This window comes from Sesamum indicum, linkage group LG4 (assembly GCF_026168435.1).
Source record: "Sesamum indicum cultivar Baizhima isolate 11 linkage group LG4, ASM2616843v1, whole genome shotgun sequence".
Classification (NCBI taxonomy): Eukaryota; Viridiplantae; Streptophyta; class Magnoliopsida; order Lamiales; family Pedaliaceae; genus Sesamum; species Sesamum indicum.
The window spans coordinates 3,569,207-3,641,295 of NC_142660.1; the positions used below are offsets into that span (position 1 = coordinate 3,569,207).

The 72,089-nt window shown below is 31.2% G+C and overlaps 4 protein-coding genes and 1 pseudogene across 28 annotated transcripts; 3 read left to right on the forward strand and 2 right to left on the reverse strand.

Annotated features, from left to right (window-relative positions):
• Positions 1-10,794: 10,794 nt before the first annotated feature.
• On the reverse strand, positions 10,795-44,049 carry LOC105160036 (putative lysine-specific demethylase SE14). Of its 24 annotated transcripts, none has more exons than XR_016065225.1 (15): positions 43,708-44,005; positions 42,027-43,629; positions 41,713-41,912; positions 40,848-40,904; positions 40,492-40,608; positions 38,535-38,623; positions 38,313-38,387; positions 36,418-36,499; positions 36,065-36,193; positions 35,553-35,619; positions 35,297-35,429; positions 33,693-33,807; positions 33,403-33,476; positions 33,149-33,205; positions 10,795-11,223 (listed from the first exon to the last, which is right to left on the reverse strand). XR_016065225.1 is itself a non-coding variant. In XM_088879790.1 (15 exons), the coding sequence occupies exons 10-14, from the start codon at positions 36,103-36,105 to the stop codon at positions 33,425-33,427; spliced, it is 408 nt and encodes a 135-aa protein (XP_088735916.1). In that variant the 5' UTR covers positions 36,106-36,193; positions 36,418-36,499; positions 38,313-38,387; positions 38,535-38,623; positions 38,820-38,909; positions 40,492-40,608; positions 40,848-40,904; positions 41,713-41,912; positions 42,027-43,629; positions 43,708-44,001; the 3' UTR covers positions 32,973-33,205; positions 33,403-33,424. The 24 variants fall into 24 exon arrangements, 10 of the variants coding, with proteins under 10 accessions (XP_088735917.1, XP_088735918.1, XP_088735916.1 ...); XR_016065226.1 differs by lacking the exon at positions 10,795-11,223 and adding an exon at positions 22,455-22,668 and having other exon boundaries at positions 43,708-44,007; XM_088879790.1 differs by lacking the exon at positions 10,795-11,223 and adding an exon at positions 38,820-38,909 and having other exon boundaries at positions 32,973-33,205; positions 43,708-44,001.
• On the forward strand, positions 15,735-16,996 carry LOC148788262 (zinc finger BED domain-containing protein RICESLEEPER 1-like). The gene is made up of 3 exons (XM_088879652.1): positions 15,735-16,071; positions 16,153-16,397; positions 16,784-16,996. The coding sequence occupies exons 1-3, from the start codon at positions 15,735-15,737 to the stop codon at positions 16,994-16,996; spliced, it is 795 nt and encodes a 264-aa protein (XP_088735778.1).
• Positions 16,993-18,076, reverse strand: LOC105160093 (zinc finger BED domain-containing protein RICESLEEPER 1-like). The gene is made up of 3 exons (XM_011077357.1): positions 17,727-18,076; positions 17,415-17,628; positions 16,993-17,352 (listed from the first exon to the last, which is right to left on the reverse strand). Exons 1-3 carry the CDS (start codon positions 18,074-18,076, stop codon positions 16,993-16,995), a joined length of 924 nt encoding a protein of 307 aa, XP_011075659.1.
• A 950-nt stretch (positions 44,050-44,999) lies between the features above and the next one.
• LOC105160037 (SPFH/Band 7/PHB domain-containing membrane-associated protein family) lies at positions 45,000-48,200 on the forward strand. The gene is made up of 9 exons (XM_088879940.1): positions 45,000-45,212; positions 45,659-45,779; positions 45,909-45,976; positions 46,128-46,187; positions 46,265-46,419; positions 46,609-46,759; positions 47,036-47,250; positions 47,686-47,794; positions 47,874-48,200. Exons 1-9 carry the CDS (start codon positions 45,087-45,089, stop codon positions 47,952-47,954), a joined length of 1,086 nt encoding a protein of 361 aa, XP_088736066.1. The 5' UTR covers positions 45,000-45,086; the 3' UTR covers positions 47,955-48,200.
• Positions 48,201-49,153: 953 nt separating this feature from the next.
• On the forward strand, positions 49,154-52,895 carry LOC105160094 (ureide permease 1-like; annotated as a pseudogene). The gene is made up of 8 exons (XR_016065313.1): positions 49,154-49,492; positions 49,983-50,285; positions 50,407-50,548; positions 51,341-51,515; positions 51,600-51,643; positions 51,729-51,817; positions 51,905-52,256; positions 52,346-52,895. The product of XR_016065313.1 is annotated as an ureide permease 1-like (transcript).
• Positions 52,896-72,089: the final 19,194 nt, after the last annotated feature.

Consider the following 72,089-nt stretch of genomic DNA (forward strand, 5'->3'; position numbering starts at 1 on the left):
CGGTAGAGCTTGAGGAGTCATGAAGGCTTTAGAAGTAAGTTCTATTTGTAATTTGTTTTATTCAACAATGGCGAATGATGCACAATACACTAATTCCTCTTGTGAACATGCAGTTTGGTTGCGGAATTCCAAACTTATCAGTTTGTCTTCTGTCTTCATGCATGCTGGACGCAAATGGAAGGTGTATGAGGTGGCAAAGACGGTCTTTGGAAATAATGACACAAAAACTAGAAAGTTTTTGCAAAGTGATAATGGTGGTAAAAAGTTGATCATTTTCTTCGCTTCCACTCTTCATTTCATCCATCAAGCATGTTTCCTTTATATGTTTGCAATTATTATCTTGAGTTCTTGATATTTATCATCTACATTATGGGGTCGTGATTTTGATAAATAGTCTTGGATGCTTTTTTAGTGGTTTTCAATTACTTTACTGCTGTGGTGTGGGTGTTTTATTTGGTTGTGCTTTTATGTTATCTCATTCAGTAAACGATGTGTATTGTTTTTTGTGGTGCACATCAAGCTCTGTGAGACATATTTTGTTGTCGGGATGTCAATAATTATTTATCATTTTAGGATTAGACTCTTAGTTCAATTGAAATTACATGAAACTTCTCATATTTCTAATTTTGATTTGAACAGCCCAATTCACCTTCCCAACGAGATAAAACCAATTCAAAAGTAAAGAATTCCATGACATATATGTAGTGTTAATTAACACGTAAGAACCAGAGGGTAACTTCTTTTTATGTTTTCATTTATCTTTTATTATCCTATCAAACTACTTTTGTTTTGTTTTCTTTTGCCAGTTACTATCAAACTACTTTCGTTTATATTATTTTTTAGTAATTTGACAAAGAAATGTGATTTAGGAAGTCATAAGATTGAGATATGAATGTGCACTAGCGTTATGTGATTGTTGCTTTGATTAACTGTGGAGTTGTTGAGGCACAATTTCATGCATTTTGAATTGCTTTGAAAGAGAGTTGGAATATCTTTGCTTCTACTAAATCTTAGGATTCTTGTGAGATCATATTTGTTTGCTAAAACTCTATCCAATTGATCCTTATATCCCTAACATGGGACATGCATACATTTTGAAAAATTCAAAGGCCCTTCCCCTTCCAGAAAAAAAAAAAAAAAAGAAAGAAAGAAAAGTAAGAAAAAGGAAATTATATCTACTCCGCTGGTTTAGGTCACTTAGTAACTGGGTAACTTCATCACAAATGTTGTTATTCACATAAAACGGTGGCCAAAGCTATGAGTATGCAAAGCACTTCAGGTAAAACGTGTTTTGGTCGACTAACCGGGTGCCTTCACCACAAGTGTCGTCATTCGCATCAAAAGACCAGAATGCGACGTTTTTTGGTTGAGTAACCCGGTGCCTTCACCACAAGTGTTGTCCTTCGCGTCAAAAGACCGGAAAACGGCCTAAAGAACACAAGTCACGGGCAAAAATAAAGAAAAAAAAAAGCAAATAAAAGACGTGACAAAAACAAAAGGGGAAGAAAAAGAAAAAAAGATTCATTAGTGACCAAAGAAAAGAAAGAAAAGCGAAATCCGTCCCGACTAGGTAGATGTAAGGAGATAAAGGGTATTGTGTTAGCATCGAGGATGATAACATTTAGAAATCCATAGATTTTGTGGAAGCTTGATTGTCCTCCTCTATACTTGGCAAAATGAAGTGTTGTGATGTGATTGGCCTCTTACCCTCGTTATGATAAGTTAGCATTTGCATAACGTATTGCGGCGTTTGTGTTTTGAGATTATGTGCACATAGTATTTCGTTCTGTTGGAGGCAATAACTTTAAAGACATTGCGGTAGTCCTTTCTTTTCTTTATTGATTTATTAAAAAATTATAACATTTCTTGGTGCTGAAAATCTTTGTGTGTAAAATTGTCTACTTTAGGCATGCCTTTCTTATATGACTACTATTTTTGGTTGGGAGGAGGAGATAGATTCTGGCCTTGTAACAATATTTAAGTTCTATATTATTATAGTTTTCTTTAATCTTATGAATTATTCCCTTTAGATTGTCATCCCAGCAGGGTGAGGGTGCAAGTTCAGTATATAGCAGTAGTGCATCTTACATGATCGCCCCTTAAAAGGAAAATGTATGTACTTGCATGTAAGAGTTAAAGAAGTCTACCATGCTGCATATAGACAAGTATTATAAATTTTTCACTTCTAATCTTTACTGGCCCATGAATGCTGTTTATCCAAGTATTTGAGGTTGGGAATCATTGTTAACTAATAATTGAAAATAAAATCAGATTTCTTTTTTGTCTTCCATCTTTCTTTTAAACTCTTCTAATGAAGTTCATCAGATATCTTTCAGTTACATTTGCTACACTTGGTGAGAACACTAGATGATGTCCCTGGATGTGCTTCTTAGTGCTGGTGTTCCGTGGTGCAGGTGACTATTTATGTGCTATCATATCATGTTTATCATTTGTCCCGTACAGTTGTAAGTTGATGGGGTCTTATGCAGAACCCATTCATTAGTTCATTGGTAGTGTGAGCTATTCTTTTGAGGGCACCTGGCCTAGGTGTGTTGGTGCTCTCCTGCATTTATCTTTTTATGCTCTTGAAGTGTTGAAGGAGTAAAATTCAAGTCCATACTCGATAATGGATATTGGGTGGTATTGAATTATGCCCTCGCAACAAGGTGTTTTAAATGAAAAAAAGATTAGATCATGAGAAGAATATATGGAACATAAGTACTGTAAAAATCTTTTAGGTACCTTTGAGGACTTAGCATTCTGCTAGGGATTTTCTTATCCATTGAAAATTAACAGATACAATTAGCTACCATCATTTGTTAATATTAGGTCTATGTTGCTTTTTGTTGTTCCGCATCTTTAGTAATTTCATCTTTGGTTGCATTGTAAGTCAATCTCTTAAATCAATGTTTTTCTTGACTTAGACTGGTGCAAAAAGCTCGAGATTTTGTTGTCACTTCCCAAGAGCTCATTACTCGGGGTTTAGTCCTGGTAAGTCACTTGTACTGGCTTAATTCCTATCAATATTTATGTTGATCTATCTAGAGAAGTTATTTAATATCAATTTGTGACAATTAAAGTGCTTATTCTGTTTATTCGATCTAATTGTTTTAGGATATTATGTTGAGATGCTGCTGATATTGCTACTACTGAATTGTCGAGTGTTGCAAGAGAAGCTATTAGGTGTCCTCCAATGGTGTCTCTCTTCCAATTATCATATGATCTTGCAGTCTCGTTATGCTCTAGGTTTGTTTTCTTTTGTCCTTATGTGTAAACCTCTTCTTGTATCACTCACAAGTGGTCTCTTGAGAACTTAGTATTTTATTGGCATTCCTTTTCTTGTTATGCCCCTGTATAGAAACCTACGGTAAGATAATAATTATCATTTAAAATTGAAATATATGCAAATAATAGCTTCATTTATGTAATATATGACTTTTGATCACAATTGGAATGCTAATTACAGTGTCGTGCTGTAGAATGATTCATGATTGTTGGAGCTGAGTGAAGGTAATTTGGTGGATATCTCTAAGTCATAAAATATCATAGCATTGCAAAGCATTTTAGAGGATGATTCATGATTTTGATTTTTTGAGTACAATAATGGCAATATACTAAAATTGCCTACAACAGTAGACATACTGTCCGCATATGCTTTTACTATTTCTCGAATCATGATATGCCTGTTGCTATGTAAATTGTTAGACTTATGTACAAAAATATTTATTTGCTTTTGGTTCCTAATGTTATTCTATAATTAAATATAAACCATTAAATATAATTAATTTTTTTCCTTTTTTTTTTGCACTTTCCGCACTCAAAAAATAATTATGTACTAAAATTGTCTACTTACATATTATATTATATAATCATATATATATTTTTATTTTGTATTATATAATTATATTATTTATGAATTACTACTATAATCATACTCTTCATATTATTATATATTTATTCGCTTTATTAGAGGATAAAAAAAGATGAAGATCAAATTTATTGTACAAAATTAAATAAATCGTCTATGGTCATACTTAATAATTTCAAAGTTAGTTGTTCCTTGTTTTGTCATTTTCCTTTTAATTGATTTTGTTAATTTATTATGTGAGTAGTTATTTTTTTGCACTAGTTATAGTGGTATTTCTACGTGTATATAATACATAATATTTATAATATAAAAAGTAATAATTTGTTAGGTAGTGGTCTTAATAATTAAACATTATCTTTGTGTTAATTTTTAGTAGAAAAAAAGTTAGATGGATAAATCAGTTTTCTAATTTTATATGTAAGCTAATATTATTACTTTAAATTTTAATTTCGAATAACATCAAAAATTAAAAAAATAATTTATTATTTATATTAAGATAAAACTTTAAATTATTTGAAAATTATAATATATGGTCAAAGTTTATATATGTATATAACCAAACATTATGAACATATTGGATTCCTTGCTTTTGATGTTTCGCAATACAATTAAAAAACTCGCAGATTTATCTATTTACTTGAAATTATTTTTTAATTTATTTGAAGATAAAATTCCTATTTTATTTATTAGAATTTGTGGTAAATATTTATTAAAATTTCAAGTCTCTAATTTTTTATTTCTTAATTGTCAAAGTTCATTAAAATATTTTCAATAATAATTTACTTCCAGTATAAGTTTTATCTCAAATTCTATTTAAAAAACTTTATTTATTTCATATTAAAATAAATAATTTGAAAATAGGAGAAAGAATATTCCATGGTTTTCAGTTTTTTTATTAAATTATGGGAAAAAAGAATATTTATCTGGTTAATTTTTAATTTATTTGAAGATAAATTTTCTATTTTATTTATTAGAATTTGTGGTAAATATTTATTAAAATTACAAGTTCTCTAATTTTTTATTTCTTAATTTTCAAAATTTATTAAAATATTTTCAATTATAATTTAATTCAAGTATAAGTTTTATCTCAAATTCTATTTAAAAAAAGTTTATTTATTTCATATTAAAATAAATAATTTGAAAATAGGAGAAAGAATATTCCATGGTTTTTAGTTTTTTATTAAATTATGGGCAAAAAGAATATTTATCTGGTTAGGCAGCGGTCTTAAAAATTAAACTTTATAAAAACACAATTTTACTTGTATATTATTAAGTTCTGAAATTACACTTATATGTTCTGTCAAAATTTTCCATTTACATTTTACCTTTTTTCTTAGAAAACAAGAAATACATAAAATTTGTATTTCGTTACTCATTTAATATTTTCATGTATACTTTTGTATTTACAGAGATGAATATAGGCTATGTATATGGAGTGTAGTTAATATTATTATATATTTCTTCTTATAACAAAAATACTACATACAAATGTTCATTGAGGGGGTAATAACTAAAAATTTGTGTAACTTTTATGCTATCGTCAATATTTTTCATCCAATCCTTAACAAAGAGGGTCAGATAAAAATAGTGAATTTTCTGTTCGTGTAATTTTAGAATATTTTTTTTTGAAAAAAAAGTCTAATTCTCAAGCAATATAAGTATAATCAACCCTAAATTAATCAATTCTCGATTCTCTTCCATTAATCGCATCATATTATATTATTGGTGGATAAGTTATTTGTCCCTTGTTTTATCATTATATTTAGATTTAATGGTCACTTATCTATTTTTATGAGTAGATCTCTTCTGAATGTGGTGTAATTATTCTTAATTTCTTTAATATTATGCTTATATATTCTTATTTATATTGTAGGTATTAATTAATTTTGTTAATTTAATTATTTTATTAATTAGTTATTGTTGCAAGTTTTTGTTATGTGCACATAACAAATAATATTTATAGTTCAACAAACGATTAAAATCATTGTTCTTTATCTTTTTATTAATGTTTTTTTTATTAATTATGTTTTAATATTTACTAAAAATGCCTCTATCAAATATGAAAAATCGGAGAAATTGAAATTTTATATTTATTATTTCTCATCACTCCCCCTACTATGATAAAATCATGGATATAATAGTTCTGAATTTTTTACAACCCCAAAATTAATAGTATTCTGAATGGGCATTTATGTAAGTCAATATTATTATTTTGATTTTAAATTTTGCTTATATTTTATTTTATTTTGTATTATGTCAAACACAAATAATAATTTTAAAAAATTAACTTATTATTTATATCAAAATAAAACTCTTAAGAAAAAATATTTTTGAAAACTAAATTTATTTATTATAATTTTGGTCATATTTATTAAAAAGAATTATGTCAACTAAATTATATAATTTTATTTTAAAAAGTTATTTATTATAATTTGAGGTACATATTAATTAAAAAAATTTATTATTTATGTATAATAATAATTTATTAAGATATTTTCAAAATAAATAATAATTAAATTCAAAAAAATAATAAGAAGAAGTAACTAAAAACCATATTTGTAGTTTATAGTTACTTTATTATTTATATTAATATGAATAATTTGAAAATGGGATAATTTGGTATTGGGTGTTTTGCTACTTAGTTAAGTCCTGCCGTTAAATTTTTTGTAGATATTTTTTTTGTCCTTTGTTTTTATTTTCTTGTATAAATGTCTTGAACTCAAAAATAATATTTTGTTTGTATATTATCTATTTCACACTGTTAATATTAAATTTATAAATAGATGATTAAAACACATAATTATATCCACAAATATGAAATTTAAAATAATGCTAAGTTAACCACTAAAGAAAAAATATAGCTTATGAAATTCTTTTAAAAATAAAGTATACCAGCAAAGGATTATTCAGGACCTACATCGAGGTATTGATGAATATTATATGACTTTGTTTCAAAATTGATGATTAGCCAAATTTGGGAGATTTTTCAAATATTATGGTGAAAAAAACAGTATAACAAAACCTAAGGATGGGACCGCATACCTAATTTAATTTTTTTTTTCACTTTATGTACTCAGAAAAATAAAATTAATTATTTAGAATTAAGAATAATTTTTGTACAAAATTAAACTTAAAATTAAGTGATAATAGGACTTTTAAAGAATCTACATGCCTTTTGTAATTATATTTGTCATATTATCTATTAATTACCATTTATAATTATTTCATATTATTAAATAGATATTTATTCACTTATTAGGTAATAAAAAAAAAAGAAGAACAATTAAATTTATTGTACAAAAAAATAAATAGTCCATATGATTAGTATATATGTGAGTATATATCATATTTGTGTTTATATATTTTTATGTATATTTATAATTTTCATGTTAAATTAGGAGTATGGACATAAATGTTGACCTTAAAACTGCTGTTAAAAATTAGAAATACGTCAGTCAATTAACATTTTTAGGTATATATATATATATATAGAATGACGTTTATATTATATATTTTTATTTTTATAAGTGTAAAATTAAAATTTTATCAATATTTTTGGACAATTCCTAACGGATTAAGCGTGAAAGTTTGAATGTTGTGTGTAATTTTAGAACTTTTTGGAAGAAAGTGTAATATTTTATTTTTAAGTTAATATTGTTTATTATTATGTGGTTAATTACTATTTAATTTTTAAGGACTAGTCGTCGTCTACAATCGTAAATATTATAAAATTGGATTAAAATAATATTTTATTTGAATATCTAGATAGTGGTCCTGATAATTAAACATTATAAGCACAAACACAAAAACATATTAATTATTTGGATTATAAAAATATAGTTATATCTGATAAAATTTAGTAATGTCAGAGTGTAAGTGTGAAAAAACATGACCATAGAAACAAACAAATTTATAATTTATTTTGAATAGAAATAAAGATGAGAGGGATAGATTAGTTTTCTAATTTTATGAATTTTAATTTTTATTATATTTAATGTTATTTGTATTATATTAGAAATTTATAAATTAATTTATTATTTATATTAAAATAAATTTTTTACATTTAAATATAATATCGTCAAAATATATTAAAATATTTAATGAAAATTCATTGTTGTGGTGAACATATTGAATTCCGTGTATAAGCTTCAAACTTTTTTGCTATCGTTGATATTTTTCATCCAATCCTTAATAAAAAGGGTCAGATTAGAATTTTATTTTAAAAAAAAGTGTAATTTCCATTTTTAAAAGCGATATAAATATAATTAATCTTAGATTAATCATTTCTCAATTATCTTTTATTAATTATATTACATTATATTATTTGAAACGTTAAGGTGGATAAGTTATTATGTACTTATTTTGTCATTATATTTAGATTTAATGGTCACTTATTGTTTTTATGAGTAGATTTGAATGGATTCTAATTATTCCTAATTTCTTTAATATTATGCTTATATATTCCTATTTAATTTGTGGGTATTAATTAATTTTGTTAAAAATTTATAATTATAATCATATTATTAATTTAATTATTTTATTAGTTATTGTTGCACGTTGTTCTTATGTGCACATAATAAATAATATTTATGGTTCAAAATTAAATCCATTGTTCTTTTATATTTTTATTAGTATTTTTCTTTACTAATTATTTTTTAATATTTACTAAGAATACCTCTATTGAATATGAAATAACTAGAAAAAAATAGAGAAATTCATTTTTTTATATTTATTATCTCTCAACACCGCCCCTACTATGATAAAATCATAGATATAATACTTTGGAATTTTTTATAGCCCCAACAATGATAGTATTCTGAATGGGCATTTAAAGTCAATATTATTATTTTAATTTTTAATTTTTAATTTTGATTCTAATTTAATTTAATTTGTATTGCGTCAAACACAAATAACAATTTTAAAAAATTAACTTATTATTTATATTAAAATAAAATTCCAAAGAGAAATTCTTTTTAAAAACTATATTTATTTATTTTAATTCTGGTCAAGTTTATTTATGTTAACTAAATATATAATTTTGTTTTAGAAGTTATTTATTAAACAATTTTTTATTTATATATAAAAATAGAAGTTCTCTAAATTTGTATTCTAAAAAAGTAAATCTTCTTTAATGTAATTTGTGGTCACAATTTATTAATATATTTTTGAAATAAATAATAATTTAAATTTAAAAAATAATATAAAGAAGTAACTCAAAATTATTTTTACGACTTTGTAGTTATAATTACTTTACTTTGTTATCTATATTAATATAAATAAAGTATTGGGTGTTACTTAAATTTTTTATGGAACTTCTTTTGCCCCCTCTTTTTTTTTTTTCTCTTTAATTTCTTTAACATATTGTGTATATAGCTATAAATAGATGATTATAAAATTAAACATCATTTTATATGTATATTATTTTTTGACACTGTTAATATAAATCTATAAATAGATGATTATAAAACACATAATTATATCCAGAAAATATGAAATTTAACAATGCTAAATTTAAATATGGCTTATGAAAATATTTTAAAAACAAAGTAGAAAAGTAAAATAAATTTATAATTAATTTTAAATCGAAATAAAGATGAAATGGTGAAATGGATAAATTAGTCTTTTTTATTTTATTCTATTCACGAATTTCTATTTATATTTGTAATTAACTCCTAATTATTTTTTAACCAAAGTAGAAAAGTAACATAAATTTATAGTGAATTCTAAATAGAAATAAAGGTGACATGGATAAATTAATTTTTTCAATTAATTAATTTCTATTTATAATTATAATTAACTTCTAATTGTTTTTTAATTATAATTAGGATATGATCTCTTTTTGTTGTTTTTTTTTTTCCTTTTTTACGTATAAGCATGATTATCCTATATTTAAATTTAAATTTTGATTGATTAATGTTATTTATATTTCAAGAATTTGTTTTATTTCAAAATCTGTAAATTCTATATTCACATCTAAAAATATATTTTTACACGTAATATGTTGTTATCATTATTTGTAATTTATTATATATTAAAAATCATATTTTGATTTGTGATGAGAAACTCACCACTATTTCATAAATTGAATAATTAAATTTCGTATTTAAATTTATTAACAGTATTTTGTGCAATCAATTGGAGTTTAAATTGTTTAATTAATTATTCAATTTGAAGATCAATTAAGAATTTAATAATATATAAATTATAAAAATATTTTCCCCTGATTGATTTATTGACTTGTTAAATATTTTTTTTTCAAATTAAACTATCCTTGTGATATATACCTAGATCATTTAAATTTTTTATTAATATTAGCAAATTTAGTAAATTTTAAGTAACAGAGAACTAATTTGCTGGACGAAAGCAAACTTCAAAAGTGTTAGATGTAATTTTCCTAACAAAAGATCAAGGGAGTGGAGTGTAAATTATCCCAAAAATAAATAGTTTGATGTTTTTTGTATTGAAGTATTTGGTCTACTTAATTAGATATCATTAAATAATTAATTAAAAAAATTAATTTTGTAGCACTGCAATTCATGTCAAAATATTGTTAATAAATTTAAATATGAAATTTAATTATTTAATTTATGAGATATTTAATGAGTTTAAATTCGAATAAGATAATATCCACATATTAACATATCTAGGAACTACTAGACTTAATTAATAAACCCATGCTTGGGCAATTTATCCTGACCCCAAGTCGAATGACAAAGTGAGAAATTTCAAAATTTTAGAAAACAAAGTGTGATAAAATAAAATACTTCTTTCGGAAGGAAACATGTATTTTTGAATTAATTTGAAGAGTAACACATTACAAAAAAAATTATGCAAGTAGGAAATTAAAACATTTGTATAGTTCCGATGGTAAAATATATTGTTCCTGCTAAAACAAGAACTTTACATTCATAAGCTTTACATAATGATTAACGAAAAACGAGAAAATTGAACTGCAATAGTTCCGATGGTAAAATATATTGTTCCTGCTAAAACAAGAACTTTACATTCATAAGCTTTACATGATGATTAACAAAAAACGAAAAAATTGAACTGCAAAAAGATCGATACAACAAATAAAAAGTCTTCGTTAAATGCATTAAACATACTCTAGATCTTTGAAATCAATTATCAGATCATTCTCATTCCCAGCAGAAACAAAGCCTATTGTATTTTGCCTGACAAGACACCTACACCTACGAAATGCCATACAATACAGTCCATACAACGAGCAGCAATCCGCATTTATTTCTGATAGGAAAGGAATGCCAATAGAGCCTATCTCCTGTGCTCCTCTTGTCTGATGTGTTGTCGATCTGATGCATGATTTGACATTGTCCTCGAGCAATATGTAGTACCTGTTTACAAATGAAGAATTGATTGATGGGCACGGAACATAATTTGACATGTCTAATACTTGATGGAAGAGGTTAAACTTCTAGAACCAATAAATTCTAAATAATGAGAATAAATATAATTATATAATATGATATAAGTATAAACTGTTAGAATCCTATTATCATAAAACATCTAAGTTGAAATCCAACTATAATTTGAACATAAATTTAATTAAACTACTACATATAATTTAATAATCTATATAATATGAAAAGAGGTATTGTTAAAAAAAAAAAGTAACATGGAATATGATAAATTATTCTATTATAATTTTATCTCAATTAACCTATGTAAATAAATTAATTACAAAATTACTTATCCGTGACATAAGAAAGAAATATAAAATATATCTTTCACATTTTTATAATACAACAAAGTATCACGTCTAAAACAAATATCTCAAGGTGAATATTAAATTTATAAGATTTGAAGTAATACATTTTCAAATAGAAATAATATAAAACATTATTAAACTAATATTTAACACAATAATGTTATCTTAATTAATTTTATATTGAATTAATTTTATTTTGAATATTATTATTGTTGGTACATATAAAATTAAAATATATAATAATCATGCTTTTACGAAAGAGAACAAAGAGAGATGATATGCTAATTGTAATCTAAAACATAATTAGGAGTTAATTACAAATATATAAAGAAATTCATTAATAGAATATAAGATAGAAACAATTAATTTGTACATCTCATCTTTATTTTTCTTTCAAATTAATTATAAATTTATTTTACTTATTTAAAATTAAATATAAATTTATTTTACTTTTATATTTTATTTTTAGAAGGATTTCAGTCATGTTTTTTTCTCTTTTGTAGTTAATTTTAGAATTAATAAATTTTGTATTTTATAGATATAATTATCTTTTATAAGTTTATAAAAGATATAATTATAATAAAATATATCTATTTATTAAATAAAATTAGAGATTTTAATTTACATAAATATAAATTAATACTAAATTTTACATATAATTTAGCTGAGGTAGTTTTTGTTTTTAAAAAACTTGACCAAAATTTAATAAATAAATTTAATTTTTAAAAACATTTTTTCTAAGAAAATTTTGTTTTTACATAGATAATAAGTTAATGTTTAAAATTATAATTTTTTGTACTTGAAGTAATAAAATCAATTATAATCTATAATTAAAATAATAATATTGACTTACATGAATGGCCATTTAAAATATTATTATTGTTGGGACTACAAGTACCCATGGTTTGATCTAGGGGTGGCAGATGAGTCGAGTCGGCTCGCAAGCTCGGCGAGCCAGTATTTTTTATTTTTTTTATATATTTTTTTATTTTTGAATTTTTTATATATTTAATTTTATATTTAATATTTGATCAGTTTTATAATTAAAATTGACCATATATTATAATTATTAATCAATATCATACATTTTATTTTGGATAGTAATAAATTATGGTACTTTTATTTATTCATTTAATCTTTATATAAAAATAAATTTAATCAACAACTTAGTAAATTATAATTTTTTTATAATTAAAATTATTATTTAATATGACATATATAAACTTTATGTTATATTTTAATATATAATTATTTTACGTTATATTTTGCTTAAATTGACAAGTAATTCACTTATAATTTTTTATTATTTATAAATTTATGTCAAAATTTAGTAATTCCTATGAATTAATCTAAAAATTATAATAATAATAATAATAATAACAATAATAATAATGATGATGATGGTGGTTGAATAATTTTAATTATTATTTTATTATATATAATGAGATTAAAAAGTTTAATCAATAAGTACGATATCTTAAAATCCGGGCACCTGATTCATACAAAATTTAAATATATACAAGACTGTGTCCATTAGATCATATCCAACGGTATGATTTAAAATCACATGGCCTGATTCAATGATACACCGTCTTGAATGATTACTCTTATGTTTCGAGTACGATATCTCAACATACGTATATCCAATAAATCTAAAATTTTACCAAATGTATTTTTTTGTAAGTTTTATCATATCTAAAGATCAGATCTGAATTTTGATAGCCCGATTAACCCATGTTTTTCAACAATGTAAGATGATAGTTACATCAATGTTATACTAACATTTATAAATATATAAATTTTGTAAATTGTTAACATATGTTAATTTCAACTATATCTATGTAAAAATTTGATGATTCGATTTTATTATTTAAAATAATAATAATAATAATAATGATGATGATGATGATGATGGTTGAACAATTCTAATTATTATTTTATTATATATATAATGAGATTAAAAAGTTTAATCTATAAATATGAAATCTTAAAATTCGGACACCCGATTCATACGAAATTTAAATATATACAAGACTGTGTCAATTAGATCATATTAGACGGTATGATTTAAAATCACATGGTCTAATTCAACGATACACTGTCTTGAATGATTACTTTTATGTTTCAAGTACGATATCTCGACATCCGTACAATAAGTCTAAAACTTTACCGAATATATTTTTCTATAAATTTGATCATATCTAACGGTTTGATCGTGATTTTGATGGTTTGATTAACCCATGTTATTCAACGATTTAAGATGATAATTATATCAATATTATACTAATATTTATAAATATATAAAGTTTGCAGATTGTGAACATAATTAAGTAATTAACTATATCTATATAAAATTTTATGATTCGATCTCATGATTTAAAGCAATAATAATAATAATAATAATGATAATAATAATAATAATAATTATGATAATAAATTAATAATAATAATAATAATATCAATAATAATATTAATAATAATAAAAACCCTCTTTCTCTCTCTTTTTCTCATTTGTTCTTCCTTTTTCTTTCTTCAGTCTCTTTCTCTTGCTATCTTGGTATCTTCGTTCTTTTCCTTCCCTTATTTCTTCCCCAAACCCATCCCTTAGAACCCTAGCCCCCAAATTCACAGCAACAACAAAGGCAAGTCAGCAACGAGGACACCGACGAGTGCGGCTTCCTGTTCAGTTTGAGTTTTACTTGGAATTGTTCTTCGGTAAGTTTGAGTTTTACTTGAAGTTTCAGTTTGAGTTATTCAACAGTTACTTCTCACTTTTGTGGATTATTGGCCTTTTGTAATGCGGGAATGGAAGATAAATATGTTTGCATGACCTATCTTTGTACTGGGATATTCACTGATTATCTATTCAGGGTTTATGCTTTCTTCTTATCTTATTTATAATTTGCACTCTTCTAAAGATCAAATGGGCATTTACTATGTGGTTAGGGATGTTGTCATATGTAAGTGAATTCAGATAATCAAGCATACTTGGCACGCCTTATTCTTGATGTTCTTTGCTGTCAATTAAGTAAACATATATTCTTAGCTGAAAAATGAAACATGCTCATATTCATTCGAGATGGATAACTAAATGGAATCTGCTGAATTGCTCTATTGGTTATTTTCAATATTTGCATATTTTTTAAAATTTGGTAATCTGGTTAATGGAATCTCCTTGGGATGTTTTCATTCTGTCGAGATCTCCATGATAAATTCTGCTATATACGGATCGCCTTATGCTAAATATAATTAGATCCCTTGAAAACAAAACTATGCTTCTGTTGAAAGCTTGAGTCTACATATTTGCTTGCTAATTAAATTTTGGATTGGTGTTTGGATATGCATTTATGGTTATTTTTTAATGATAATAATTTCTCTAGCAAACCTCAAGGCAATAAGTATTTCCTTCTCAATGTTCAGATATGAATATATTAGCAAGTACTTCTTTTTCTATAGCCGATTCAACAAGTCCAGTAATGCAAAGTGAGGAGCAAATACTTGAACAAACAACTAGTGCTACTAATAGAGTTGATACGGATACTATTGGCACAGAGAAGAACATTGAGGAGGCTATTAAAGATGATGGAACTTTAGGACCAAAACCCAAACGTAAAAAAAGAATCAGCAGTTTGGTCAGATTTCACAGAAATAAAGGATGCAGATGGAGTTATGAAGATCTCTTGTAAACATTGGATGAAGATGTATACTAAAATCAAAACTATTCCAACAACTCAATTGCATCGGCACTTGTAAAGTTGTGCTATGAAAGCAAAAACTGACAAGTCCAAAGATGGACTTTTGCAAACACAACTTGGTTTTGTCACTTCTAGTGTAGATCCAACTTCATATCCAAGTATGTATGCTGGGAAGTTTGATATGGAGAAGATGAAAGAATCAGTGGCTCATTGGATAATGATGCATGAGCATCCCTTTTCTATTGTGTAAGAAGAGGGATTCAATTTGATGCAAAGAAGAGGAATGCCTGAGTGGCGTGGAATTACAAGAAATAGAGCCAAAACTTATTGCATAAATGTTTATGAGGCAGAAAAGAAGAAGCTGAAGAGTTTATTAAAAAATGTTAACAAAATCAGCCTCACAATGGATTGTTGGAAATCAAAAAACCAAAAGATCGAGTACATGGTCATTACAGGTCATTGGATTGATGAAAGTTGGCAATTACAAAAGCGTGCACTTAACTTTGTTCGCATTCCACCTCCACGTCGAGGTCTTGAAATTGCGAATACCATTTGGCGTTGCTTGGAGGATTGGGGTATCGATGGTAAGATCCACACCATATATGTAGATAATGCGTCTGCCAATGATTCAGCTATTGAAAATCTGAAGATTTATGTGAAAAACAAAAGAAGACTACTTTGTGAGGGAAAACTATTCCACGTAAAATGTTGCGCCCATATATTTAATCTCATTGCTCAAGATGGACTTTATGAGATTAAAGATATTGTTGATGTTATACGTGATAGTGTAGAGTATGTCCGATGATTCGATGCAAGACTTAAAATATTTTCTAAGATAGTGAAGCAATTGAATTTACCAGACAAGAAGTTAGTTGATGATTGTCGGACAAGGTGGAACTCAACATATGAAATGTTGGCTGCTGCAATCAAATTCAAAGATGTCTTCCCAAGGTTTGCTGATCGGGAACCACATTATGATATTTGTCCAAGTGTAGAGGATTGGACAAAAGCAGAGAAAGTATGCTCGGTATTAGAGCTATTTTGGACAGCTATGGACATTGTTTCCGAAAGTGATTATCCTAGTTCAAATTTGTTCCTTAATGAGGTGAGCAGAGTAAAAGTTTTGTTAGATAAGAAGTCATTAGAGAATGATATATTTTCATTCAGAACATGGTTGTAAGAATGAAGAACAAGTTTGGCAAATATTGGGGAGATACTAATTTGCTGATGCCTATAGCAGCTGCTTTAGATCCATGGTATAAGTTGAGAGCGCTTGAATTCTACTTTCCAAGACTATATTCTGCAGAGAATGTTGAGAGGCAAATTATTATTATTCGAAAGACATTATATGAGCTCTATTCTGAGTATGTGGCTATTTCTAACATTGAAGACGAGTCAATTGAAGAAGGGCAAAGAAACAAACTATCGAATTGAGATCTTGCAAATGTTGAAACTCAAAGTGGCTGGTCTGAGTATGCTGAATATCTGAAGTCAGTGGAATATATTCAACCTCAGAAGTCTGAACTTGATTTATATCTTGAAGAAAACTGTTATATATTTGAGAAGGACAAAAAAGATGGGAAAGACTTTGATGTTCTGGAATGGTGGAGAGTTCATGCATTGAAGTATAAGATTTTATCGATATTGGCAAAAGATATTTTAGCTATCCCGATCACCATTGTTGCTTCTGAGGCCAATAGCTAAAATATCTTTTGAGGCTGAATAGATTCCACTGACTTCAGATATTCAGCATACTCAGACCAGCCACTTTGAGTTTCAACATTTGCAAGATCTCGATTCGATAGTTTGTTTCTTTGTCCTTCTCCAATTGACTTGTCTTCAATGTTAGAAATAGCCACATACTCAGAATAGAGCTCATATAATGTCTTCCGAATAATAGTAATTTGTCTCTCAACATTTTCTGAAAAATATAATCTTGGAAAGCAGAATTCAAGCGCTCTCAACTTACACCTTGGATCCAAAGCAGCTGCTATAGGCATCAGCAAATTAGTATCTCCCCAATACTTGTCAAACTTGTTCTTCATTCTTGCAACCATGTTCTGAATGAAAATATATCATTCTCTAATGACTTCTTACCTACCAAAACTTTTACTCTGCTCACCTCATTATGGAACAAATTTGAAGTAGGATAATCACGTCCGAAAACAATGTGCATAGCTGTCCAAAATAGCTCTAATACCGAGCATACTTTCTCTGTTTTTGTCCAATTCTCTGCACTTGGACAAATATCATAATGTGGTTCCCGATAAGCAAGCCTTGGGAAGACATCTTTGAATTTGATTGCAGCAGCCAACATTTCATATGTTGAGTTCCACCTTATCCGACAATCATCAACTAACTTCTTGTCTGTTAAGTCAATTGCTTCACTATCTCAAAAAATATTTTAAGTCTTGCATCGGATCGTCGGACATACTCTACACTATCACGTATAACATCAACAATATCTTTAATCTCAAAAAGTCCATCTTGAGTAATGAGATTAAGTATATGGGCGCAACATCTTACGTGGAATAGTTTTCCCTCACAAAGTAGTCTTCTTTTGTTTTTCACATAAATCTTCAGATTTTCAATAGTTGAATCATTGGCAGACGCATTATCTACAGATATGGTGTGGATCTTACCATCAATACCCCAATCCTCCAAGCAGTGCCAAATGACATTCGCAATTTCAAGACCTCGACGTGGAGGAGGAATGTGAACAAAGTCAAGTACACGCTTCTGTAATTGCCAACTTTCATCAATCCAATGACCTGTAATGATCATGTACTCGATCTTTTGATTTTTTGATTTCCAACAATCCGTTGTGAGGCTAATTTTGTTCACATTTTTTAATAAACTCTTCAGCTTCTTCTATTCTGCCTCATAAACGTTGATGCAATAAGTTTTGGTTGTATTTCTTGTAATTCCACGCCACTCAGGCATTCCTCTTCTTTGCATCAAATTGAATCCCCTCTTCTTCCACAATAGAAAAAGGATGCTCATGCATCATTATCCAATGAGTAACTCTTCCATCTTCTCCATATCAAACTTCCCAACATACATACTTGGACACGAAGTTGGATCTACACTAGAAGTGACAAAACCAAGTTGTGTTTGCAAAAGTCCATCTTTGGACTTGTCAGCTTTTGCTTTCATAGCACCTTTGCAAGTGCCGATGCAATTGAGTTGTTGGAGTAGTTTTGGTTTTAGTATACATCTTCTTACAATGTATACAAGAGATCTTCATAACTCCATCTGCATCCTTTATTTCTATGAAATCTAACCAAACTGCTAATTTTTTTTTACGTTTGGGTTTTGGTCCTAAAGTTTCATCATCTTTACTAGCCTCCTCAATGTTCTTCTATGTGCCAATAGTATCTGTATCAACTCTATTAGTAGCACTAGTTGTTTGTTCAAGTATTTGCTCCTCACTTTGCATTACTGGACTTGTTGAATCGGCTATAGAAAAAGAAGTACTTGCTGATATATTCATATCTGAACATTGAGAATGAAATACTTATTGCCTTGATGTTTGCTAGAGAAATTATTATCATTAAAAAATAACCATAAATGCATATCCAAACACCAATCCAAAATTTAATTAGCAAGCAAATATGTAGACTCAAGCTTTTAACAGAAGCATAGGTTTTGTTTTCAAGGGATCTAATTAAAATTATATTTAGCATAAGGCGGTCCGCATATAGCAGAATTTACCAAGGAGATCTCGACAGAATGAAAACATCCCAAGGAGATTCCATTAACCAGATTACAAAATTTAAAAAAATATGCAAATATTGAGAATAACCAATAGAGCAATTCAGCAGATTCCATCTGGTTATCCATCTTGAATGAATATGAGCATGTTTCATTTTTCAGCTAAGAATATATGTTTACTTAATTGACAGCAAAGAACATCAAGAATAAGGTGTGCTAGGTATGCTTGATTATCTGGATTCACTTACATATAACAACATCCCTAACCACATAGTAAATGCCCATTCGATCTTTAGAAGAGTGCAAATTATAAAAAGATAAGAAGAAAGCATAAACCCTGAATAGATAATCAGTGAATATCCCAGTACAAAGATAGGTCATACAAACATATTTATCTTCCATTCCCGCATTGCCGTGAATTTGGGGGCTAGGGTTCTAAGGGATGGGTTTGGGGTAGAAATAAAGGAAGGAAAAGAACGAAGATACCGAGATAGCAAGAGAAAGAGACTGAGAGAAACAAAGAAAAAGGAAGAACAAACGAGAAAAAGAGAGAGAAAGAGAGAGAAAGAGGGTTTTTAGTATTGATATTATTATTATTATTATTAATTTATTATCATTATTATTATTATTATTATTATTATTATTATTGCTGCTTTAAATCATGAGATCGAATCATAAAATTTTATATAGATATAGTTAATTACTTAATTATGTTCACAATCTGCAAAATTTATATATTTATAAATGTTAGTATAATATTGATGTAATTTCATCTTACATCGTTGAATAACATGGGTTAATCTGACCATTAAAATCCAGATCAAACCGTTAGATATGATCAAATTTACAGAAAAATATACTTGATAAAGTTTTAGACTTATTGGTTATACGGATGTCGAGATATCGTACTCGAAACATAAAAGTAATCATTCAAGATGGTGTATCGTTGAATCAGACCATGTGATTTTAAATCATACTGTCTGATATGATCTAATTGACACAGTCTTGTATATATTTAAATTTCGTATGAATCGGGTGCCCGAATTTTAAGATTTCATAATTATTGATTAAATTTTTTAATCTCATTATATATATAATAAAATAATAATTAGAATTGTTCAACCATCATCATCATCATCATCATTATCATTATTATTATTATTCTTATTATTATTATTATTATTTTATATAATGAAATCGAATCGTCAAATTTTTACATAGATATAGTTGAAATTAATATATGTTAACAATTTGCAAAATTTATATATTTATAAATGTTAGTATAACATTGATGTAACAATCATCTTATATTGTTGAAAAATATGGGTTAATCGGGCCATCAAAATTCAGATCTGACCGTTAGATATGATAAAACTTACAAAAAAAGTACATTTGATAAAGTTTTAGATTTATTGGATATACAAATGTTGAGATATCGTACTCAAAACATAAGAGTAATCATTCAAGACGGTGTATCGTTGAATCAGGCCATGTGATTTTAAATCATACCATCGGATATGATCTAATGGACATAGTCATGTATATATTTAAATTTCGTATGAATCAGGTGCCCGAATTTTAAGATATCGTACTTATTGATTAAACTTTTTAATCTCATTATATATTAAATTAATAATTAGAATTGTTCAACCACCACCATCATCATCATTATTATTATTGTTATTATTATTATTATTATTATTATTATAATTTTTAGATGAATTCATAGGAATTACTAAATTTTGACATAAATTTATAAATAATAAAAAATTATAAATGAATCACTTGTCAATTTAAGAAAAATATAACGTAAAACAAATATATTAAAATATAACATAAAGTTTATATATGTCATATTAAATAATAATTTTAATTATAAAAAAATTATAATTTACTAAGTTGTTGATTAAATTTATTTTTATATAAAGATTAAATGTATAAATAAAACTACCATAATTTATTACTATCCAAAATAAAATGTATGATATTGATTAATAATTATAATATATGGTCAATTTTAATTATAAAACTGATCAAATATTAAATATAAAATTAAATATATAAAAATTCAAAAATAAAAAAATATATAAAAAAAATAAAAAATACTGGCTCGCGAGCTGGTGAACACCAAAATATAAACTCGAGCTCGAGCTGGCTCGCCGAGCTCGCGAGCCGGCTCGACTCATCTGCCACCCCTAGATCAAACTATGGGTACTTGTAGTCCCAACAATAATAATATTTTAAATGGCCATTCATGTAAGTCAATATTATTATTTTAATTATAGATTATAATTGATTTTATTACTTCAAGTACAAATAATTATAATTTTAAACATTAATTTATTATCTATGTAAAAACAAAATTTTCTTAGAAAAAATATTTTTAAAAACTAAATTTATTTATTAAATTTTGGTCAAGTTTTTTAAAAACAAAAACTACCTCAGCTAAATTATATGTAAATTTAGTATTAATTTATATTTATGTAAATTAAAATCTCTAATTTTATTTAAAAAATGGATATAATTTATTATAATTATATCTTTTATAAATTTATAAAAGATATAATTATATCTATAAAATACAAAATTTATTAATTCTAAAATTAACTACAAAAGAGAAAAAAAAACATGATTGAAATCCTTCTAAAAATAAAATATCAAAGTAAAATAAATTTACAATTAATTTTAAATAAGTAAAATAAATTTATAATTAATTTTAAAGAAAAATAAAGATGAGATGTACAAATTAATTGTTTCTATCTTATATTCTATTAATGAATTTCTTTATATATTTGTAATTAACTCCTAATTATGTTTTAGATTACAATTAGCATATCATCTCTCTTTGTTCTCTTTCGTAAAAGCATGATTATTATATATTTTAATTTTATATGTACCAACAATAATAATATTCAAAATAAAATTAATTCAATATAAAATTAATTAAGATAACATTATTGTGTTAAATTTTAGTTTAATAATGTTTTATATTATTTCTATTTGAAAATGTATTACTTCAAATCTTATAAATTTAATATTCACCTTGAGATATTTGTTTTAGACGTGATACTTTGTTGTATTATAAAAATGTGAAAGATATATTTTATATTTCTTTCTTATGTCACGGATAAGTAATTTTGTAATTAATTTATTTACATAGGTTAATTGAGATAAAATTATAATAGAATAATTTATCATATTTCATGTTACTTTTTTTTTTAACAATACCTTTTTTCATATTATACTAGATTATTAAATTATATGTAGTAATTTAATTAAATTTATGTTCAAATTATAGTTGGATTTCAACTTAGATGTTTTATGATAATAGGATTCTAACAGTTTATACTTATATTATATTATATAATTATATTTATTCTCATTATTTAGAATTTATTGGTTCTAGAAGTTTAACCTCTTCCATCAAGTATTAGACATGTCAAATTTTGTTCCTTGCCCATCAATCAATTCTTCATTTGTAAACAGGTACTACATATTGCTCGAGGATAATGTCAAATCATGCATCAGATCGACAACACATCAGACAGGAGGAGCACAGGAGGTACGCTCTATTGGCATTCCTTTACTCCTTTCAAAAATAAATGTGAATTGCTGCTCGTTGTATGGACTGTATTGTATAGCATTTCGTAGGTGTAGGTGTCCTGTCAGGCAAAATACAATAGGCCTTGTTTCTATTGGGAATGAGAATGATCTGATAATTGATTTCAAAGATCTAGAGTATATTTAATGCATTTAACAAGGACTTTTTATTTGTTGTATCGATCTTTTTGCAGTTCAATTTTCTCGTTTTTCGTTAATCATCATGTAAAGCTTATGAATGCAAAGTCGAGTCGGCTCGACTCATCTGCCACCCCTAGCTCAAACTCATAATTCAAAACAGGATAAATGAGCTTGACCTCAGCCAGCTCGTCGAGCTCGAGCTCAAAGTTCCTGAGTCGAGCTCGACAAAAATGGTCGAGCTCGACTCGTTGACAGGCCTAGTTTGATCCTTTTAATTTTGTTGAGAGATAATAAATATAGAATTGGTGAGTTCTTTTAATTTCGTTGATTTTTTTTAGTTTTCCCATCTTCCATGATAGAGGCTATTTTTAGCAAAGTTATTGTCAAGTAAATAATACAGTGTGAATGTAAAAAATAATTAGTAGAAAAAATGAGATTACTTTTTTATCATTCCAATTTATTTATAAAAAATATATAATAATATTAATCTCACTCCAAGATATGTAGATTGTATTTTATATTTATAAGTACAAAAATATATATAAAAATATTAAATCAGTGATAAAACTAAAAATTTGTCATTTTTATTTGCTAAGGTCAGCATTTTATGTTTAAACCATGCACATAATCAAATGTAAATGGAAAATTTATAAGATAACCTATTACCCAAGGAACAAGTTCTTTTCCCCCATAAAAAAAAAATAGCACCAAAATATTCTTGAAATTATTTATTTTAAACACATAAATTTAAAATAAAACTACTAGAATTCAAGGTAAATTTTTACTTGAAATTGAGTTATTATTTTCCTTGAAAACATTTCAATGAATTTTTTACCATATATAATAGTTAAAAAATTATGATTTTTCAAAATAAAAAATTAGAGAAATTTTATAATTTTAGTTAATTAATTATTAATATATCAGCAACTATTTAAAATTGAATTATTAATTGATTTGAAATTATTTTAATAAATATTTACCACAAATTCTAATAAATAAAATTAATTTTCTAAAAATAAAATGAGAGAACTTTTATCTTCAATGGAATCAAAAATCAAAATTAATTTTTATTTTTTAATATATTTTGACCACATTATAATTTTTAAATGTAAAAATTTTATTTTAATATAAATAATAAATTAATTTATAAATTTCTAATATAATACAAATAATATTAAATATAATAAAAATTAAAATTTATAAAATTAGAAAACTAATCCATCCCTCTCATATTTATTTCTATTTAAAATAAACTATAAATTTGTTTGTTTTTATGGTAATATTTTTTCAGACTTACACTTTGACACTACTAAATTTTATCTGATATAACTATGTTTTTATAATCCAAATAATTATTACATTTTTGTGTTTATGATTATAATGTTTAATTATCAGGACCACTATCTAGATATTCAAATAAAATATTATTTTAATCCAATTTTATAATGTTTATATGTTACACGACGATTAGCCCTTAAAAATTAAATAGTAATTAACCATATAATAATAAGCAACATTTAACTTAAAAATGAGAAAAACATTGTCTTCCAAAAAGTTCTAAAATTACAGACACCATTCAGACCACTATCTAGATATTCAAATAAAATATTATTTTAATCCAATTTTATAATGTTTATATGTTACACGACGATTAGCCCTTAAAAATTAAATAGTAATTAACCATATAATAATAAGCAACATTTAACTTAAAAATGAGAAAAACATTGTCTTCCAAAAAGTTCTAAAATTACAGACACCATTCAGACTTTCACGCTTAATCCGTTAGGAGTTATCCAAAAATATTGATAAAATTTTAATTTTACACTTATAAAAATAAAATATATAATATGAACCTCATTCTATATATATATATATGCCTAAAAATGTTAATTGAGTGACGTAATTCTAATTTTTAAGATCAGTTCTAAGGTCAGCATTTTATGTCCAAAATTCTAATTTTACATTAAAATTATAAATATACATAAAAGTATATAAACACAAATATGATATACAATTACAGATATACTAATCATATGGACTATATATTTTTTTGTACAATAAATTCAATTTTTTTCTTTTTTTAAATTACCTAATAAAGCGAATAAATATCTATCTAATAATATGAAATGATTATAATGATAATTCATAAATAATATAACAAATATAATTATAAAAGGCATGTAGATTCTTTAAAAGTTCTATTATCATTTAATTTTAAGTTTAATTTTGTACATAAATTATTTTTAATTTTAAATAATTAATTTTATTTTTTAGAGTACATAAAGTGAAAAAGAAAAAGAAAAATTAAGTTAGATATGCGATCCCATCCTTGGGTTTTGTTATACTGTTTTTCCCCCCACTAATATTTGAAAAATCTCCCAAGTTTGGATATACCATCAATTTTGAAATAAATTCATATAATATTCATCAATACCGCGATGTAGGTCTTGAATAATCCTTTGCTAGTATACTTTGTTTTTAAAAGAATTTCATAAGCTATATTTTTTCTTTAGTAGTTAACTTAGCATTGTTTTAAATTTCATATTTGTGGATATAATTATGTGTTTTATAATCATCTATTTATAAATTTAATATTAACAGTGTGAAAAAGATAATATACATATAAGATGTTTATTATATTTTTTAGTTTATGAAGATAATGTTTAAGTTATTCAAACAAAATATTATTTTTGTGTTCAAGACATTTATACAAGAAAAAAAAAAGGACAAAAAAAAAAATCTACAGAACACTTAACGGCAGGATTATAAATTTATTTTACTTTTCTACTTTGTTTTTAAAAGATTTTCATAAACCATATTAAAATTTAGCATTGTTAAATTTCAGATTTTTTGGATATAATTATGTGTTTTATAATCATCTATTTATAGACTTATATTAACAGTGTCAAAAAATAATATACATATAAAATGATGTTTAATTTTATAATCATCTATTTATAGCTATATACACAATATGTTAAAGAAATTAAAGAGAAAAAAAAAAAAAAGAGGGGGCAAAAGAAGTTCCATAAAAAATTTAAGTAACACCCAATACTTTATTTATATTAATATAGATAACAAAGTAAAGTAATTATAACTACAAAGTCGTAAAAATAATTTTGAGTTACTTCTTTATATTATTTTTTAAATTTAAATTATTATTTATTTCAAAAATATATTAATAAATTGTGACCACAAATTACATTAAAGAAGATTTATTTTTTTAGATTACAAATTTAGAGAACTTCTATTTTTATATATAAATAAAAAATTGTTTAATAAATAACTTCTAAAACAAAATTATATATTTAGTTAACATAATGTTTTTAATAAACTTGACCAGAATTAAAATAAATAAATATAGTTTTTAAAAAGAATTTCTCTTTGGAATTTTATTTTAATATAAATAATAAGTTAATTTTTTAAAATTGTTATTTGTGTTTTGACGCAATACAAATTAAATTAAATTTGAATCAAAATTAAAATTAAAATAATAATATTGACTTTAAATGCCCATTCAGAATACTATCGTTGTTGGGGCTATAAAAAGTTTCAAAGTATTATATCCATGATTTATCATAGTAGGGGCGGTGTTGAGAGATAATAAATATAAAAAAAATCAATTTCTCTATTTTTTTCTAGTTATTTCAAATTCAATAGAGGTATTCTTAGTAAATATTAAAAAAATAATTAGTAAAGAAAAATACTAATAAAAATATAAAAGAACAATGGTTTTAATTTTGAACCATAAATATTATTTATTATGTGCACATAAGAACAACGTGCAACAATAACTAATAAAATAATTAAATTAATAATATGATTATAATTATAAATTTAACAAAATTAATTAATATCCACAAAATAAATAGGAATATATAAGCATAAGATTAAAGAAATTAGGAATAATTAGAATACATTCAAATCTACTCATAAAAACAATAAGTGACCATTAAATCTAAATATAATGACAAAATAAGTACAGAATAACTTATCCACCTTAACGTTTCAAATAATATAATGTAATATAATTAATAAAAGATAATTGAGAAATGGTTAATCTAAGATTAATTATATTTATATCGCTTTTAAAAATGGGAATTACACTTTTTGTCAAAAATAAAATTCTAATTTGACCCTTTTTGTTAAGGATTGGATGAAAAATATCGACGATAGCAAAAAAGTTTGTAGCTTATACACGGAATTCAATATGTTCACCACAACAATGAATTTTCATTAAATATTTTAATATATTTTGACGACATTATAATTTTTAAATGTAAAAATTTTATTTGAATATAAATAATAAATTAATTTATAAATTTCTAATATAATACAAATAACATTAAATATAATAAAAATTAAAATTCATAAAATTAGAAAGCTAATCTATCCCTCTCATCTTTATTTCTATTCAAAATAAATTATAAATTTGTTTGTTTCTATGGTCATGTTTTTTCACACTTACACTTTGACATTACTAAATTTTATCAGATATAGCTATGTTTTTATAATCCAAATAATTATTATGTTTTTGTGTTTACGCTTATAATATTTAATTATCAGGACCACTATCTAGATATTCAAACAAAATATTATTTTAATCCAATTTTATAATATTTACTAATGTACACGACGACTAGTTCTTAAAAATTAAACAGTAATTAACCACATAATAATAAGCAATACTAACTTAAAAATGAAATATTACACTTTTTTCCAAAAAGTTCTAAAATTACACACACCATTCAAACTTTCACGCTTAATCCGTTAGGAATTGTCCAAAAATATTGATAAAATTTTAAGTTTACACTTATAAAAATAAAAATATATAATATAAACCTCATTCTATATATATATATACATAAAAATGTTAATTGAGTGACGTATTTCTATTTTTAACAGCAGTTTTAAGGTCAACATTTTATGTCCATACTCCTAATTTAACATGAAAATTATAAATATACATAAAAATATATAAACACAATATGATATATAATCACATATATACTAATCATATGGACTATTTATTTTTTTTGTACAATAAATTCAATTTTCTTCATTTTTTTATTACCTAATAAAGCGAATAAATATCTATCTAATAATATGAAATAATTATAAATGGTAATTCATAGATAATATGACAAATATAATTACAAAAGGCATGTAGATTCTTTAAAAGTCCTATTATTACTTAATTTTAAGTTTAATTTTGTACAAAAATTATTCTTAATTCTAAATAATTAATTTTATTTTTCTGAATACATAAAGTGAAAAAAAAAAAGAAAATTAAATTAGGTATGCGGCCCCTCCTTAGGTTTTGTTATACTATTTTTTTTCACCCTAATATTTGAAAAATCTCCCAAATTTGGCTAATCATCAATTTTGAAATAAAGTCATATAATATTCATCAATACCTTGATGTAGGTCCTGAATAATCCTTTGCTGGTATACTTTGTTTTTAAAAGAATTTCATAAGCTATATTTTTTCTTTAGTAGCTAACTTAGCATTATTTTAAATTTCATATTTGTGGATATAATTATGTGTTTTAATAATCTATTTATAAATTTAATATTAACAGTGTGAAACAGATAATATACAAACAAAATATTATTTTTGAGTTCAAGACATTTATACAAGAAAATAAAAACAAAGGAGATGAAAAAAATCTACAAAAAATTTAACGGTAGGACTTAACTAAGTAGCAAAACACCCAATACCAAATCATCCCATTTTCAAATTATTCATATTAATATAAATAATAAAGTAACTATAAACTACAAAGATGATTTTTAGTTACTTCTTCTTATTATTTTTTTGAATTTAATTATTATTTGTTTTGAAAGTATCTTAATAAATTATTATACATAAATAATAAATTTTTTTAATAAATATGTACCACAAATTATAATAAATAACTTTTTAAAATAAAATTATAAAATTTTAGTTAACATAATTTTTTTTAATAAACTCGTCCAAAATTATAATAAATAAATTTAGTTTTTAAAAATATTTTTTCTTAAGAGTTTTATTTTAATATAAATAATAAGTTAATTTTTTAAAATTATTATTTATGTTCGACATAATACAAAATAAAATAAGTTATAATGAAAATTTGAAATCAAAATAGTAATATTGACTAACATAAATGCCCATTCAGAATACTATTAATATTGGAGTTGTAAAAAAATCAGAAGTATTATATCCATGATTTTATCATAGTAGGGGGAGCGATGAGAAATAATAAATATAAAATTTCAATTTCTCTGATTTTTCATATTTGATAGAGGCATTTTTAGTAAATATTAAAAACTAATTAGTAAAGAAAAACATTAATAAAAAGATAAAGAACAATGATTTTAATTGTTTGTTGAACTATAACTATTATTTGCTATGTGCGCATAAGAAAAACATGCAATAATTACTAATTAATAAAATAATTAAATTAACAAAATTAATTAATACCTACAATATAAATAAGAATATATAAGCATAATATTAAAAAAATTAAGAATAATTAGACCACATCTACAAGAGATCTACTCATAAAAATAGGTAAGTGACCATTAAATATAATGACAAAATAAGGGACAAATAACTTATCCACCTCACATTTTAAATAATATAATATGATACAATTAATAGAAGAGAACTGAGAAATGATTAATCTAGGGTTAATTATACTTATATTGCTTGGGAATTACACTTTTTTTTGGGGAAAAAAATATTCTAAAATTACACGTATAGAAAATTCACTATTTTCATCTACCCTCTCTGTTAAGGATTGAACGAAAAATTTTGACAATAGCATAAAAGTACACAAATTTTTAATTATTACCCCCTCAATCGATATTTGTATGTAATATTTTTGTACTTATAAGAAGATATATATAATAATATTAACTCCACTCCATATACATAACCTATATTCATAAAAAATATACATGAAAATATTAAATGAGTACCAAAATTCAAATTTTATGTAATTCTTGTTTTCTAAATCATATTGGAAAAAGGTAAAATATAAATGGAGAATTTTGATAGAACATATAAGTGTAATTTCATAATTTAATAATATACAAGTAAAATTAATTTTTAAGACCACTGCTTAGCCAAATAAATATTCTTTTTGCCCATAATTTAATAAAAAACTAAAAACCATGGAATATTCTTTCTCATATTTTCAAATTATTTATTTTAATATGAAATAAATAAACTTTTAAATAGAATGTGAGATAAAACTTTTACTTGAATTAAATTATTATTCAAAATATTTTAATGAACTTTGACAATTAAGAAATAAAAAATTAGAGAACTTGTAATTTTAATAATATTTACAAAAAATTCTAATAAATAAAATAGGAATTTTAATTTCAAATAAATTAAAAATTAATTTCAAGTAAATAGATAAATGTGCGAGTTTTTATGTATTGGGAAACATCAAAAGCAAGAAATTCGATATGTTCGTAATGTTTAGTTATACACATATATAAACTTTGACCATATATTATAATTTTTAAATAAATTGAAGTTTTATCTTAATATAAATAATAAATTATTTTTTTAATTTTGATATTATTCAAAACTAAAATTTAAAGTAATAATATTAGCTTACATATAAAATTAGAAAACTGATTTATCCATCTAATTTTTTTTCTACTAAAAATTAACACAAATTATTACTGTTTAAATAACTATCACATAATAAATCAACAAAATCAATTAAAAGGGAAATGACAAAACTAGGAACAACTAACTTTGAAATTATTAAGTATGATCATATAGACGATTTATTTAATTTTGTACAATAAATTCGATCTTCATCTTTTTTTTATCCCCTAATAAAGGGAATAAACATATAATAATATGAAGAGTATGATTATAATAGTAATTCATAAAAATATAATTATATAATACCAAATAAAAGAATATATATAATTATATAGTATAATAAGTAGTATACAATTTTAGTACATAAATTATTATTAATTCTAATTAATTATTTTTTGAGTACAGAAAGTGAAAAAAGGAAAAGAAAAAAATTAATGATGCGACCTATTTTGCTTTTTTAGCCACTATGATTTTCATTTCTAATGATTTATATTTAATTATAGAATAACATTAGAAACCAAAAGCAAATAAATATAGGAACTAAACGTGAAATAATTTTTTTAAAAAACCTATCTTAAATTTATTTTTTTTAGAGTACAAAGTAAAAATAAATGCCACGGTCACTTGGTCCAAAATATTTACAAACAAAATTGTTTTTGGCTTTTTTTTTATTTTATTTTTCACAAACTACTATATTTTACCTAATATGATTTTTGATCTCTAATATTTACAAATTCTTATGGATTTGGTCAAATTTCAAATATTAAAACTCAAAATCATTAAACCATAAATAATGATAACAAATATATGCCTATAGAGAATTGATATACTGCATTAAAATATTTGGTCTACTAAATAATTTTTCCAGCAATATGAAATTTAATTTCTATATCATTAAATTTTTAATTGATCTCTAAATTAAATAATCAATTAAAATTTTAATTTGTAATACTCCAATTCGCCACACAGCACTATTAGTCAATTTTTAAAGTATTAACTAGTAATTATATGTGTGTAATATGCCTATATATACTGTGTTAAAATATTTGGTCTACTAAATATTTAACTATAAATTAACAAAATTAATTAAAGAAATAGCTAATTTGTCATTAAAACTTTATTAACAATAAGCAACTAACTTGATATGATTAACGAATAAATTTAGGATTAATTTAAAAATAAAAAATTACATTCCTCCAAAAATTACATTAACTGCTGAAACTTTCATCGTTTTAGGCTTAACCCTTTTTCGTTAGGAATTGGTCCAAAAATATTGATAAGAAATTTTAAACTTATAAAAATAAAAATATAATAATATTAACATCAATCTACATATATATGACATATCCTCAAAAAAATTAATTAAAAATATTAATTAAATGAAGTAATTCTAATTTTCACTATCAGTTATAAGACCATCATTTTATATCCTAACTCTTAACCCTACATGAAAATTATAAATACAATTTTATTTGATTATAATTATAAATACAATAAATTCAATTATAATTACAAATATAATAACCATATGTACTATTTATTTATTTTGTACATTTTTTATTGCCTAGTAAAATAAATATCTATCTAATAATATGAAATAATTATAAAGGTAAGTCATAAATAATATGACAAATATAATTATATAAGGCATGTATCTTTCTTTAAAAGTCCTATTATACGACAACACTAAGAACCAATTTGCCCTACATAGAGAATAAAACAAAAAGGGACTAGAAATATAATTTACCCTATAATAATACGAAAATATGATTAGTAATATATAATAAATCACGAAATACTAACGTAATTGTACGCAATTTATGTACAATTAATTCAATTTTCTTATTCAAAGTATGCAAATAAATATTTTTTTGTTTTATAGTAAACTATATATAATATAAAAAAATATAATTGTATAATATAATATGCATGTAAACAATTTCTTTAAAAATAATTTTTCTAAAGTACGAAAAGTGCAAACAATTGCCTTCGTCGTGTGGTTCCATTATGTAAATATTACTTTTGGTTTATTTAGCCATTGATGTGACTTTTTTATCTTTAACGTTTACAAATTCTTACCAATTTGGTTAAATTTCAAACCAAATCTGTAAAAATTTATAAACATTAAAATTCAAAATCAGCAAACCATAAATAATGACAACAAATTTAATTATATATATATATATATATATATGCGTGTCTGTGTGTAGCAAGCCTATAGATAATTGATGTCTTACTACTAAACATGTATACTGCATTAAAATATTTGGTCTACTTAATAGTTCTTCTACAAATATGTTATTTAATTTCTATATCATTAAATTCTTAATTGGTCTTTAAATTAAATAATCAATTAAAATTTTAATTTGTGAATTTTAAAATATTTTTTCCCACAATACGACAAATAAAATAAAAATTTAATTAATAAGTAAAACCAATATAAAATAAATGAAATAATTATGACTATCTCATTACAGATAATTTTTAATATATAATAAATCATAAATAATTATTATTATGCAATATAATTTGCATATAAACCATTTCCATTGGAATCCAATTATTAGATAACATCCAAGTTAGAATCCAACTACTAACTTGATTTTACATAAATGCAAATCATGAACAAATTTATAATATACACAATAACTTAATATGCTTTTGATTTACAATTATATATATTATTAGATTATACTATAATAAAAGTGTGAACACCACTTATGTATTATTTCAATTATATTCCCTTTTAAATAATAAATGAGAGTGTATGAGGATGGATCTATTCTCACCTTTTTCGCCGGAAGGTTTTGTTCAACAATTGTATTCATCCCCCGACGATTCTTATCCTGTCAAAGAGTTGTAAAAGTGAGGAGGAAGTTACTTCAACATGAGTCCAAGCACGCAAGCAAGAGCATAATCTCTACCACGGTCAGATTAACTTTACAAGAGTTTTACAATATGTTGGTTGACAATGGCCTATTGATGAAAAGATGGTTTATTATATACATTTATCACAAACGTTAAAATTCCTTAATTGGTGTACCTCCTAGATTCACAAGACGAGCTCACTGTTCCAAACTCTTATGTGCACTTATATCTGCATAGCCAGCTGAGTAGCTGCAGAGATAATAGTTTCAAAATCTAAGCCACAGCCCAAAAATATAGTTTAACATAGAAAGTGGTATGAGATTACGTAAATGGTCCACCAGTCAATGCAAATTTCACAAACTATAAAATATTGTCTATAGTTTTGCCATTACCGAAACCACAAACAGAAGAAAATCTCAGAGTTAAACTCATTTAGATAGCATCCTAGCCCACAGAATATATTACCTAGAAGGGAGACGGCTTGGGGAACAAAAGGAGTATCCATTGTTTCCCTCTGAGCAGACTTTCAAATCTGCCTGAAAGTTTTCCGCAAGTTTGGCGGTGTAATTTTCTTCGTTGCCTGCAGGGAAAAGGATGGAGATTAGACCATCCAGCATGGATCAGAGATTGGTGCAGAAAAATGTTCAAACATCATTTTATGACCCCATAAATTTTAAACAAAAAAACTACAAAGTCTATTTGCATTGTTTGAGTTTCAAGAGATTGCAAGATTTCTAGGACACCACAATTGCAGGCAATCATGACACATAAATTGGTTAAAATAGGCAGAATAGATGAAATACGACAAAAACACAACTGCCGGATCAACTGTTAAGCAAAAAGAAAAAATGACAATGACTTCAACTTGATATTATGTTTCACTAGCTTGCTTAAGTTTAGCTGATGTATCCTTCACCTTCACCAACTGTCCAATATGTAGCTGAGTTTTAAACCTGGATTGAGTAAAACCAGCATAAAACCTCCAACAATTTTTATAACAAGATGATGAGCATCTGCCTATAGAAATTGAATAATGTATTGAAGATCCCCAAGATCCGCAAAGAGCTACAGTAGTTCAACACAAGTCAGCATAAAGTACAGATGACATGATGGAAACAGGAAGCACAGAGTTCATAGTGATCCAGATTGGCATCACAGTACCATTCTGGATGATACAGGTATAGACAAAGGGATACCAGTTCAAGGCCTAAACCCTAATGAACTCCAATTCTCAAATCGAACAGCCTGCTTAATTATTTCAAAGTTTCAGATCTAGACCTATTAACAAGTTGCATATTTCAGAGAGCAAATACAATAGAAGGGTTTTGGGGGTAACTGATCATAAACCAATCTTGAGTAGCATAATCATTCATGATACATGTACTCACAGAGCTTCACAACTCAGCAGGGCTCATCACTTTCAATCTTACCCAAACTGATTAAAAAGACGGAAAATCACCAATAGTGTCTACATAAGACCTAATTCTATAGGGTATCCAAAATATAGCATCAAAAATCCCATCCCACAACAACAAACCAGAGACTCTTACTCATCGTCCAAATAGTTAGATGCCAAAATCCTAGAGATTGCAATTGCATGCTCATGTACATAAGTTTAACAATTTACATAGCAACAGGCATATCATGATTCGAGAAAGGAATAGTAAAAGCATATGCGGACAGTATGTCTACTGTTGTAGGCAATTTTAGTATATTGCCATTATTTGTACTAAAAAAATCAAAATCATCAATCATCCTCTAAAATGCTCTAATATTTTATGACTTAGAGATATCCACCAAATTACCTTCACTCAGCTCCAACTAACATGAATCATTCTACAGCGCGACACTGTAATTAGCATTCCAATTGTGACCAAAAGTCATATATTACATAAATGAAGCTATTATTTGCATATATTTCAATTTTAAATGATAATTATTATCTTACCGTAGGTTTTTGCACAGGGGCATAACAAGAAAAGGAATGCCGGTAGAATACTAAGTTTTCAAGAGACCACTTCTGAGTGATACAAGAAGAGGTTCACACACAAGGACAAAAGAAAACAAACCTAGAAAATAACGAGACTGCAAGATCATATGATAACTGGAAGCGAGACACCATTGGAGAACACCTAATAGCTTCTCTTGCAACACTCGACAATTCAATACTAGCAATATCAACAGCATCTCCACAATAATATCCTAAAACAATAAGATCGAATAAACAGAATAAGCACTTTAATTGTCAGATATTGATATTAAATAACTTCTCTAGATAGATCAACATAAATATTGATAGGAATTAAGCCAATACAAGTGACTTACCAGGACTGAACCCCGAGTGATGAGCTCTTGGGAAGTGACAATAAATTCTCGAGCTTTTTGCACCAGTCTAAGTCAAGAAAAACATAGATTTAAGAGATTGACTTACAATGCAACCAAAGATGAAATTACTAAAGATGCAGAACAACAAAAATCAACATAGACCTAATATTAACAAATGATGGTGACTAATTGTATGTGTTGATTTTCAATGGATAAGAAAATCCCTAGCAGAATGCTAAGTCCTCAAAGGTACCTAAAAGATTGTTATAGTACTTATGTTCCATATATTCTTCTCATGATGTAATCTCTTTTTCATTTAAAACACCTTGCTGCGAGAGCATAACTCAATACCACCCAATATACATTTTTGAGTATGGACTTGAATTTTACTCCTTCAACACTTCAAGAGCATAAACAGATAAATGCAGGAGAGCACCAACACACCTAGGCCCTCAAAAGAATAGCTCGCACTACCAATGAACTAATGAATGGGTTCTGCATAAGCAACTTACAACTGTAGGGGACAAATGATAAACATGATATGATAGCACATAAATAGTCACTTGCACCACGGAACACCAGCACTAAGAAGCACATCCAGGGACATCATCTAGTGTTCTCACCAAGTGTAGCAAATGTAACTGAAAGATATCTGATGAACTTCATTAGAAGAGTTTAAAAGAAAGATGGAAGACAAAAAAGAAATCTGATTTTATTTTCAATTATTAGTTAACAATGATTCCCAACCTCACATACTTGGATAAACAACATTCATGGGCCAGTAAAGATTAGAAGTGAAAAATTTATAATACTTGTCTATATGCAGCATGGTAGACTTCTTTAACTCTTACATGCAAGTACATACATTTTCCTTTTAAGGGGCGGCCATGTAAGATGCACCACTGCTATATACTGAACTTGCACCCTCACCTTGCTGGGATGACAATCTAAAGGGAATAATTCATAAGATTAAAGAAAACTATAATAATATAGAACTTAAATATTGTTACAAGGCCAGAATCTATCTCCTCCTCCCAACCAAAAATAGTAGTCATATAAGAAAGGCATGCCTAAAGTAGACAATTTTACACACAAAGATTTTCAGCACCAAGAAATGTTACAATTTTTTAATAAATCAATAAAGAAAAGAAAGGACTACCGCAAAGTCTTTAAAGTTATTGCCTCCAACAGAACGAAATACTATGTGCACATAATCTCAAAACACAAACGCCGCAATACGTTATGCAAATGCTAACTTATCATAACGAGGGTAAGAGGCCAATCACATCACAACACTTCATTTTGCCAAGTATAGAGGAGGACAATCAAGCTTCCACAAAATCTATGGATTTCTAAATGTTATCATCCTCGATGCTAACACAATAACCTTTATCTCCTTACATCTACCTAGTCGGGACGGATTTCGCTTTTCTTTCTTTTCTTTGGTCACTAATGAATTTTTTTTCTTTTTTCTTCCCCTTTTGTTTTTGTCACGTCTTTTATTTGCTTTTTTTTCCTTTGTTTTTGCCCGTGACTTGTGTTCTTTAGGCCGTTTTCCGGTCTTTTGACGCGAATGACAACACTTATGGTGAAGGCACCCGGTTACTCAACCAAAAAACGTTGCATTCTAGCCTTTTGATGCGAATGACAACACTTGTGGTGAAGGCACCCGGTTACTCAACCAAAACACGTTTTACCTAAAGTGCTTTCCATACTCATAGCTCTAGCCACCGTTTTATGTGAATAACAACATTTGTGATGAAGTTCCCAGTTACTAAGTGACCTAAACCAACGGAGTAGATATAATTTCCTTTTTCTTACTTTTCTTTCTTTCTTTCTTTTTTTCTTTCCGGGAGGGGAAGGGCCTTTGAATTTTTCAAAATGTATGCATGTCCCATGTTAGGGATATAAGGATCAATCGGGTAGAGTTTTAGCAAACAAATATGATCTCACAAGAATCCTAAGATTTAGTAGAAGCAAAGATATTCCAACTCTCTTTCAAAGCAATTCAAAATGCATGAAATTATGCCTCAACAACTCCACAGTTAATCAAAGCAACAATCACATAACGCTAGTGCACATTCATGTCTCAATCTTATGACTTCCTAAATCACATTTATTTGTCAAATTACTAAAAAATAATATAAACGAAAGTAGTTTGATAGTAACTGACAAAAGAAAACAAAACAAAAGTAGTTTGATAGGATAATAAAAGATAAATAAAAACTTAAAAAGAAGTTACCCTCTGGTTCTTACGTGTTAATTAACACTACATATATGTCAAGGAATTCTTTACTTTTGAAATGGTTTTATCTCGTTTGGAAGGTGAATTGGGCTGTTCAAATCAAAATTAGAAATATGAGAAGTTTCATGTAATTTCAATTGAACCAAGAGTCTAATCCTAAAATGCTAAACAATTATTGACATCCCGTCAACAAAATATGTCTCACAGAGCTTGATGTACACCACAAAGAACAATACACATCGTTTACTTGAATGAGATAACATAAAAGCACAACCAAATAAAAAAGGATGAGAAACACCCACACCACGGTAGTAAAGTAATTGAAAACCACTAAAAAAGGCATCCAAGACTATTTATCAAAAGAACAAACTTGCCATAGATAAAAAGAAAATCACGACCCCATAATGTAGATGATAAATATCAAGAACTCAAGATAATAATTGCAAACATATAAAGGAAACATGCTTGATGGATGAAATGAAGGGTGGAAGCGAAGAAAATGATCAACTTTTTACCACCATTATCACTTTGCAAAGATTTCTAGTTTTTGTGTCATTGTTTTCAAATACCCTCTTTGCCACCTCATACACCTTCCATTTGCGTCCAGCATGCATGAAGACAAAAGAAAAACCGATAAGTTTGGAATTCGACAACCAAACTGCATGTTCACAAGAGGAATTAGTGTATTGTGCATCATTCGCCATTGTTGAATAAAACAAATTACAAATAGAACTTACTTCTAAAGCCTTCATGACTCCTCAAGCTCTACCGCCTTCTTGGACCATTCCTCCGAACCTTCCTTAAACGAGTGTACAAGCTTGGTTACCTATGTGGTCCAGAAACATTGAAACACAAAGACGCTGTCAAATGCATTAGATGTGGCAAATGTCTGCACATATATATGAACTACCAATGCATTGGTTTAAAAGATAAGTAGTTGTTAAAATGAAGCCTTAACCAACCATCAATCATGAACTTATAAGGCCATCAAATAACTAAGAACAACATGAATCATTACATACATACAAACACAGCCAAAAGTGACACTCTTATAAACAAGACCGTCGTGCTTTGTTATGTTGATCGCCAGCATGGTAAATCCTCAAAGGTACCTGAAAGATTTTGACAATACTTATTTTCCATATATTCTCCTCCCAATGTCTTTGTGCTACTAGTGCTTAACTTAATACCACCCAATCTCCATGCCCAAATATTATACTCCTTCAACCGTTGAACAACATTAAAAAGATAAACGTAGGAGGAGGACCAGCCCACCCATCCACTCAAAAGAACAGCTAGCACTACCAATGCACTAATGAATTGGTTTGCAATAAGTTTCAGATCTATTAACAAGTTGCATATTTTCAAGAGCAAATACAATAAAAGGGTTTTGGGGGTAGCTGCCAATTTACAAGTTGTAGCTAGAAACAATGTATGCAAACCAAGAGCATGGAGAGAATGTTCACCTGCAAACCTTTGGTAAAAGGCAAACACTAACCTTAAAAGTGTGATTCAATTATTAGCTAAGACAGCTCTTGAATGCATCAGAATTTTGATGATCTATAAAGCTAATTGAAGTTTTTTCCTCTTTTCCTTTGTTCTAATCATAATCTATTAGTTTTTCCTTGTATTTTACATCTCTTCGCAGGGAAAGTTTACACAATTTCTATACTACACAAAAGCTTAAGCTAAACTCATTAACTAAGTACTATTCCAACTTTCTTCAAATACATGCAGCATATACCATTCCTCAGGTGAATGAGATTTTTTTATATTTTATCCTTTCGAAATTATTCATCACCAAGTTATTTTTAAATACTGAAATTAAGTAAAGCATTTTGATACCTCCAAAAATGAGCTAAGTTAAGAAAAATTATCACGCGCTTATCTCAAAGTTGGAGTTTAAATGGTGAACTTTATTGTTTATTGGTATCATGTTTGTAACTATAGGTTATTATTTTAGGTTTACACATTCTCATTGCAGTATTTTGAAGTGGTGATATCAGGTTCTGGACTGATAAAAGTGAACTATAGATGTTGTGGCCCTAAATCCATAGTTATAAGCACATGTAATGCTCATATGCAGTTATCGCAATATCATAATGTATGTTATTAAGGTTACCCCCTACCATACACTAAGCTTCAATCAACTTAGAGAGTTCAAAATGGAAAAAATTTGTGCAAGTGAACCGGAAAATTGACCACTCATAAAGTTGCAGTGTTTACAGTAGCATTAGATTATTTACACAAATTGGGTCCTTAAGTTTCAGCTGCTGCACTTTTGTGTTCACAGCAAAGCTTCTACATTTGGCTGTGAATTATTAATCGCTTGCATTTAACAGAGTAATGGGTTGATTGTGCATACAAAAACTTCACATCAGTATCTGTAGTCTTTAAGAATAGCAGTTGAAATTAGTGTCAGAATCTCACTTTTAGAAGGAAAAACGAAAAATGGAAATCAGAAAAACACTTTAGCCTTAAGAGTAAGAGACAAAGCAATGAGCAACTATACAAATGCAGATAAATTTACCTCTGAAAATTTAGAATAACATGAACAAACAATTAGCTAAAGAAAAAGGACATAATTCAAACCACATCCACATAATCTACATCAAGAAAACAAGTGACTTTAACATGTCAAAATGTAATTCCACCATACAAAACCATGCATATACTGGAAAACTAGATACCTACTTTCACCGTGTCATCTGCCAAATGAACCTCTGCGACATCACAGAACTTCCCAGTGATATATGAGGAAGAATACTTGCCATCTGCAGTCCCATATTCACCCAAGATCCAACAAATTACCTGCAACATAAAACAAGTAAAGAAAGCAATGAATCAACACAGCAAGCAAGCGAGGGAACCTCTCTGGGGGGAATAGAGAGAGAGAGAGAGAGAGAGAGAGAGCAAATCAGAAAGAAAGAATAAGTAAAGCCAAATATAGTAACTGAAAATGGGGCGACATAAGAAAAGGGATGGGAACTGGCCTGACAGAACCTACATCTAAAAATAATAAAAGGTATCCTAGATGTGCTATAACATACTTGAAGAAAGGCAGATGAAAGTTTTAGCTCTCCCATGATTTGAAGATACGACTCCACCTGCACTTAACAGATTACGCCACATTCTTATTAGAATTGCTAAAAAGAGCACAACCATCCACTCAAAAGAACAGCTAGTGCTACCAATGAACAAATGAATTGGTTCGCAATAAGTTTCAAATCTATTAACAAGTTGCATATTTTCGAGAGCAAATACAATAAAAGGGTTTTGGGGGTAGCTGATCATAAAATCAATCTTGAGTAGCATAATCATTCATGATACATGTACTCATAGAGCTCCACAACTCAGTACATTACCAAATGAAATAATATTTGAGCAGAAGCTCATCAGCTTCAATATTATCCAAACGGACTAAATACTGGAATATCACGAATAACGTCTACATAAGACCAAACTGTACAGAAAATCCTAAAATTAGTATCTAACATCCCATCCCACATGACGTACCAGAGAAGCTTACTCATTAGATGCCAAAATCCAAGAGATTGCAACTACATGCTCATGTACACAAGTCCAACATTTTACATAGCAATAGGCATATCATGATTTGAGAAAGGAATAGTAAAGGCATATGCGGACAGTATGTCTACTGTTGTAGGCAATTTTAGTATATAGCCATATTGCACTCAGAGAATCAAAATCATCAATCGTCCTCTAAAATGCTCTGATACGTTATGACTTAGATATCCACCAAATTACTTACATTTAGCTCTAACTAGCATGCATCATTCCACAGCACAACAGAGCTTGTAGCATTCCAATTTGTGATTAAAAAAATCATATATTACATAAATGAAGCTATTATTTGCATATATCTCAACTTTAATGTCATAATCATTATCTTACCAGAGGATTTCTGCACAGGGGCGTGATATCCATGGGCAAAAACCCATATGATGTCGCGGCGTGGTGAAAGTCAGACCTGAATCTGGATCATTGGATTGGGCCAAGAAGGATTGTTCAAACAGCAGTAACATTTCGCAATACCATAATTTGAGGCCTCCTTCTCGCACTGTCTCTCCCTCTTGCTTTTCTTGGTTTTCTTTCTTTTGGATGAGAAATGAACACAAGAAAAAAGAAATGAAGGTGAGAGGGTTTCACCATGTGAGTGTGGGTGGGGTTTGATGGTGGGGAGAAAACGGTAGTTTAAGGGTTTTTACCGATGGGGTTTTTCTTTCTTGGATTTGTACCCACATCCGCCGGTGCTTCTTCCGTGGGTGCTGCCGTGCAACGGGACACCATCACATTTGACGCCTTGAGTTGGCCATACCACCAAGAACTTCACCTGCTTTTCTTGACTTTTTTCCTCGGAGAAGTGAACAGAGTAGAAGTGAAAAAGCTGAAAAATGCACTTCATGAGGCGTAACGTCCCCCTGAGCAATCTAAAAAAAGGCCAAATCCTAAGACTCTAAGACTGCGGATGTCCATCATCTGTCGATGAAGGCTGAGTGATTGGCCATGTAGAACGGTTGAGTGGCCGAAGTGCACGTCAAGGGGGCCGAGTACGCGAGCAGCCCTTGACACCGGGTAACATAGCGCGGAGCAAAAGGTGTCAAGAGGCCCATCTGACCCTTAACCTTTTCTTTGGGGGTGGGTATTGTATTAGTCAACTCTTGCCTTTAGGATCCCTAGTGGACGTGGAGCTAGTCCGGGTCGAGGGAGGACTTTTCAGTAGGATGCGCTTGGCACCAGGGGTTTTCTCCATTTTAATGGCTTGTTTTGAAGGAGCTTCTAAAACATCTTTCTTGTAAAAATCAGGTACTAACCCACATAAATACCTATTTGAAAATTTCCTTTTCAAACAAGAAAAATAGCAGATGAAAGGCTGCAAGTAGTTATCTCAGTAGTAGGCTCTATATCCGTCTCTTTTGGGCTCTGCCCAAAGAGGAAGAATAACATGGTATACTAGCTTTGGGGGGCTAAAAGGAAAGACATGCAAGTCATCCAACAAGGTTTGGAAAGCAGCAGGCCAATTACAGACATAGTACTTGAGTTGTTCAGTGGTGGCTAAATCCACATAGGAAGGAACCTCTAGGATATGGGGAAAGAAATGGAGAAAAAGTGACGTATCCACCCCTTCATATAGGACTCAGTGGGAAGAAATCGAGTGTTCCCTCGAGTAGTGGAGCAAAATATGCCACTTTCTTAAGCATGAAAAATGAATGGAATTGAGCAACAAGAGGGGTTTCCCCTAAGTTTCTCACCAAAATGTAGAACCTAGACATCAAGCTAAAGAATATGGGGACCAATTAATTTATGCAAACATTAAACTGACTGGCGAAATCAACAAAAAAAACTTTGGAAATGGAAAGTGTAAACCAACTTCCAGCTAGACCAAATAGAAACAAGTTAGGAGGAAAGTTGGGGCAATCATCAAAAGCAGAGACCTGAATCGCAAACACATTAGGTATCCCATACTTTTCCCTAGTGATCACCTTGTCTTTTTCAGTGAAGTGGGAACGATAAATCCTAAAAACTCAACCTTGATCTTACTAGCCTATCTTCTACCTTTTTCCTTACAATTCCATTCTGCCTCGCTCTCACCTCCATGGTGTGAGGCAGAGTTGGAGGCTGTAGGGCGTTCTCCCTTCTCTCTAGAAGAACCCACCAAATCTATAATCACATTTTCCACAGCCTTTCATCCACACTAACAGTAGTCATGACTGCAAAATAAAAAAGCGGAATGTAGGGGAATCTTACCCAAGCACAAGTGGTAAATGAGCAAAGAGTAATTGGCAAGGAACCTTAGAAAAAATTGAAAACCTGTAATAGAAAATTTTCAAAATCTTGGTGAGGATTTGTTCTTGAAGAAATAAAGAAGGAGAAAAGGAAAAAACTTACCCAAATGCAATGAGCACATGAAACGACAAAAGAAAATAAACTACGTTAAATATGGAGCGCTCCAACAGTCCCATCCGTGAGGACGTGGCGTTCCCCTCTCCTATATGTTGCTACACCACTAATCGCGGTGCGCATGCTTTTTGCACACAGCTAAGTCTGTCCATCTCCTCTGTCTTTAACAGTCATCATGAATAAGTTTTTGCAGATGTGTACAAATCTCTATCAATCCACATGTGTAAGTTGCCTTCAACCGAAGGGCTCTTCTTCAAATAGCACAAAAGGAAAGTAAAAAAAGCATCCCAACATTAACGTAGATGGGAAAAATCTTTTTTGCAGGACTATTTCTTTCTACTCCAGCAGTCCAACACCAAATCTTGTACTTCTGGGGTAGGGAAGAGTGATAGTGTCCCCTCAAATATTTTTCATCCAAAGCCCAAAGATGGGCCCTACCGAGCAGCCCAATAGGCTAGGTCCTGCTGGCTCATAAACAAGATATTAAGCCCATAATATATTTTTATCCTTAGTAACCTGACATACTTAATAAATTAGTCTAATCCAACAAGTTAAGTCAACATACACCAAAGACGACATGTTAGGCAGGTTGTTGACATCCTATGACACAACTAACTAAAAGACCTCTAACTAACTCCAAGTATTTGGTTGGAATTAACTCCTTAACCAACAAGTAACAGATTTCTGAATTCTCGGACAGATTGGGCAAACTTTAGTAACCAAGATCATGTCTGTTGAGTAGCTAACATTTGTAGCTTTTCAAAGGTGTATGATTCACCGTAACACCTTTTTAGATTTTGCTCCATGATCGTTTATAAATTGACTCTTTGTGTAGTTATTTTGGTAACACATTCTATCACGCTCCAACTCTTATTCTCTATCAATTTCGAATCTATTTTCAGCTTAGCTGTTGCACTCCACGCATTTTCATCACTTTAATATTATTTTCAACCCTTATTCTCATATTATCTTGAGTTTTTTTTTTGTTTCAGTAATTTTTATTGATTTAAAAATTAGAGTGCTAATATTTATTTGTAGGGTTAGTCCTTTTATAATCTTAAAATTTTTGTGTAAGTTCTTCAATTCTATAGTGCCACTGGACTGTGTTACGCATAATTATTAAATAAATATTAGGACGGGATTATGATCATATCTGAAATATGATATTTTTTCTAATTGTGTGAAGTCAAATATGGGTAATTATTTATTTAATTAATATTGGAATGGAAGAGGTCAACTTTCTTTTCTTTTATTTGATTTAGTAATAAAATTGGTTAAATGATGAAAAATAACTATAGTTGGTTGTTTTTGGTGGGGAGCTAAGACAGAGCGGAAGCAAGTTCTCCAACCCCACTTCTCCTTTCCTCATGGACCCACAGCATCAGCAGAGAGCGGCGCCTCCACCCCCACGTCCACCGGCAGCTGGCGGCGGAGGCGGGGATTTCTCCGCCATTTTCACTGTTTTATTCACGTTTGTCGCTATTGCCGCCATGGTAAAGTTAATGAGCAGCATCCTACTTGGTGTTTGTGATTTTTCCGCACAGGAATATAGATAGATTGCTTCTGCGTAAATTGTGAATAGTTGCCAAGATGATCACCGGTTATGATGATTTTGTTTGATTTATCATAGTTGCCTTGTTTGTCTCTCGGATGTAAAAGTTGCAATAGTTTCTTCGCGAATCACTTAAACCCCATCAAAGTATAGTTTAAGGTTTTAAGTTCTGGATATCTTTGAGTTGTCATTTCTGGAGGAGACGTTTTCGCTTTCTTCAATGAGGTAGTTTGAAATTTTGAATTTGTTTGTTATTTCCAATCCATTGTTCGTTTGAGCATTCTTGATGTTCGGACGGGAGAGAAATATTGTGATTGAGAAAATTATAAGAGTCTAATTAAGTTAAGACTGAGGTGAGCATATGACATTCAACCAAATGGTTTGCAGATTATAGTTCCTTCTTCATCAAATCTGAAGCAGAGTTTGTCTATTTTGCATCAAGTCCCTGAAGGGCATGTTGGGGTGTATTGGAGGGGAGGAGCCCTTCTGAAGACGATCACGGATCCAGGTATCAGAAGTCATATTATGTAGCTATGCATTTATGGTGTATTGCAAAGCATATAGTTATCTTTGGTGTAAAGTATGCAATTGATACAAATTAGCTCTCTGTATCTTTTTTGGCATGTTTGTTCTGAAGGTTTTCATTCGAAACTGCCGCTCATAACCCACTTTGAGCCTATTCAAGTGACATTACAGACAGATTTGGTACAAATCTCCCCCCCCCCCCCCCCCCTCTGTGTGTGTGTATCTGTGTATCTCTGCTTGTGCATGTTTCTCTCTGAGTAGCCAGATGCAAGGCATCTAAATCTTTGGATTTGTGCACTAAGAATGTGATGTTATTATTGTAAATGTGTAGGTGAGAGATATCCCTTGTGGAACAAAAGGAGGTGTTATGATTAACTTTGAGAAGATAGAAGTAATGTTCCTTGTCTTGCTTATTCTCCAGGGTGATGTTTTCAATTAGTCACTACATACTTATTAGCACATCTTCAGGTTGTTAACCGTCTTCATAAGGACTATGTATATGAAACATTACTCAACTACGGCGTCCAATATGACAACACTTGGATATATGACAAGATCCATCACGAGATTAATCAGTTTTGTAGCGCGCATTCCCTTCAGCAAGTCTACATCGATATGTTTGATCAGGAAAGTTCCTAACTTCAAAAATTGAAGTAATGTTATTTGTACTTTTATCTCATCCCCGTCACCCAGTGCACCTGAGTGACTGTTGCAACTAATTTTCCAAACAGGCTACCTGAGTTTAGTAGCCTGGCTCAGATGCTTTGCTTTTATCTGATGCCTAATGTAATATAGTCTTCCCTTTAACATGTTCAGATTGATGAAAAAATGAAAGATGCTCTTCAGGCTGACTGCACACGTTATGCTCCAGGTATTGAAATTATCAGCGTGCGTGTAACAAAGCCTACGATTCCTGACAGTATAAGGCGGAATTTTGTGCAGATGGAAGAAGAGCGAACCAAGGTATATATTTAGATTCTTAATTTGGTGCTTTAGTCTTTTTTATTCATACTGCTGCTTGCGGAAACTTGAGTATTAAATTTTCACAATTAGTGTATAACTGAATTTGGAGAAAAAGTAGTAGGAATGAGTTTCCATTTCTTCTATGCAGACATACCTATTTTTTTACATTTGTGGACTCTGTTGAAGTCTCCATGATTTCTCATCTGCTGTAAAGGCCACTGTACTTTTCATGTCGCCAATACCTTCAAACTGAACCAAATATTTAAGTGATAACAGGTCTTGATTGCAATGGAGAAACAGAGAGTTGCTGAGAAGGAAGCAGAGACTCAGAAAAAAATTGCTATAAGTGAAGCTGAAAAACATGCTCATGTTAGTAAGATCCAGATGGAACAGAAGTTGATGGAGAAAGACAGTGCGAGGATGCAAGAGGAAATCTCTAATGCAATGTACTTAGCTCGTGAAAAGAGCTTGGCTGACGCTGACTATTACCGGTACACCTCTTTGCTTCTTTTCCATCAGTTTTCCTGCATATAGTGTGGAAATCAAGAGAAGTTTAATCATCACTGGTTTTTACAGTATATAAGTAACAATATGGATGAGCTATATCAATGTACTAAAAATATCATCTGTAAAGGAACGGTCAATGCATTATTATCAGTTAAATGTAATGAGAAACATCTTCTGTTAAACATTTAAAATCTCATCATGATAACGAATTTCTTGACCAAATGTTGAAATATAGACCAATGCACTAGAAAAAAAAACAAGTAAAAATTAGTCCACTGAAACAATAATGCCTGGTGAAAATAATTCTTTCTGTGATAACCCCGACACAACAACTCTCAATTTCACTAGCCTCCATTATGATTTTCGATGGAAGAAAATCTTCAAAACGAGCTCACATACTTCTATCTTGGACTTTCTAGCACAATGAAAGAAGCAGAAGCAAACAAGTTGAAGCTTACTCCTCAATACTTAGAACTCAAATTTATTGAAGCAATTGCCAACAACTCCAAGATATATTTTGGCAACAAGGTGAGTTGACATTTTCATGCCGCTCTATCTCATTGGGTCGATGAACCTCTGCTTCGTCACCGATTAGTTTGTTTTACAGGTACCCAACATGGTTCTCGATCAACGGCTGCTAGGGAACTTTTTGCAAGACGTAGTCAGGAAAGGCAACTTGGAAGCTTAGCTCATCTTCTGAACTGGTCAGGAACCATGTAACCAGAACCTGACACAGAGTATTCAATCTCTTTTTTTTTTGTGTGTCTCTTGGTCGATAACATCCTGGATCTGCACTAGATGCTGAGAGTATGAAAATGCATTTATAGTTTCCATTTACGGTTACAAGAACACTCTGGACACCATGTATTGGCAGTTTATATTGTTGAAGTTTCTTCATTTGGAAATCAATATAGATTGTGATCTATCGGAGAAAGTGCTTTCACCGGCTAGTTAATGCAGTCTTAAACTTTTTCTTCAGTTAGACCTGATCCAATCTAGAAGCAAAGATGAAGATAAGTTATTTAATTGAATATGCTGCAACTCACCAGATGCGCCTGCCGTGGAAATTCAGCGTGAATTTGTTTATGCTTTTCCTTCCGTTGCATTTAATGGATTTCTCCTGGGAATGTTGAGTCTACTTTACTTAGATCACTCTCGATCATGGAACGCTTAATGCTCACATCAATTATAAGTAAATTCCAATCAATGAACACATGCATATCTACAGAATAAATGACTGTGAGTGAATGAACAGGGTCATGGTTAATTGCTCAAAGAGATTTACCAATTCTGGCGAGCACGTGTGCATTGACTATAGAAAATTATACAGACATAACGAAAGTTGGCGTGATCATGAGAAAGCAAATTTCTTTGCCAATCATGATGATTTTCTTGATACTTTTACTCGCACTCTTCCATTCATTTTGTGTGGAAAAGAAATTAGAATAAGGTAAAGGCATTTATTTCATTTCCACTTCCATAACTAAACAACTTGAAATTATTCCATATTTCTTGAGTGGATTCGAGTTGAATACTGAATAATTCTTACTTCATCATCAGCAGTGATGGTCATGATATTCCCCACTGCTCTTCAGTGTGACATGTTTATTCAGGTTAATCTTATAAATCAGAGGCTGTGTAGCCAATCACACCACTAACCATCAAACTCTTCAACTGTCACATCATATGTCCCATCAATGCCGCTTTTGACTTAAATTGTGTAAGAGAGACCAAAGCAGTTTGAAACTTGTTATTCTTGTGAATGGGTCAGTCGCATCTTTTATTTCAATTAACATGTACATGTTATGCTTATAGAATTTTTCTTTAAATAAAATAAATGACGAATGGAATAGAATACGATATTATTTCAAATGGAAAATTCAATCCGATTAATGTCCATGCATGCACACACAATTCTCGGAAAGAAACTTTTAATCATTTTATGTGAGCAGTCTGACGAGATTCTGACATACAGTTGAAATGGGAATCAGTGCATTTGTGTAGTTTTTCTAGGCCAAGTACCCTACTTTCCATTTTTAGGTCACCTTCTTGAAACACTTCAGCCCTCTTTTACTGAGCAGCTTTTGCAAATCAGGAGCTGAGTATGAAGTGAGGAGAAGAGTTTCTTTTGATGTTGATCAAGAATCTCTGGTTGTTTGAGTGAAGTGGTGTATTGGGGCTTGTGGGCTCTTTCCACGTTTAGATTTTTTGCATTATTTTTGACTGGTAGATATTCTCTTCCACTCTGTTTTATTATCCTTTTGATGAAATGAAAAACTAGTTTTTTGCATTCTTTCTGCAACAATTTGAAGCTTTCAGCAGAGAAAATCGCATCATCTACTTCTCTGCTTATAGTTTTATCTGTCAGGGTACTGACTAACTTGTCATCAAACAATGCTGTTGCTTTGATGCTTTTCTTGATCTGTCGAGTTCATCATGAATCAAGTTTATTGTGTTCTTTCCACAAGTTTGGACAAAGTTTCTCCTTGCTTTTTCAGTACCTCCAAATTCTTCTTTTTTTCATGTGTGTTTCACCCACATGGCAGATTTGTCTGCAAAGTATCTTCTTGGTTGTCTTTCTTCCCATAATATGTATCTTGAGTTGATATAGGGTTCATGTTCTACTATATGTGTTCTGTTTTTAGTCTGAAACTGACAATTTGGGCACTTTGAATTATGACCATGTCTGAGAGATCTATGTTATCTGTTTTCACAGGATTACTTTGGGATTTCCTCAGTTATATCTATTCCATCTGAGAGAATTGTTTTTAGTGGATTGAAGATGTATGTGGTGGAGAGTAAAGGAGGTGCAATAGCTTGCATGCTCTTGGCTCTGCTTTTCTTGGGAACTTGGCCTGCAATCTTGACTCTCCTGGAAAGGCGCGGCCGTCTCCCTCAGCATACTTATCTCGATTACACGATCACAAATCTCTTGGCTGCTCTTATCACTGCTTTCACATTAGGTGAAACCGGCAAGAGCACACCTGAGAAACCAAATTTTATGGATCAGCTCTCTCAGGTGTGGTCTTCCCCACCTGGTTCTTGAAAATTCTAGATTAAGTTACGCTGTGCTTGCTGCTTATTCGAGCTACTTCTAAATAAGCCAAAACTCGGTAATGATTTTCTACAAATTAATGCAGGACAACTGGCCTAGTGTGTTCTTTGCAATGGCTGGTGGGATTGTTCTCAGCCTTGGAAACCTGGCGACACAATATGCTTGGCCATTTGTTGGTTTGTCAGTGACTGAGGTGATCGACGCAAGCATAACTGTTGTAGTTGTCAGTGCTTGCTTATGTTTGTTTTCGGTTTTGGGCCATTTCAGAGATGGCCCAAAACAGAAGCAATGTTTGTCATTGCTTGTTTTGCCATGTTTTTGTCTTGTTTTTAAGTATTTTGTCTTGTTTCTAAGTATTTGATTTTTAAACACAAATATATTTTATTTTAACCACTTAATATTATATACGTAATATTTTCTACATCATTGGAATAATTAAAAATTTTAAAAAATATAAAATAATATAATTATTCTACACGGTTAATTCATATATTACATTATTTGAATAATGTATTTAAATTTATCACCTCGAATAGAACAACTAACAAAAAATATTGTTAATCCATTATTAGAGTGCATTTAATTATTTTTAAAAGTGTATTTACATAAATTATTTTTTTTCATTTCCATACATATATAATTAGGAAATAATATTTATTTTAATCCACTCACAACTAAATAAATTATATATATTTATATATATATATATATATATATATATAAATATATATAAAAGAGACATGATTTGACAATGAACAGTATTTTTTGTCTCCCCACTACCCAACATCAAACATAACATACTTATTTTATATTATCTTCAAAAACAAATCCAAACATACACACTATCTCTAACTTATTTTTATTTATCTTTGTTTTTCTCTCTCTATCTCCACAAAATACCCAAAAACAAGTTAAAAACAAAACCAAACATACATGAACTTTTCTTTTTCCTTATTTGGTAACCATATGCGTATAGCTTCTGTTGAAGTTTTACATATTGCCTTGTTTTGCTTTTCCAGGCACAACTCTGAATTATTTCTTAGACGGCAAAATCAACAAAGCTGAGATTCTTTTCCCTGGCGTTGGATGCTTCTTGATTGCCGTTTGTTTTGCCTCTGCTGTTCATTCATCCAACGCTGCAGATAACAAAGCTAAGCTTGCCAGTATCCCGGAAGACAGCAAAGACAGGGCAGCGTAAGTACTTTCCACTGGCTTATATTTCATTCATAACGCACTACTAACTGTGCTAATGTGATGTTCTGAACTAAATTTGGACAGGATAAAGGATGCTTCTGTGTCGAAGGAAACATATGCAAACAAGGGTAAGATGACAATGCACTCCATTTTTTCACATTTCATTTGGTTCTACTTTTTTAAAAACTAAAGCTTACTTATTTATACAAGAAGATCAGGGGAATGGAACGACTAAGAAGGAGAAGGCAGAGTTTGGGACCGCAAATTTTCTCATAGAGCTTGAGAACAAACGGGCAATTAAGGTTGTTGGCCACCTTCATTAGTATGCGTTAATTCGCTTGTACTTATTACATGAAGTTAACTTTTCTCTATGTTGTCCCTGCTTGCAGGTTTTTGGGAAGGGCACTTTCATTGGCCTGGCAATAACTTTCTTCGCAGGCGTTTGTTTTTCCCTCTTTTCTCCGGCTTTCAACCTGGCCATAAGTGGCACACATTGAAAGATGGCGTTCCCCACTTGAGTGTTTACACTACATTCTTCTACTTCTCCATATCCTGCTTTGTGATTGCCATCATTCTGAACATCAATTTCTTGTACCGGCCAAATCATCCTTCAAGGCTTATTTATCAGACTGGAATGGTAGAGGTTGGGCCCTTTTGGCTGGGTTTTTGTGCGGGTTTGGGAACGGTCTCCAGTTTATGGGAGGTCAAGCTGCTGGATACGCTGCAGCTGATGCCGTTCAGGTCAATTCATCATGCGTAGACCTTTATGCCAAGACTTTTACTCCAAAACTTTCACATGACATATAACTCAATGAATTTGATGATTACAGGCACTTCCGCTAGTGAGCACGTTTTGGGGTATACTTCTGTTTGGAGAGTACAGAAGATCATCAAGAAGAACATATATACTTCTTGTCGGCATGTTATCAATGTTTATTGTTGCTGTTGGCGTACTTATGGCTTCGTCCGGTCGCCCTAAGTGATTTTACTTTCTTGGAAGAACTGAAGTTGCATCTATCAGATGGAAACACTGAGACAGGCTGCAACTAGTTCAGTGACTGCAAAGAAATATTAAACAAAGAGGGAAATCAAGTGGATTCTTGAATTGGTTAAGAACACAGAAAAGCAAAGTGTGAAGGTGGCGTAGTTTCATTCTTTTGGCATGAATTGAACAGCCTCTCTGCATTTGTAAACATTGTGTAATTTGGTTGACATGAACTACTTTGCATGAGATGAGAGATTCTTGTCTTAGGCTAAATTCAAGATTTGGTGCTTCATTGTCTCAATTCTTTTACTAGCACACAGCTGATTTTGTGTGAAAAGAAAATTAGAATAAGAGGCACCAAATCTTGCTCCATTTGATTTCATGGCACTACCATAACAAGCAATTTGATGTTAGGGCTAACTGCACTTATACCCCTCTAAAACTATGAAATTATACCTTTCTATAACAAAAAACAAACATTTGCAATTACACTCGTATCCCTCCAAAAATACTCCGTGTGCAATTATACCTTTTCCATCAGGGTTTGAAGGAAAATACGAATGTCAACAAATAACTTACAAAAACTTCCTATTTTATCTCTCATTCAGTATTCAATATAATTTATCGATGAAGATGCGCCAAACAATATTTTTATACTTATAGAGTAAATATAATATAGGGTTAAATAATTTTACGCTCCTAAATTATGCATAAAGTGCATTTACATCCCTAAATTATAAAATGTAACAAAATAACCCCTCATGATATACATTACTTCTTTTATAACGAAAATGCCCTTATTATTTACACTCCTAAAATATTTCTATTACAATCATTCTCCTAAACATCATCTGAATTATTATAAAAAAAATTTTTGTTTAAAATAAACACTACCCAAAGTTTATAATTTTTATACTGAATATAGAATCTGTATAAACTCCATAAATTTACAATTATCATATTCTTTTACATAACTGGTAAAAAATAAATATATTGAACTTTTTTTAAGCATAAGTTATCAATATAAATTTAAAATATTACATCGAACATATATATACTGTAATATATGTAAATTTAGAATATAATTAATATATAATATTCTATATTTTTTAAGTAATGATATGGTATATTTTTATTATGTGGACATGTAATTGAATAAAAATTCATAAATTATATAGCATACTTTTTCTGTAATATTATATGGATTATGTGACGTCCGTAGAATTTTTATTTAATTGGGAGACTAATTGGTAATTATTAGAAATCTAGATGTAATTAGTAAATAAATTATAGATTGAATTTGGAATATAATAACACTTGAACGGATTAAATTGGAGTTCGTTATAATATTTGGGGCAAATTATAGTAATTAAGAAAATGAAAAGGGTGTAATTGGTATTTTAAGAAAAGTTTAATTAAATATATAAAATAATAATAATAATATTATGTATATAATAATATAATATATATATATATATATAAATATAAAGTGAAGAGAGAGAGAGAGAGTTGTGAGTGTGAGGCGGTGGGCTTTTTGTTCTTTCTCATTATAAAATAAAACACATACACATTTTATACAAGCAAACATATATTCCAAAACACAAACAGTTAGAAATTTGCAATTTCTCGCGGAGAACGAACAGGTACAAAAATTTATATTTTAAATTATAATAATTTATATAATTATATTATTTATTTACTCCGCTTATTAAATAGAGTTTATATTGAGCGGTGAACTATTTAATCGAAGTATTTTATGATTTTGGCTATTTAAATTAGTGTCAAATTAATTATCAGAATTGCTATAAAAATGATATGGTTGAGCAATTAAATTATTTGATTTGTTAGATTTAATTATCCTTATAGTTAATTTACACAATTCCATCGGAATGATTAATCAAATATGTAATTCTATGTATTATTACTTAATTAAATTATATAGCAACGGTAAATTGACAGGAAATTCATAGAAATACTTCGGAAGTTATATTTTAGAAATATTATGTTATTAAGTAGGGAAAGGAGGTTTCAGTGGTAATATAATTTACGAATGTTATTAAAAATGATAGTTATAAATACATAAGGGGTTTGATTAAGTGAATTCTTATGAATTATTTGGTAAATTAAATATATTGATTGTACGTATTATAATTTATTATAGGACGTGACGACAAGGTAGAGGGTTGAGCAGTCCCTCGTGAATCGAAGTATTTTGGGGATTTACGGTAAGTATAGCTAATTGGATTTATATATATATATATGTGTGTGTGTTTAGTATTGTATATATTATATATATTGGTTTCTTGGATGCGATCATGGACTTGGCTTTATTATTATTATACGTGGCTTTCATATATTGATTGTTTACATAATTAGTTGTGGATTATTTGAATATCGGGGAAATTGTTACTATGTGGTATGTAATGGTAATGTAGAGATATGCGGGATATGATTATGTGATAATCATATAATTGATTGTTGATGAAATCAAATTGGGAGTTGTTGTTGAGGAAGTGATTATTATAAAGAGAAGAATGACGATTGTGAATGGAAATAAAAGATGATGCTTACCTAGTTGGAAACACAGTCAATGGTTTATGAAAATGTGATTGATATTGAGATATGAAAAATATGTGAATTAAGCTAGGTACCATGGCGCGTAGGGTACCGGGGTATTCCGGGGCAGCAGGGAATATCCTGTGCTTGTTAGCTACACACTGGGGTGGTGTGGGGGTACCATGTTTGTTGTGATGTCCTGTGCTATATTGCTACACAGCTGGAGTAAAAGAGTGTGGGGATATCACACAACGGGTATCCTGTGCTGTATATGATATGAGGATGGCCGGCGAAACCATTGACTGATGTATACCAATTAGAGTAAGTGGGGCCCTTAGCTAATAAACGATAATGTTGAATATTATGTCATAGATTGATTTATAATTGTGAGTAGGTATTACTGCTTATATTTGTTGTTGCTATTGATAATGACTGTTAGTCGATGTGACTGCATGTACATGAAATTGTTGCCTGTGTATATATATAAACTGATCAGCTATACTTATTGAGTAGGCTGCTCATTCCTTGCCATGTACTTTTCAGGAGATAGGTCACACTGACTAGCCACATTGACTTTGAGCGGTGCCGTCGTCTTTATTAGGTGGGTCAGCCGTGACTTCTGAAGCCAAAGTTTTTATTTTGGGTTGTAAATATTCTGGTCTTTTGTCGGGATTTGTGTTTAAAAGTTGTGGTATGATTTTTCTTGAGGTTATGTACACGAGAACATGTAGTGAGGGTAAATATTACTTTTGGTGATATCTAATACCTTTTGTGATATATATATATTGCTGATAAATTAGAATTTATTTTACTGATTGAAATAGAATTACTTATAGAATGAATGTTGATTAAAGAAAGGATGAAATAGAAATGATTAGATGTAGCGAGCAAGGGGTGCTACATTGGGTGGTATCAGAGCAGGTCTACATTTCTAGGGTAATGATTGTGAGATGTCTTTAATGATTGAATTGTTTAATGTAGGATGGCTTCTCAAGGTACACGTGCTGACCCAGTAGCTAATAGGGAAGAGTCAGCGGAGTCCGTAGAGGGCTCAGTGGCACCTGCAAGTGCAGGTGAGGTGGAAGTAGGTCGAGAGGGTGTTGGTGCTGAGGCTCCTATTCCTACCGGTGGTGCTCCAGTGGCAGGATTACCACCAGAGTATGCACAAATATTTCAAATGGCTTTTCAGGCCCAAGCACAAGCACAAGCGCAGTTACTTGCACAGGCGCGCGCATCCACTTCAGTGCCAGCACCAGTAGTTCCTACCATTGATCGTAACTATGAAAGAATCAGAAAGATGGGGGCTACAGAATTTGAGGGTATACTAGACCCAGAGGTTGCTGAGAGATGGTGCGAAAAAGTCGAAGATGTGATGAACTTAATAAATTGCACTCCAGAGGATCGACTTAAGTACGTTGTTTCTTTGTTCGTGGGTAACGCCTTGATTTGGTGGAGGTCTGTAAAGAGGGGATATGAGCCAAGGGAAATAACTTGGGCTGAGTTTCAAAAAGAGTTTGATGACAAATACAGACCCAAGATGTACCGGGACAAGAAGAGGATGGAGTTTCTGAATTTAGTGCAAGGGGATGATCAGACAGTGGCAGAATATAAACTCCGTTTTGCAGCATTAGCCAAGTATGCACCGGAAGCAATAGCGACGCAGGAGGATCGTTGTTACCGTTTTGAGCAAGGGCTACGACCGGAGATCAGAAGAGGTCTCGCAGTCAGAATTACAAATTTTAAAACTCTTGTTGAATCGGCGGTTCGGATGGAAGAAGCAGTAATGGAGGACAAGAAGAAGGGGGAAGAGAAGAGAAAATCAACATATGCAATAGGGGAATCGAGTAGGTTGACCAAGAGGGGAACCGGTCGCTCATTCTCAGCGGGAAGTGGGAGTTTTACACGTGGTGGTCCCATTTTTCGAGGAAGTAGTGGACAGAGGTTTGGGGGATCCACGGGCTATAACAGAGGTTCATTCGAACGCAGCTCATTTGCTACGCCTTCTACTGGATCAGGAAGGGGATTTGGACCGAGTTATGGTCGAGGACCAGTTTTTCCTCCGAGTTGTTCTACTTGTGGAAGACAACATCAAGGGCTATGTTGGCGACGGGAGGATATACCGAAGATTTGTTATCGCTGTGGAGGTAGAGGATACATTGCCAGGAATTGTTCCAGTCAGACTATAGGCGGGGTTGAAAGTGTTACTAGCGGGACTCAGAGCCAAAGCAGTGTTGGGAGTAGTGACAGGGGAATTGGGAGAGGTAGAGGCAGAGGTAGAGGCGCGGGTAGCAGAGATAGCGGCCACGCCATTAGTAGCGGTATGAGGGGGGGTTGGAGCACAAGTTACTCAGGGACAGACCCAGGCAAGGATATATAACATTACTAGAGAGGAAGCCCTAGCATCGAATGACGTGATATCAGGTACGATATTGTTATATGACATTGCGGCTTATGTTTTGATTGATCCTGGCTCTACACATTCATATATTTCATCCGAATTTGCATCTAAAATACCCGGGGAGAATAGTCCGTTGGGATGTAATTTGATGGTTTATTTGCCCGTGGGAGGGGTGTAGTAGTGAACAGTGTTAGGAAAGGGAGCTTAGTAAGAATCGGAGATGTAAATTTACCTGTAGACCTTATAGTGCTGGATTTGAAGGAGTTTGATGTGATTTTGGGGATGGATTGGTTAGCGCAATATAAAGCAATAGTTGACTGCTATAAAAAGGAAGTGATGATCGAATATTCTAGCGAATCAAAAGTAATATTTGTGGGGGATCGTCAGGTGGTACCAGTTTGTGTAATATCAGCCATGGAGGCAAGACGATTGATGTTAGAGGGTTGTGAAGCATATCTAGCCCATGTGGTAGATACCGAAAAGGTTAATCCCACGTTGGAAGAAATCCCGGTTGTGAGAGACTTCCCTGAAGTATTTCCTGATGACTTACCAGGATTGCCACCGCATAGGGAAGTGGATTTTGCCATAGAAACTCTTCCAGGAGTTGCCCCAATTTCTATTGCGCCGTACAGAATGGCTCCAGTGGAATTACACGAGCTCAAAAAGCAAATTGAAGAATTATTGGGGAAAGGGTTTATCAGGCCAAGTACTTCGCCGTGGGGAGCACCAGTGCTGTTTGTGAAGAAGAAAGATGGGAGCATGAGGTTATGCGTCGACTATCGACAATTAAACAGAGTAACAGTGAAGAATAAATATCCATTGCCGAGGATTGATGACCTGCTAGACCAGCTAAAGGGAGCTACAATATTTTCAAAGATCGATTTGAGGTCTGGGTATTGGCAGTTGAGGATTGCAGAGAATGACATACCGAAGACAGCTTTCCGTACTCGTTATGGTCATTATGAGTTTCTGGTGATGCCTTTTGGGTTAACAAATGCACCAGCGGCATTCATGGCATTGATGAACCGTACATTTCAGGAATATCTGGATCACTTCATTATTGTATTTATAGATGACATTTTGGTATACTCGAAGGATAGAGACGAGCATGAGCAACATTTGAGGATAATCTTACAGATTTTGAAAGAGAAGGAGTTATATGCTAAGTTAAGCAAATGTGAATTTTGGGTAAATCAGGTGGTTTTCCTTGGGCATGTAGTATCTGGTGATGGAGTTATGCCTGACCCTTCAAAAGTAAAAGCTATTATGGAGTGGAGAGTGCCAAAGAATGCCACTGAAGTCCGAAGCTTCTTAGGGTTGGCTGGATATTACAGGAGATTTGTTGAGGGTTTCTCTATAATTGCCGGTCCTCTAACCAAGTTGCTAAGAAAGGGGGTAGAATTTCAGTGGACGGAACAGTGTCAACAAAGTTTTGATGAGTTGAAGAAGAGACTGACCTCCAATCCAATTTTGGTTTTGCCATCTGGTAGCGGTGGATATATAGTGTATACAGATGCTTCCAAACAGGGTTTGGGATGTGTGTTGATGCAAAACGGAAAGGTAATTGCTTATGCATCCCGTCAATTGAAGAACCATGAATTCAATTATCCTACACATGACTTAGAGTTAGCCGCGATTGTGCATGCACTGAAGATCTGGAGACATTACTTGTACGGAGAAAAATTTCAGATCCTTACTGACCATAAAAGTTTGAAATATATCTTGACACAAAAGGAATTGAATTTGAGACAGAGAAGGTGGATAGAATTGCTGAAGGATTATGATTGCACTATTGACTTCCATCCAGGGAAAGCGAACGTGGTAGCAGATGCTTTGAGTAGAAAGAGTTCAAGTACATTAGCCAATATGGGGAGTTACAATCAGACATTGCTATTGGAGATGAGGTCTATGAATACGAAACTAGAGGTTGATCAAGTAGCGGGTTTATTGGCAGCCTTGCAAATTAAGCCAGACTTTGTGGATCAGATCAAAGAAGCACAGACTCGAGATGCTTTCTTATTACGAATGTTGGAAAGAATAAGACTTGGTAAGAAAACAAATTTTTCAATAAGAGGTGATGGAGTAATAGTGAATGGGGGACGAGTTTGTGTGCCTGATACGGATGGGTTACGCGAAGCGATTTTGCAGGAGGCTCATAATGCACCATATGCGATGCACCCTGGTACTACAAAAATGTACCGAAATTTAAGACCCTATTACTGGTGGCAGACAATGAAGAAGGATGTGGCTGAATTTGTGGCTAAATGTATGACATGTCAGCAAGTAAAGGCAAACATCAGGCACCTGCAGGTAAACTGCGACCTCTATCAATACCAGAATGGAAGTGGGAGAAGATCACTATGGATTTTGTCGTGGGGTTGCCACGAACATTCAGAAAGCACGACGCTATTTGGGTAATTGTGGATAGATTGACAAAATCTGCTCATTTCTTGCCGGTACGAGTAACTGATTCTCTGGATAAGTTAGCTGAATTATACATTTCTGAGGTAGTGAGATTACATGGAGTGCCTGTATCGATTGTGTCCGATAGAGATCCCCGATTTACCTCACGCTTTTGGGAAAGTTTACAAAGGGAATTGGGCACAAAGTTACATTTTAGTACCGCATTTCATCCTCAAACAGATGGCCAGTCAGAAAGAACGATACAAACCCTAGAAGATATGATGAGAGCTTGTACAATGGAGTTTAAGGGCAACTGGGATGATCATCTACCTCTAATGGAGTTTGCATATAATAACAGTTTCCACTCTAGTATCGGTATGGCTCCATATGAAGCTTTATATGGAAGACGGTGTCGCAGTCCGATTTGTTGGGATATAGAAGGATTAAGACAACTAGAAGGTCCGGAATTGGTGCAGGAAACAGTGGATAAGATACAAGTAGTTAAGAAGCACTTGAAGGCGGCACAAGATCGACAAAAAAGTTATGTTGATCAACACCGAAGAGAGATGGAGTACGAAGTAGGTGATAAGGTTTTCCTGAAAATATCTCCTTGGAGGGGAATTCTGAGGTTTGGCAGGCAAGGAAAGCTGAGTCCGAGATACGTTGGGCCGTATGAAATTATTGAAAGAATCGGACCACTAGCGTATCGACTGGCATTACCGGCGGAGTTATCACAAATACATGATGTTTTCCATGTTTCGATGCTGCGACGATATCGGTCTGATCCTAGTCACATTATTCGTGAGCCGGAGATAGAGATTTCCGAGGAGTTAACATATGTGGAGGAGCCTGCAGAGATTTTAGATAGGAATGTAAGGAAATTGAGAAATAAAGATATACCGATGGTAAAGGTAAGATGGAGTCATCATTCCCCGAGGGAGGCGACTTGGGAGGTTGAGGAGCATATGAGAGAGAAATATCCGTATTTATTCCATTGAGCGGGTAAGTTGCTTAAATTTCGGGGACAAAATTTTTATTAGGAGGGGAGAATTGTGACGTCCGTAGAATTTTTATGTAATTGGGAGACTAATTGGTAATTATTAGAAATCTAGATGTAATTAGTAAATAAATTATAGATTGAATTTGGAATATAATAACACTTGAACGGATTAAATTGGAGTTCGTTATAATATTTGGGGCAAATTATAGTAATTAAGAAAATGAAAAGGGTGTAATTGGTATTTTAAGAAAAGTTTAATTAAATATATAAAATAATAATAATAATATTATGTATATAATAATATATATATATATATATATATATATATATATAAAGTGAAGAGAGAGAAAGAGAGTTGTGAGTGTGAGGCGGTGGGCTTTTTGTTCTTTCTCATTATAAAATAAAACACATACACATTTTATACAAGCAAACACATATTCCAAAACACAAACAGTTAGAAATTTGCAATTTCTCGCGGAGAACGAACAGGTACAAAAATTTATATTTTAAATTATAATAATTTATATAATTATATTATTTATTTACTCCGCTTATTAAATAGAGTTTATATTGAGCGGTGAACTATTTAATCGAAGTATTTTATGATTTTGGCTATTTAAATTAGTGTCAAATTAAATATCACAATTGCTATAAAAATGATATAGTTGAGCAATTAAATTATTTGATTTGTTAGATTTAATTATCCTTATAGTTAATTTACACAATTCCATCGGAATGATTAATCAAATATGTAATTCTATGTATTATTACTTAATTAAATTATATAGCAACGGTAAATTGACAGGAAATTCATAGAAATACTTTGGAAGTTATATTTTAGAAATATTATGTTATTAATTAGGGAAAGGAGGTTTCAGTGGTAATATAATTTACGAATGTTATTAAAAATGATAGTTATAAATACATAAGGGGTTTGATTAAGTGAATTCTTATGAATTATTTGGTAAATTAAATATATTGATTATACGTATTATAATTTATTATAGGACGTGACGACAAGGTAGAGGGTTGAGCAGTCCCTCATGAATCGAAGTATTTTGGGGATTTACGGTAAGTATAGCTAATTGGATTTATATATATATATATGTGTGTGTGTTTAGTATTGTATATATTATATATATTGGTTTCTTGGATGCGATCATGGACTTGGCTTTATTATTATTATACGTGGCTTTCATATATTGATTGTTTACATAATTGGTTGTGGATTATTTGAATATCGGGGAAATTGTTACTATGTGGTATGTAATGGTAATGTAGAGATATGCGGGATATGATTATGTGATAATCATATAATTGATTGTTGATGAAATCAAATTGGGAGTTGTTGTTGAGGAAGTGATTATTATAAAGAGAAGAATGACGATTGTGAATGGAAATAAAAGATGATGCTTACCTAGTTGGAAACACAGTCAATGGTTTATGAAAATGTGATTGATATTGAGATATGAAAAATATGTGAATTAAGCTAGGTACCATGGCGCGTAGGGTACCGGGGTATTCCGGGGCAGCAGGGAATATCCTGTGCTTGTTAGCTACACACTGGGGTGGTGTGAGGGTACCATGTTTGTTGTGATGTCCTGTGCTATATTGCTACACAGCTGGAGTAAAAGAGTGTGGGGATATCACACAACGGGTATCCTGTGCTGTATATGATATGAGGATGGCCGGCGAAACCATTGACTGATGTATACCAATTAGAGTAAGTGGGGCCCTTAGCTAATAAACGATAATGTTGAATATTATGTCATAGATTGATTTATAATTGTGAGTAGGTATTACTGCTTATATTTGTTGTTGCTATTGATAATGACTGTTAGTCGATGTGACTGCATGTACGTGAAATTATTGCCTGTGTATATATATAAACTGATCAGCTATACTTATTAAGTAGGCAGCTCATTCCTTGCCATGTACTTTTCAGGAGATAGGTCACACTGACTAGCCACATTGACTTTGAGCGGTGCCGTCGTCTTTATTAGGTGGGTCAGCCGTGACTTCTGAAGCCAAAGTTTTTATTTTTGGGTTGTAAATATTCTGGTCTTTTGTCGGGATTTGTGTTTAAAAGTTGTGGTATGATTTTTCTTGAGGTTATGTACACGAGAACATGTAGTGAGGGTAAATATTACTTTTGGTGATATCTAATACCTTTTGTGATATATATATATTGCTGATAAATTAGAATTTATTTTACTGATTGAAATAGAATTACTTATAGAATGAATGTTGATTAAAGAAAGGATGAAATAGAAATGATTAGATGTAGCGAGTAAGGGGTGCTACAGATTATATATTGACACATATTTACATGTACTTTTTAACATAATTTATTTACTTTGTAAAATAAATTTGCATGTATTGGCGTATTATTTTTTGTGTTCCATAATTTATAAAAAATTTTAAATTATAAATATTATTTTTAAAATAAAATATTAAATTATTAAAAATAATTTGGGAAGATATTTTAATAAAACATATTTTAGGAAGTAAAATAAAAAAGTATAGGGGTAAGTGGGAAGGGCATTTTTTTTTTATCAATGCCAAATTATTTTGTCAGGGATGTTTTTGATAACTTTCATACTTTAAGGGTGTAAATGAGATAAAATATATAGTTTAAGGGTGCATAACCCTATAATATATCTAAGGACAAAAGAGTGTAATTATAATAAAACATTGTTATCAAATAATTTTCATTGGATAAGAAAAATAGTTGTTGAATTGAAAAACTATGTATATTGTCAATAATCTATACAGAACACTGAACAAGGTATAAAATTAGAAGTTCATGTGATGCGTGCGATTTTAGCACGGATCCAACGAGCTTAGATCATGATAATGGACTTAGGCCGATTACACAAAAGATCTTGAAAAATAGAACCTACAAAATAACACATTAGCACTCCAATGCCCAAGTTAGTCTCAGATTTAAGAGTAAATAATCATAAAAATAAATCGTGACCAGAAATTTGAGATGTAAGTAAGAAATTCTGAGAAAATTCTGGTCAGAATGCAAGTTGATAGTTGAAGTAAGAGTAGAAAGCAATTTTCCAAATTCTGGAAGGTGTCGTGTTGGGGGACTGCACCTGTATATATAGAGGGGGCATCGCCCTCTGTTGGGACTCTGCATACTACTTGGATTCTTGAAAAAGGGGGCAAGATATGTGTGGATAAGGTATAATTTGATCTTATTTTTAGCTGATCAGTTCACAATAACACGTCTTTACTTGGGGGAGGACTCCTTTCGTGTGAGGATTCCTATTCTGGTGGGAATCATCCTGAATTTAAGAATCATGAGTCTTGGGACGCTTCTCTTCTTCTGTGTTGTTCTAATTGGGCTTTGTAAGTGGGTTGGTGGTTTGGAAAGCGTTTTACTGGGGCCCCCTCTTGGACTGAATCTGGAAACCTTCTAGTGGGTTTACCCTCTTTATGGGCTAGTAGGCTCAACTTGGGCTCATAACCTCTTTTAGGCCAAGTGCTCTTAGACCGCACACATCATCCAGTCCCCCTCACTTTAAGGAGGAAGGGTGCCCCGTAACTCCTTAGAGTAGAAGCCCTGGTAGCGTTAGGAAGGGGGATCCCCCTTCAATATTTTGCTGCTTGTTCATCGTTCTCTGCAACTTAAGAGAGTGTATCCCAACTTTTTGTCAGTTTGATTTGATGGCCATGATTATCTACTATGTGAAAGGGTGACGTTTTGGTAACCGACCACCCATGCACTTTGTAGCCACCTGTCCACATGCCTAGTAAGTCACAAGTGGGTCGTGGGCTTAACCCCCCTCGTCCATTATCTCGACTAGGTGTAACATGTCTTCACTCTCCCATTTTACAAATTTCTTTTTCTTGAAGCACAAGGATTTTCCACCTTCATCTCCAGTAAGTATTCTATTTTTTTTTTACTTTTCCAAGATTCATCTTTCTCAATGTCTTCTTCTAATGAGTTCGTCCATTTCCTCAAGGAAACCTTCCTGAGCGATGATCCCTTCGAGGCCATTTCAAGGAGGAGTAGCCTTATCATGTCTCGATTTACCAGTGGCCGAAGGAGGAGCCTACGACAGGCGACGGCTGCTGCACGGCGACTAATAGATGAGGATTTCAATGAGGAGGTAGGGAAAAATGAGGGTGAGGGATCTTGCCCTGAGGAAGAGAGGGGGCTCAGGTCTCCCTTAGGGGAAGAATGGAGGCCTGGGTCTTCCCTTAGGGAGGAGAGGGTGTCTGGGTCTCCTCTTGTGGAGGAGGAGAAGAGATCCCATTAAGAAGAAGAGGAGGAGAGGGTGGCTCAGTCACCGATAGACTGGGGCTCCTTTACTCTGAAAACCTTGTCCATAGATTAGCTACTCAAAGAGTTCCACATTCCTTCTTCCTTTACCGTGTACACTCCTTCCCCTACAAATTGTCCTTTTCATCCTCCTCCAAATTATTTGTGTTTTTTCGCTGCCTAGCTACGTTCAGGTTTGTATTTTCCCATCCCCCTTTTTTATTCATAAGTTGCTCGTCTTTTTCAGGTTCCTTTGAACCAATTGGTTCCTAATTCTTTTAAGATTTTGGCCGGCTTTTGTATGATTTTTCGCTTTCATGGTTCACCTGTAACAACACATATTTTTGCTGAGTGTTATCGCTTTAAGCGGGCTGAGAAAGGTTTCTTTTTTTTCTTCTTCTCAAAGGGGTGTCCTTTTTACCCGCTCCAGATTAAACACTGAAAAAATAATTATTTTTATGTCCTCCCCTCCCCCATGACTGGTCTTTCCTTAGTCAATTGGTTCAAGAAATCCTGCCTCTTGTGCATGTGGGGGAAAGAACAACTGCTTTGTCTTCTCTGTTGGCTAGGTTGAATGGGACGCCTTATGATTGCCGCTCCCTTGTTGACTAAAGATTGATAGGACACTTTGGCTTGGCCTCTCAAGTGGAACCCTTAGGAGATTCCTTAGGTACCTCTTTGTTTTCTGTTTGCTGCTAAGTATTTTCCTTATATATCTTTGGATACTAACTTTTTCTTTGTATTGGCATAAAACATCATGTTCAGCAAGTTTATGAGGGATCATGTCTTAGGAGGCCCCGCTAGGGGGACCCTACTCCAAGATCCTCAAAAGGGGCCCCCACTTCCAGTGGGTCAAAGGGTAGGCATCCTTCTTCTTCTCTCTCTCTAGGGTCAGCTGCTGGTAATTCTTCAAAAAGTCCTCCTATGGGTACCATTGGGGTTCCTTCTTCACGTCGCTCATTTGTGCCCCCTCCTCCCCCTCCTTTATAGAAGAGATGGGTACTCCTAGATCCTCGCTCACTTCCTCTTCCTACCTTCATAGTTGTCAATCCCTAAATCTAGAAAGGGGGAGGAATCCCCAGTAGCCGATCTTAGTATGGGGGCCTTATCCCCCGGGGATAAGCAACTTCTTGACCCTCTTCCTAGGAAGGATCTTGAAGGGATAGCAGCTTCCTATCTATTTAAGGTATTATTCCCTTGATGCATTTCTTTCCCTTTAGAATGATATTCTGATGTTCCATGTTTTTCTACAGGCGGCCTCTATATGTGAAGAGTTTACTTCCAGGTCTCAGGGGTTCCCCCTACGCCTCCACTAATGCCCAAAGGCGAAAATTGTAGAATAAGGTGGAGCCCTTGGGGAATGAAAACACTAAACTGAGGGAGGCGAAGAAGGAAGCTACAAGCTGCCAGTAGTTAGAGAAAGACTGAAGAAGCTGCAGAAGGAGGTGACCAGCCACGAGTGGGCCCTTAAGAAGGCGGTCTTAGATTTTCCCCACTCAGAGGAGGGCAAGAACTACTAGGAAGCTTACTGGGAAAGCCGTCTCAAGGAGTTCAAGAAATCCGAGGGCTTCCAGCAGGAAATGGCCAAGATAGTCAGGCCTTAATTTGAACATGGCTTCACATCCCCCTTCAGGAGAAGAGCCTATTTTCCTTGACCTTACAACCGCTTTATATAATGCGCCTGATGCCTTTGTAGAGCCTTCTGTTCCCAAAGATGGGAATCCCCCCTTGATTCAGGATGGTTCCCTCCTTCATCCTCTAATTGTACTTCATTCCCGCTTTATACTGATTTTGCAAGATTTTGTAGAAGGAGACTTAGAGCATCTGCTGGGGGAGGTTAAAGCAGAAGTGAGGAGTCCCTCTATTGAAGAAGTAATTAACTCTATAGCGGGGGACCTCGGGGGTGAAGGCGCCTCTGAGTTTAAGGAAGAGGAAACCCCCTTGGTCGCTGGTACAGAGCCCCTTACTACTCATGTGACTGCTCTGAAAATCCTTTTGGAAAGGAAAAGGAAGACCCCGTATGCGGGGAAAAAAATGATGATGTAGTATAATTTCTCCTTCTTTGTGCTGGCTGCAAAAAATTTTATGCTCCTTCATTTGAAATGGGGATGAGACAATTTACATTTTCTTTTGTTGGATGCTATGTTTGTTTTGCCCCTAGCCATGTTTTTGGGTTGGGGGGCATAATGTGATATCCTTTGCTTTTTGCTTTACTTCATGCTTGACATTGATCATGGTGCTTACTTGCCTTCTTGAATGATGGAATTCTTAGACTTTGCTTGAAGTGGCATGGTATGAGGGGGATGGATGCCCCTTTGTTTTTCCTGCATCCTATGTGCTTAAGAATGGGGTCACTGTTCATATTATATTACGAAATGTGACTATGTAAAGGAAAATGAATGAGAGGCGTATGAGGGCTTAAAATGGGGGACCTAGAGGCTCCCTCGATGATGGAGGCCTGTATGAATTTTAGCAAGTCTTACTCCTATGTTGTTTTTGTGCCTCGCCTCATTAAAATATAAGAAGGCATACCTTTATGTGGGAGGCCCCTAATAGAGGAGAAATCTCATGGTATATCCATTCGTTAATAATGACTTGGCCTTTGACGTCTGTTGTTGAAGGCCTCCTTCAAAAAAACTTATTTAGGCAAAGTCCATAGAGAACTTATTAGAGAATGTTCTTCAGGAGGACAAGTTTAGAGGGAGTCATTTGGGAAGACTTGTTGGAGGATGTCCTTTAGGTGAACATGTTTAGAGGGAGTCCTTCAAAAGGACTTGTTGGAGGATGTCTTTCAAGCGGACATGTTTAGAAGGAGTCCTTCAGGAGGACTTTTTTGATGCGAAGGGGACGCCCTTCTTCATGCATAGCATTTCTTGAGATTGTGTATGTTTCAAGGACGCGATAGTGGGCAATTCTCAAGATCTTCTAACTCATATGCTCCTCGTCCTATTATTCTTGTAACTTTAAAAGGTCCTTCCCAAGTGGGGTCTAATTCTCCACTGGTTTCAATGTGTCCACCCTTCTTAATACTAGACTCCGACTTGGAAACTTCATATATTTACTCTTCTATTGTGGGCATTAATCATAGTGTTTTTGTATCTTTGAATGCGAATAAGAGCTTTCTCTCTCAATATTCAATAAAATCCAGGCTTTCTTTTAACAACTCTGTATTGTTTTCTTCAGAAAAGTGTAACATTCTGTGGGAGGGTACCCCCAGTTCTACAGGAATGATCGCCTCAGTTCCATAAATCAATGTAAAGGGACTCTCTCCCATAGACCCTCGGGGGGTTGTGCAGTATGTCTATAGCACACTAATTAATTCTTCTGTCCAATTTCTACCAACTCGTTCTAATCTTGTTTTGATTTCTCGAACGAGGATTCCGTTAGTGACCTCCACTTGTTCATTAGAATGGGGGTGTGACATTGATGTGAATCTTTGTTTGATATGCAGTCATTTACAAGAATCTTGTATTCTATGGCTTGGAACTGTTGGTGATTGTCTGCTATTATTTCTCTAGGGAGTGCAAAACGGCAGATCATGTTCTTTCATATAAATTTCATCACCTTTGTTTCTGTAATACGAGCAAGTGGCTCGGCCTCTACCGATTTGGTGAAGTAGTCGATGGCTACTGGCAGAAATTTTCTTTGATGGGGAGCTAGGGGAAAAGGTCCCACAATATCCATCCCCCATTGTGCAAAAGGACAAGGTGACAACATATTTGTGAGGGGTTCCACAGGTTGATGTATGAGGGAGGAGTGCTTCTGACACTTTTCACATTTGCTCACCAATTGTTGTGTATCTTGTTTCATGGAGGGCCAGAAGTATCCAGCCCGCAATGCTTTGTTAGCAAGGATCCGTGTTCCCCCATGCACTCCGCAGCAACCACTATGTATTTCTTTAAGAATATGTAGTCCCTCTTGCTGCAATAAACACCAGAGTAAGGAGTGTGTGAAGGATTTCTTGTAGAGGACCCCTATTTGTAGTAGGAAATAGGAAACGCGAGCCCGAGTCTTGCTGCCTCCCATCTGTTGTCCGGGAGGCGTCCCTCTTCGAGCCATTAGATAACAGGTCTCCTCCAATCTCCTACAGAAGATATTGTTTGAATGTGAATTAGAGCTCTTGGTTTGGGTGGTGTAGTTTCATTCTTTTGGCATGAATGAACAACCTCTCTGTATTTGTAAAGATTGTGTAATTTGGTTGACATGAACTACTTAGCATGAGATGAGAGATTCTTGTCTTCGGCTACATTCAAGATTTGGTGATTCATTGTCTCACTTCTTTTACTTGCACACAGCTGATTTTGTGTGAATTGCACTTATACCCCTCTAAAACCATGAAATTATATCTTTTTTAGAAAAAGAAAAACCATTTGCAATTTCACTTGTATCCCTCCAAAAATTCTTCGTGTACAATTATATCGTTTCCATCGGGGTTTGAAGGAAAATACGGAGAAAACTTACAAAAACTTCTTATTTTATCTCTCATTCAATATTCAATATAATTTATCGATGAAGATGCGCCAAACAGTATTTTTATACTTGTGGAGTAAATATAATATAGGGTTAAATAATTTTACACCTCTGAACTATGCATAAAGTGCATTTACACCCCTGAATTATAAAATGTAAAAAAATAACCCCTCATGATATACACTACTTCTTTTATGACGAAAATGCCCTTATTATTTACACCCCTAAAATATCTCTATTACAATAATTCTCCTAAATATTATCTGAATTATTATAAATTTTTTAATTAAAATAAATACTACCCAAAGTTTATAATTTTTATACTGAGTGTAGAGTTTATATAAACTCTATAAATTTACAATTCTCATACTTTTTACACAACTGGTAAAAGATTTACATAAATTTCCCTTTGTTGTCATATATACTGTACTTTTTTTAAGAATAAATTATCAATATAAAAATAAATATTACACCATACATATATATACTGTAAAATAAGCAAATTTATAATATAATTAATATATAATATTTTATATTTTTTAAAGTAATGATATGGTATATTTTTATTATGTGGACATGTAATTGAATAAAAATTCACAAATTATATAACATACTTTTTCTATAATATTATATGAATTATGTATTGACACATATTTACATGTACTGTTTAACATAATTTATTTACTTTGTAAAATAAATTTGCATAAATTGATGTATTATTTTTTGTGTTCCATAATTTATAAAAAATTATAAATTATAAATATTATTTTTAAAATAAAATATGAGTAAAATTTTAAATCATTAAAAATAGTTTGGGGGAGATATTTTAATAAAATATATTTTAGGAAGTAAAATAAAAAAGTATAGGGGTAAGTGAGAAGGGAATTTTTTTCTTATCAATGCCACATTATTTTGTCAGGGGTGTTTTTGTTACCTTTCATAGTTTAAGGGTGTAAATGAGACAAAATACATAGTTTAAAGGTGCAAAGTGTATTTAACCCTATAATATATCTTAAGACAAAAGAGTGTCTAATAAAACATTGTTAACATATAATTTTCATTGGATAAAAAAAATAGTTGTTGATGAATTGAAAAACTATGTATATTGTCAATAATCAATACCGAATGTTGAACAAGGTGTAAAATTAGGTTCATGTGATGCGTGAGATTTCAGCACGGAGCCAACGAGTTTGGATCGTGATAATGGACTTGGTTCGATTACACAAAAGATCTTGAAAAATTAAAAATAACATGTTAACACTCTGATGCCCAAGTTAGTCTCGGATTTAAAAGTGAATAATCTTAAAAATAAATCGTGATGAAAAATTTGAGATGTAAGTAAGAATTTTTGAGAAAATCCTGGTCAGAATTATCTCGACTAGGTGTAACCTGCCTTGTCCATTATCTCGACTAGGTGTAACCTGCCTTCACTCTGCCCTTTCACAAATTCCTTTTTCTTGAAGCACAAGGGGTTTCCACCTTCATCTCCAGTAAGTATTATCTTCCTTTCTTACTTTTCCAAGATTCATCTTTCTCAATGTCTTCTTCCAATGAGCTGTCCATTTCCTCAAGGAAACTTTCCTGAGCAATGATCCCTCCAAGGCCACTTCAAGGAGGACTAGCCATATCTTGTCCCGATTTACTAGTGGCTGAAAGAAGAGCCTGTGACAGGCGATGGCTGCTGCACGGCGACTAATAGATGAGGATTTCGATGAGGAGGTAGGGAAAAATGAGAGTGGGAGATCTTCACCTGAAGAAGAGAGGAGACCCAAGTCTCCCTTAGGGGAAGAAGGGATGATTGGGTCTTCCCTTGGGGAGGACAGGGTGTCTGGGTCTCCATGTGGGGAGGAGAAGAAGAGATCCCTTCAGGACGAAAAGGAAGAGAGGATGCTTCAGTCACCGATAGACTGGGGGTCCTCTACTCTGAAAACCTCCTCCGTAGATCAGCTACTCCAAGAGTTCCACATTTCTCTTCCTTTACCGTGTACACTCCTTCCCCTATGAATCGTCTTTTTCATCCTCCTCCAAATTGTTTGTGTTCTTTCACTACCTAGCTATGTTCAAGTTTGCATTTTACTATCCCTCTGTTTTATTCATAGGTTGCTCATCTTTTTCAGGTTCCTTTGAACCAATTGGTTCAAATTCTTTTAGGGTTTTGGCTGGCCTTTTATGATTTTTCGCTTTCATGGTTCTCCTGTAGCATCACATATTTCTGCTAAGTGTTATCGCCTTAAGCGGGCTGAGAAAAGGTTTCTTTTCTTTTGTTCCTCGCAAGGGGGTGTCCTTTTTACCCACTCCGAATCCCCCTAAACACTGGAAAGCAGTTATTATTCCCTAGTCAATGGGTTCAAGAAACTCCGCCTTGTGCATGTTGGGGCAAGAATAGTTATTTTGTCTTCTCTGTTGACTAGGTTGAATGAGATCCCTTATGACCGTCGCTCCCTTATTGACAAAAAAATGTTAGGGTACTTTGGTTTGTCCCCTCA

What these genes read in the sequence shown, in the direction of transcription:
- LOC148788262 (XM_088879652.1), top strand. Translation starts at nt 15,735, where the DNA reads ATGGTCATTACAGGTCATTGGATTGATGAAAGTTGGCAATTACAAAAG. An exon ending in AGATATTGTTGATGTTATAC is followed by an intron (nt 16,072 to 16,152) that starts GTGATAGTGTAG and finishes TGAATTTACCAG; the next exon opens with ACAAGAAGTTAGTTGATGAT. An exon ending in CAAATTTGTTCCTTAATGAG is followed by an intron (nt 16,398 to 16,783) that starts GTGAGCAGAGTA and finishes GAATATCTGAAG; the next exon opens with TCAGTGGAATATATTCAACC.
- LOC105160093 (XM_011077357.1), bottom strand. Translation starts at nt 18,076, where the DNA reads ATGATCATTACAGGTCATTGGATTGATGAAAGTTGGCAATTACAGAAG. An exon ending in GTTATACGTGATAGTGTAGA is followed by an intron (nt 17,629 to 17,726) that starts GTATGTCCGACG and finishes TTGTCGGATAAG; the next exon opens with GTGGAACTCAACATATGAAA. An exon ending in CAAATTTGTTCCATAATGAG is followed by an intron (nt 17,353 to 17,414) that starts GTGAGCAGAGTA and finishes ATTTTCATTCAG; the next exon opens with AACATGGTTGCAAGAATGAA.
- LOC105160036 (XM_088879783.1), bottom strand. An exon ending in TTTGCAAAGTGATAATGGTG is followed by an intron (nt 35,620 to 38,312) that starts GTAAAAAGTTGA and finishes TTCTTGACTTAG; the next exon opens with ACTGGTGCAAAAAGCTCGAG. An exon ending in GCAGTCTCGTTATTTTCTAG is followed by an intron (nt 33,808 to 35,296) that starts GTTTGTTTTCTT and finishes TTTTCCCTGCAG; the next exon opens with GCAACGAAGAAAATTACACC.
- LOC105160037 (XM_088879940.1), top strand. Translation starts at nt 45,087, where the DNA reads ATGGACCCACAGCATCAGCAGAGAGCGGCGCCTCCACCCCCACGTCCA. An exon ending in TGACATTACAGACAGATTTG is followed by an intron (nt 45,977 to 46,127) that starts GTACAAATCTCC and finishes GTAAATGTGTAG; the next exon opens with GTGAGAGATATCCCTTGTGG. An exon ending in AGATATATTTTGGCAACAAG is followed by an intron (nt 47,795 to 47,873) that starts GTGAGTTGACAT and finishes TTTGTTTTACAG; the next exon opens with GTACCCAACATGGTTCTCGA.